Genomic DNA, 61,643 nt, shown 5'->3' with positions numbered 1-61,643 from the left:
GTTATTTCAGTATTGCCCATCCTTACCTCTTGAATGTCTGGGGCCCAAAAGCTTGAAGTCAGCTGTGCTAAAGCAGTCTTTGGCAACCCATTTCAAAGGTACATCCAATTGCCATCTTTTCCTCTCTTGGTCTTTCCAGCTTACTGCTTTTCAGTTACTGCCTCTAAACCACTGCGATCTCCGCAAAATAAAGGAATAATCAATTATGTCAGTGATGTCTATCCTGTCCGGATTATGAGTATTCCACTGAAATCCTGCCTTCCCTACCCTGATTTGTTTTAAGTACTGTGGACAGATGGCTTTTCAAGTGTGCCAGGATTCTTAGCTGCCCACACAGGATACAAGCCCCTGATCTGGGACCAATCTGCTCATCAAAGATCTAACAGTGTCCTCAAAGGCCAGTCAATCGATTTGTATTTCAAAGAGACATCTTTATTTATACATTTATTTATTTATTTATTTTTGCGTGCCTGGTGAGCAACCCGTCAAAGCACTTTACGAAGTCCTAGTCTTTAAGAGTCTGGCACAGAACAAAACTACGAGAGAATAGTATGACATGCATGGAGAAATAGATTGCTTACCAAATTGTACTTGGAGGAGGATAGAGGAAAAAAACATGACTTTATTACAGTATTTTAAATCTAGCATTCAAACAGGGCTTACAAGATTTGCAGGCTCCTACCAAAATTAAGTATACTTTAGATGCCCCCTGTGAATTAAAGGGTTGTGGAGCCCATTAGTATTGGACCTCTTATATTCAGAAGAGCGCATTGAAACATCACAGCATTCCCTACAGGCATCTGGCATCACTCTTATTTCTATAACTGGGGAACTACAACACTATATTGCTAGGCATTCCCTAATGACACATCAACCCTAAGTGCAAGATGTGTACAATAGCCTGGATCAAATTGGTCTGCAATCCTGGCTATGCTATTATTATTAATATTTATTTCTTGGCAGACACCCTTATTCAGGGCAAATTACAAAAAAAAAGGTGTTTTGAAAATCGTTGAAGATGATAGTTCCCAGAGGGATTGTGCACAACTGGCCAAGACACAAGGGTGGGTGGCTGGGCAATCTTCAGCATCTCTCACACCACTGATTCCCTGCTACTTTAGTGCCGGCAGGTTCTAGCCTGGGATTTAGTGTTTTAAACTGAAGGCTGAAATACGTCTAAACATTAAAGTGCAATAAACTTTGGGCTGAAACGTTTATACGATATCTTATAATCTTATACAGTCTTAAAATACAAGTTATACCAGATATTCAAAAGTACAAACCGGGACACATTGAAACAATATATAAAAATGGCATCACTTTATAAATTTCATCTAGTTTATTTTGTTAACCAGCACATCGTAAATAACCATGTTACTGCTCCCTGTATCATGATCCGATTAACATTGACAATATACAGTGAGGGAAAAAAGTATTTGATCCCCTGCTGATTTTGTACGTTTGCCCACTGACAAAGAAATGATCAGTCTATAATTTTAATGGTAGGTGTATTTTAACAGTAAGAGACAGAATAACAACAACAAAATCCAGAAAAACGCATTTCAAAAAAGTTATAAATTGATTTGCATGTTAATGAGGGAAATAAGTATTTGACCCCTTCGACTTAGTACTTGGTGGCAAAACCCTTGTTGGCAATCACAGAGGTCAGATGTTTCTTGTAGTTGGCCATCAGGTTTGCACACATCTCAGGAGGGATTTTGTCCCACTCCTCTTTGCAGATCCTCTCCAAGTCATTAAGGTTTCGAGGCTGACGTTTGGCAACTCGAACCTTCAGCTCTCTCCACAGATTTTCTATGGGATTAAGGTCTGGAGACTGGCTAGGCCACTCCAGGACCTTAATGTGCTTCTTCTTGAGCCACTCCTTTGTTGCCTTGGCTGTGTGTTTTGGGTCATTGTCATGCTGGAATACCCATCCACGACCCATTTTCAATGCCCTGGCTGAGGGAAGGAGGTTCTCACCCAAGATTTGATGGTACATGGCCCCGTCCATTGTCCCATTTATGCGGTGCTGTTGTCCTGTCCCAAAAACACCCCCAAAGCATAATGTTTCCACCTTCATGTTTGACGGTGGGGATGGTGTTCTTGGGGTCATAGGCAGCATTCCTCCTCCTCCAAACACGGCGAGTTCAGTTGATGCCAAAGAGCTCGATTTTGGTCTCATCTGACCACAACACTTTCACCCAGTTCTCCTCTGAATCATTCAGATGTTCATTGGCAAACTTCAGACGGGCCTGTACATGTGCTTTCTTGAGCAGGGGGACCTTGTGGGCGCTGCAGGATTTCAGTCCTTCACGGCGTAGTGTGTTACCAATTTTTTTCTTGGTGACTATGGTCCCAGCTGCCTTGAGATCATTAACAAGATCCTCCCGTGTAGTTCTGGGCTGATTCCTCACCGTTCTTATCATCATTGAAACTCCACGAGGTGAGATCTTGCATGGAGCCCCAGACCGAGGGAGACTGACAGTTATTTTGTGTTTCTTCCATTTGCGAATAATCGCACCAACTGTTGTCACCTTCTCACCAAGCTGCTTGGTGATGGTCTTGTAGCCCATTCCAGCCTTGTGTAGGTCTACAATCTTGTCCCTGACATCCTTGGACAGCTCTTTGGTCTTGGCCATGGTGGAGAGTTTGGAATAAGATTGATTCATTGCTTCTGTGGACAGGTGTCTTTTATACAGGTAACTAGCTGAGATTAGGAGCACTCCCTTTAAGAGAGTGCTACTAATCTCAGCTTGTTACCTGTATAAAAGACACCTGGGAGCCAGAAATCTTGCTGATTGATAGGGGATCAAATACTTATTTCCCTCATTAACATGCAAATCAATTTATAACTTTTTTGAAATGCATTTTTCTGGATTTTTTTGTTGTTATTCTGTCTCTCACTGTTAAAATACACCTACCATTAAAATTATAGACTGATCATTTCTTTGTCAGTGGGCAAACGTACAAAATCAGCAGGGGATCAAATACTTGTTTCCCTCACTGTAGCTTAATTTAAGTATCCTAGATATTCTCCCTTATTATTTATCTATGGGAGAATTAACTGCGTTGCATTGTTAAATACAGTGCGCTGGATTAAAATCTGTCCTGTGTAGCCACTACATATCTATATCATGAAATATACAGTATTACAGTCAAAGCCAGTTTCGTAGGCAAAACGAATACATGTGTATATTAATATGGCTACAACACCCTGCGATCCATAACTTACTCAAACAGTTTTTCCACAAATTCAGTGTTAGCATATTTTCTCTGTATACCTCCAGCTTTATCAATGTTGCAAAATAAAAGACACACACATCAATAACATCGTGGCAACAGCTTTTATAGTGAATGGGATTCCTTTAAAATGAATGGATCAGTTGTATTAATCGCTAAGTTTTGTAAGGTTGTAAGGTTTGTATTTCTGCAGTCGGTAAAGCATCTATAATTAGATTACCATTAACATATAGTTATAGCGATAATGAGGGATTACAAATGTAATTAAAATATACGATTCTTCATGCGATCGATCACTTGAAAATTAGCCTCTTTAAAACTTTTTAATAGTTTTAAGATGAGGGAAGCTAAAAACCGTGCCATTTAAATATTTTTGAGATAATTTACAAGACATTGGGACATTTAATTTAAATCCAGGACGAATATTTCATATTTGCATGGATTTGTAACAAAAAAGCACATTGTATAGCAGTCCAATGCAGTCCTTTCTCCAGCAGGATTTTCGAGATCTTTTCAAACACTCTTAAATGTCTGCTCCAAGCAATTGATCCAACAGAAAACAAGGAATAGTTTTCAGAAACCAGACATCTGTAGAAATAAATCTTGCTTGCAGCTTTTATTTTAACAAGTCACTGCCAGATACCATTGGTACCTTTTGTGGCCAGACTAAGTTATTTTAAGCATTCCATAAAACAGTAAAACTATAACATTCGCAAAAAGACATTTTTTCCCTTCCTCCTGCTTTCCATTCTACACAGCTGGCTCGTGTGTACTTTTTTGCCGGCTTTACAAATGATGCCTGCGATTGATTTTGGAATGAAGTCTTACGGTCCCAGAGAGGTTGAGAATGCTCTGAGGGAGAGAGCTCCCAGCACTGTCCTTCCCAATCAGACGTGTGGGGGGAGGAGCTAAAAAAGTTAATTACGCCTCTTGCACCCTGGCCAGTCCATCAGCATACTGAAACTGCCCACTGTTCTCATACTCGTACATGTCCAGCGCCACCTCGCAGCTCTCGTGGACCACACGCTCACTGTCGCCCAGGTAATCCCGCAGGGCCTGTAGGCAGGGCTCCTTGCCGATGGCTCCGAGGGCTTCTGCACACTCGTGCCGCACCATGGCGTTCTCCTCGTGCCTGCCAAGCGCCGCACTCAGTTGGGGCACACTAGCCTCATGCTGCATCTGCCCCAGGACATACCCGATCTCGTGGCGGAACAGAGCACTGCCACACTGCAGTCCTGCAAGGGGAACAAGCAAAAAAAACTAAAACTTATTAAATACGTAGGGTGGTTTGTGCAGCTGGCTTGGGACAAAATCGAACTCCATCCCCATCTAACAAAGGAAACTTCCATATTTGTCCACCAAGAGTAGTTTTGTTTGTATGTTAGTGGTGTTCTGTACATCAGTGTAAACAAGAACTTTGATTTTTGGTTAGTGGATAGATGCTGGTTACAGTTTATGGTTATGGTCAGCTAAAGTGTTCCCTGATTTTTCACTATGCTTACCTTCTGCCAGTGCCAGAACAGCCTCCTCGGTGCCCAGGTTCCTGAGGGCGAACATGGCCCTGTAGCGCTCGAACAGCGGCAGGGACTCGTCCAGCAGCTTGGCTCTGAGCTTGGGGATGCTCCTCTCCATGGCAGGGGGGGCGGGGTCCACAGACATGTAGGGGTTGTCGTCACTGCCCTTCTCCTCACTGCTGATCAGCCACTCGATCCTCTTCACAGCCAACTGACAGGTCTCAGCCACCTGAGGTGAAACAGATTCTGTTTACATAGCTCTCTCCATCTCCACTAAGTATGCCAGTAAAGGGAATCTGAAACTACATGTACTGCAGGGATGGGATGGCAAGTAAGATAGTCAGATAAGTTAGGGATTACTGGCCTCTTCGGTATTACAATTGGTATCTCTTAGGGGGAACGGTCACCCCTTCCAACATACAAAATATGTAGTGTCATCCTCACCTCTATCACAGGATCTTCAGAGTAGCGCTTCAGCACATTCAGGACTTTGGGGTTTCCGATTGCTCCAAGTGCTTCTCCTGAAATAAAACAAAAAAGCCAGATAAATCAGATAAAGAGTTATGTGTGTATTGTAATATTTTTACTAACTATAACTATGAGCAAAATAACATTACAGATAAAGCTTTTTCTGCCATTTCTACTGTAAAGGCTCACCTCACTTCCTCACAAAAGAAGTCAGACTTCCAGCTGTACAAAGATCTCAGTGAACAAGAAACCCTCAAACATTCATTATACTGTAAAATGGAAGCTGCAGTTCCTACATTTTTTGTTCCAATCAAGATTCAAAATGAGTGAAAATTAGTGCGTTCCAAATGGCTAACACACTTATATTAATTCAACGGTGAAAATTAATGATGGAGTGAATGGGGTGAGTCTGCAACAGTCAAAGCAGTGTGATCTAAAGGGGCTAGGTTAGGGAATCACTACAATGCTCATTTTGGACAAGCTGACATCTTGGGAGTTCACTGTGTTAGCAGTGGGTCTCTAGTGTCTCACCTGCTTCGTGTCTAACCATTGGCTCCTGCTTGGTGTTCTCTAGGACCGATATCAGTGAGGGGATGGCGTATTCGTCCTGCATCTGGCCCAGGCAGTATGCCAGCTCATGTTTGAGAAGAGCAGAATCGTCTGTGAAGGCCTTGCTTATCCAGTCTATAGCCATGCTTCCTCCCAGGTTCCTCAGGGTGAACAGAGCCCTGAAACGAGCTTTGAGGGGCTGCTGGGAGTCCACCAGGATCTTGCCCACTGCTTCAATCTCCTTTTCATTGGCCATTATTAGTCTGAGTTCCGCTTCGGTCCTCTCAAAGTTTAATTTCAGAAATAATTTTTTGACTCTGTGATTTGCAGAAGAATAAAATATATTTGATTTTACACACACACACACACACACACATATGATGATTCAAGCCATAAGTGGATGAATTCTATTAAGTGCACTCTACTAACTCTATAATTAGATCATTCAATTTCGTAATCTTCTGCATATATATTTTTAATATAACATTGGCCTGTGTCTGATGTTGCTAGTATGTCGTTATAAACATAGGATTATCTTTTTTGAAATGCCATAAAGACCAGTTTCTCAGTTGTCAAATTCATTATCAAATCCTACGCCTATTGCCAACTGCTTATGAAGTTCTGAACAGTGTCAGCATTCAGCAATGTACGATTACTATACATTCCGTAATTTAAATTACGTAGACTGAGTAATACATTAAACCAACCAACTAACTTATGCTACTTGCAAATAAAGTTCACATCAGTTTAAATTTGGAGAATATTTCAATAATATTACCTACCTGAGTGGAAGAAACGTGTCCAGTACTTCATTTACAACAGATGTACTGTATCGGTTTTGTTACAAAATAAACCAGCAATACACAACGTAATGAATCATAACTCGGGACGTGGGTCTACAAATACACAGAAGGCACTAAATTAAAAAGTTACTTGTAACCAGACGAGGGCAAACACCAGCTCATTAAAAAAAAGATACAAAATGTGCTTACTTGAATCGTTACAAACCCAGCTCACAGGGCGCCGCCATCTTACGTCATGTGCTCGCCCGTACCACTCCGGAAGACAGAAGGGAACGTACGAAAGTCTTATACTTATAATTCTGCGTTTCCTAAACATTCACAGGCATTATGTTGATGTTTCAAATTCAAGTGAAAGCACAAGAATATTCTACTAAAAATAACTCAGGGTCTAATTACCACCCCGTTCATGGCAAGTTGGTTCCGTCCTTGCTGTGGTTTAAACGTTGTGGTCACTCTACCATCCTATTAAACTGGAGTATCAAAGGCGAATGTAAGAAAAGTGTGAGGGAATATACGTTGTATTTCCATTTTATTGTAACCCAATAATGCTGGGGATTCAACTAGCACGTTCATGTTGACAAGGTCCCCCACACATAATAGGAAGCAATGCAGAGAGATAGTTTTAACACACTTCAAACGTACCAGAACAAAGGTTTTGGGTTATGTCAGGAACTGGACTAATTGATTTAACTAAAAGTTTAATCACTTTAAAAAAAGATTAGATCAATTAAAAAGAAAAGGCTGTCAGTGCATTATCACTGGGTTTGTATTAAGCCTTGTGTTTAAATTTCTCTTCAGCTGTGATACAAGTTTTAAAAAATGTCACGTTTGCAAACTTATGTTCTTATGTTGCATTTGATCAGGTTAGAATCACATAACCTCAGTCTGTAAATTTACAGATTTATGATATTCGAGGATAATAATTATTTTTTATTTTTATAAACTTAGTTTATTTGGGGTTTACAAAAATAAAACCACAACATAAGAGATGTAAAGCTATATTATATCCACTCAGCATGTTACATACACAAACATACAGTACAATTCAGATAACAGGATCCAGTCTTTGAATTATTTTATCAGTGTAAACATACATATGGTACAGTTTTTTTTTTTTTGCCAAAACAAAGTGATAAATAAAACATGAATGCAAGTGTTGCTTACAAAGTTCATATTTGTTAATCTTATTTTGTTAATAAAATGTGTTATTGACACATTCATTCCTATTACTCTGAAAGCAGAAAATTGCATTGGTAAACTGCCATGTTGATACCACTGACACATTATTGTCAAAGTCAACAACAACATTCATTGTACTGAAGGAGGAACAATGGTTATAGAGGACTTTGGCTGTCAAGGCAACTGACATCACCTCGATAATCTGGTGACCTGTATTCATCTAAGGATGAGGCTTAAAAACTGATCTGTCTGTAGTGGTGCTGTAAAGCCCCTGATTAAAGTAACCTCATCTCCAAGGAGGATGGTATACATCTGATTGCAGTATCAAACCATGGCAGTGGTGAGACACTACCTGCTTAGTCTGAGGACTTTATTTACAGAACTCCACAAACAAAACAAAGTTCACCTCCCCTCTTATTTTTAGCTGACATTAAATCAAACAGAGCAAAGAAATACAGCCATATGACATTTCAGGAGAGGACTAAAACAGTTCACTTTTTGAATAATATACAAAGTTCTGAAATTGCTCCTCACTGATGGGAACTAAAATGTAACAGGTTTACATTTCCACATGATCTTTCATTTCTTGTTAAAGAAAAACATACATAAAATAAACAAATATATATAAAAGCCCAATATGAGACCTCTAAATGACAATAGATTAAATTAACCAATGAAAAGGTGCCTTCAGATGTGAACACTGTGACTCTGCTACTAAAACTATTAAACTGCTAGACTGCTGCTTGGCTATAGCTTAACTGTAACCTAAAGATGAGGTAGTTAAAAGAATACAAATGGACATATAAATATAACACCTTTAGCTAAGGACTGCATAATAGCTTATGTAGAACATTTTTATCAATACTGAAGTTGCACCAATGCTCAAGGTTAAACCACTAATCAATCCCTGAACAAATGTGTCCTTTGGGATAAGTTATCAACATACCATATTGGTGTAACAGGACCACAGAAACGGGTCAAAAGGGACGGACATAGTCTTATCGTTGATGTAGAACCTGGCTGCAGCATATACAATTACTTTTATACTATTGAGAAAAGCAGTGGTCACACCCTACTCTATGCCTGCTCAACACCTTAGCAAACAGGATTGGAATTCCACTACATTTTGTATTTATTTTAGATAAGTACAGGACATATGTTGATCTTATTGTATGTGCTATATTCTGTAAAGATTTAAAAATGTTTCTTGTGAGCCCTGTTACTTGTCCCCTTGGTAAGGCAGATGCTAAGAAAGAAATTATACTCTGAAGACCTGGTGTTTTCTGATTGAAATCCTCTCACCCCCTCTGCTGGCCAAACATGGTAAGACCAAGCTCTTCACCCAGGTGTGAAGGCCAAATCTTAGTTTCACCCCTCACAAGGATGCTTGTTGAAATACCTTCTAGAAGAACCTGCATTTTCAAACCACACATTCCTATTCATTATCCTTGCAGTGCTTGTTACCCATCAGTTACACTGGTTAAACAAAACCAAAAAACTTCTCCTAGGTTTTAAAACCTTTAAACAGCTTTAAAATCAAAAACTTAAATGAAAGGAAATCAATGAAACTGGTTTTATAAAAAACCTAACATGCAAGAGCACTCAGATACACACGGGAGTGCATTAAATTCCATCAGAAGAGCACCAGTGATGCAGTTACAGAAGCCTGTACTTTAGAGTCTATTTTCTTTTTTTCTTTTTAACTTGACATGATCCCCAGGAGTGGGTTGGTTTCACTGGAGCCACTGAAGGACAGAGGTTGGGGAGTTCAGATGTTCTCTAGTCCTGCTGCTGCTGGAAGTAGTCACAGAGCAGGGAGCGCACCTCCTCGGCAGCGGGGTCGTCCAGGGCCGGGGGTACGGTGTCAGAGGGCTGGGGGCACTCAGCCTGGCTGATGGCCTCCAGCCACTCTTCGTTGAAGGTGTCACTGTGCACTTCACACACGTTATGCAGGATGCAGCAGGCTAGCACCATGGTAGGCACCAGGTCCAGGCTGCAATCATTACGCTTGTGCAAGCATTGCCAGCGAGCCTTGAGCCGCAGAAAGGCATTCTCGATGACACTGCGGGCACGGCTCAGCCTGTAGTTGAACTTGCGCTGGCGGGAGGAGAGCACTGAGGACTCGGGGTAGCATTTGAGCAGCCAGTTCTGCAGGGGGTAGGCAGCATCACCCAGCAGGAAGTACTTAAGGGGTTGCCCCATGAACTCCTTAGGCGGCTCGGGGAAGAGGCCACCCTCGTTGGCTATGGCCCACAGGGTGGAGTTCTGCAAGATGGTGACGTCCTCTGTGCTGCCCGGGAAGCCCGCGCAGGCGTCCCAGAACTGGCCCAGGCCGTTCACCACCCCCTGCAACACCACTGAGTGCCAGCACTTGCTGTTCCAGTAGTCAGCCGTGTAGTTGGGGGGGGCGATGATGGAGATATGCAGGCTGTCGATGGCTCCCACGCAGTGTGGGAAGCCCCAGCGCGTATTGAACAGGCGCGCCATGTCCTCGAACTCATGCTCGCTGGGCAGCTGCAGGTACAGCGGCTTGAGCAGGGAGACGATGGCATGGCACACATCCCGCACGCACTTGCACACGGTGGAGCGGCCCACGCCGAACAGCACGCTGATGGTGCGGTACTCCACGTTGGTGGCCAACCGCCACAGCGCCACCGCCACCCGCTTCTCCAGAGGCAGCGCCAGGCGGAAGTGGGTGTCCTGCCGGGCCAGCTTGGGCTTCAACTTGTTGCAGATGAAGAAGAAGGTGTCCTTGGACATGCGGAACTTCTCCAGCCAATCACGGGGCTGGAACTCGTTCATCACTACCCGCTCCCACCAATCAGTGCTCTGGATGTTGGTCCAGGCACGGGTGCGGGAGCTGCAGGTACATCGGCTACTGCGGGCAATCAGCATCTGGAGAGTAAAAGAAGTTGCTCAGAATCACAGAGAGAAATGCTTTGGAATTTAAACTGTACTCACCCAGGTACACATACATCCAAAGTATCAGAGCTAAAAAGTTAATATATACCATATATATTCCTGTATTCTTTCAGGATAAAAATGCTGTTGGCAGAAGTCCTTTTCTGGTTAATGACTAATACAATACTATATGGAAGTGATATGCTTAAATGTCAAAATACCAGACACATATTAAAGAAAGAATCTCCCCCTGTGATCGATAAATGAAAAATGTGATCCTCTGATTACACCTTAATTTTGTTTATAAAGTAATTTCATTATTGTACATTTGCTTATTTATATACATGTATATGTGTGTGCAGATGGCATTACATTTTATAAAATACTGCTGTACAGACATGCTCAAATTTGTTGGTACCCTTACAGCTCATTGAAATAATGCTTCATTCCTCCTGAAAAGTGATGAACTTAAAAGCTATTGCATCATGTATACTTGCATGCCTTTGGTATGTCATAGAATAAAGCTATGAAGCTGTGAAAATAAATGAATTATTGCTCATTCTACCAAGATATTCTAAAATGGCCTGGACACATTTGTTGTTATCCCTAAATAATTGGATTATAGTGATATTCCAAACAAATTAGTTTCTTTAATTACTATCACACATCACCAAACTTGTAGTCATTCAGCCTATTTAAATGGAGGAAAGTAGTCCCTTTGCCATTTGGTATCATTGTGTGCACCACACTGAACATGGACCAGAGAAAGCAAAGGAGAGAGTTGTCTGAGGAGATCAGAAAGAAAATAATAGACAAGCATGGTAAAGGTAAAGCTACAAAACCATCTCCAAGCAGCTTGATGTTCCTGTGACAACAGTTGCAAATATTATTAAGAAGTTCAAAGTCCATGGAACTGTAGCCAACCTCCCTGGGCATGGCTGCAAGAGGAAAAAAAAAAAAAAAAAAAAAAAAAAAAAATCGACCCCAGATTGAATAGAAGGATAGTGCGAATGGCAGAAAAAGAACCAAGCATAACTGCCAAAGATACAAGCTGAACTCCAAGGTGAAGGTACATCAGTTTCTGATCGCACCATCCGTCGCTTTTTGAGCAAAAGTGGACTTATTGGAAGAAGACTCAGGAGGACTCGTAAAACATAAAAAAGCCAGACTGGAATTTGCTAAAATGCATATTGACAAGCCACAATGCTTCTGGGTTAATGTCCTAGACAGATGAGTCAAACCTGGAGCTTGTTGGCAAGTCACATCAGCCCTATGTTCAAATGAACAAATGAAGACCATTCCTACAGTGAAACATGGAGGAAGCTCTGTTTTGGGGCTGCTTTGCTTTTAATCTGTGCAGGGCACAATGAAATCTCAAGACTATCAAGGCATTCTGGAGCAAAACATACTGCCCAGTGTCAGAAAGCTCTGTCTCAGTCGCAGGTCATGGGTCCTCCAACAGGATAATGACCCAAAACACACAGCTATAAGCACCCAAGAATGGATAAGAAAACATTGGACTGTTCTGAAGTGGCCTTCTATGAGTCCTGATCTGAATCCTATCGCACATCTATGGAAAGAGCTGAAACTTGCAGTCTGGAGAAGGCAACCATCAAACCTGAGACAGCTGGAGCAGTTTGCTCAGGAAGAGTGGGCCAAACTACCTGTTAACAGGTGCAGAAGTCTCACTGAGAACTACAAAAAATGTTTGATTGCAGTGATTGCCTCTAAAAGGTTGTGCAACAAAATATTAGGTTGAGGGTCCCATCATTTTTGTCCATACCATTTTAATTCGTTTTATTTACAATATAATGTTGAAAAAAATCAAAGGCAAAGTCTGATTTCTATTAAATATGGAATAAACAATGGTGGATGCCTATTACTTTTGTCAGTTTCAAGTTATTTCAGAGGAAATTGTGGGTTCTTTGTTTTCTGTGGAGGGGTACCAACACATTTGATCACGTCTGTATATGACAAATAGAATACATCAGTGGAGTGGAGACCAGACAAGCATTTTAAAATCTACTATGGAACACTGCTGCTAATTCTCAATGGAACTGAGGGGGGTTATAGTGTTTGGAGTGAGTACAACATTTATGCATTGGATAAATCAAGGACTTCACCATACGCTGCACATTGTACAAGGGAGATATGAACTCTAATGGATTTGACTTCAGGAAGATAATGAACATATGCACAATTTCTATGCTAAAGGGCTATGGTTCATCTGTATTTATTTCACATAAACCATTTTAATAGCAGACAATATCTAATCATAATAGGGGATGGTAAAGGTACAGAGGAGTACGTTTCCATTAATCTGCTACCTCTGAAAACAGATTACACAATGGAACAATCCATGGATATCACATTGGATACAAGTCACCTTTGACCTCTTACAGTTCTTAGACAAGAGTTTAACTGGTCCTTCCTTGGGAAATATGTATTTATAAAGATTAAAATGTTGTAAGTTTACAAATTACCAGTAGTACAATAGGATGGTATAGCACAATAACCTCTCCTAAATTTGGGGAAAAATAATACAACTTTGGATGTTGTGAAAGGTAGTATACAACTAAAAAAATTAGCATATAGCAAGGAAGTCGGTATAAACTTGAACACAATTTTAAGGATCGGTTTTGTCAGTCTGGCTGCATTGATAACGTGTCACGTCCTATCGTGCATAAAGCACCAGTTATAAACACGGATGCATGCATCCATCCATCCGTTTGTTATATTGCAAATCGAGGTTTCAATTTCTCCTATCTTAGGCAGTAGTTTGCCTGCTGATAATATTAAACTTAATGATTTAATCTGTACTTGATGTATTCTATGTCTTGATGTATTAAGAGGGGTCTTGATGGATCGTTTTTACAAAAGGGCACTGTTCGGTGTAATGGTTTTTAATCTTTACTTTAGAAGCAAGATAATTGGTTTACATCGGCATGTTTTTATCTTGCTCCCTATTGATCCTGCAGTAATGATTACGTTTCTTTTAGCACACGAAGACTACTTTCTCCACAACTCATTGATCACAAGGCAACTTAAATTAAACCTAAAGCAGACACCGACGCACACAATTGCAAACTTTCCACACGGAGTCACAGGACACTTGGACGACAAAGCAAGATGAAAATGCGACGGTGTTTTGCGACAGAACCAACCATTAAAAAACACAGAATTGATTCTAAAGGAGGTAACAATTTTATTTTACGGTTATTATTAATTTAGACACGTGATAATTGTCTTAAATAACAAAATGTGATTTTAAATCTGCAAGGGGGGATATTTTAAACATAGAAAGCATACCAGGACAATTGATAGGTCGGGAAAAATGCCTTATTGAATGCACGCATGTATTCTTGCAAATGATTGCATTAACTATACTTTGCAAAGCGCTTTGAGATGGCGCTCACCACAGAAAGGTGTTTGCATGCGATTTTGTGTTGTTGTTTTTACGGTCAATGTCCGTACTCCACAATAAACCAATTATCGTGTGTTACAATACCCCACATTAATTCAGTATGAACATATTATACAAGTTGAAATGGGGAAATGCAATACAAGAGCAGCATCGCGTCCTTGCCAAAACAACGTGTATTTTCATTGAGAATGCTCGCGTTCTTGTAGCGCACATTTCCGCAGATCTGCAGAATCCCACCGATCCCATTGGCGGAGCGGCGCAGATCTGCGCTACAAGAACGTATTATGTCTCAACTAAATGTCCGTGTTTTTGGTGCTGCACTTATCCCCAGGACAATATTTACCATAAGCATCCTCCTCTGCCGCTGAAAGAAGTACTGTCTGTGCCTGATTCGCCTCTGTATTTCGTTCCTTCTTTGAACATTGGCATTGTTAATATCGGTTCTCCGTTTCATGAGCATGTACAGTAGCAGAAACATCAGGGGCTTCAAAGCTTCCTCTCCAGCCATTTTCGACTCCTTGGCCACATTAGACCGTGGGAGGACGGTAGAGCGGCTTTTATAGGAAGTAGAAAATGAGTGACACACTTGTTTTTCCTGTGTCAACGAAGGGACATGGGGGGGAAAATATATACGACCAATGGCGCCCCCTTTTGCTTGTATACGAAAACGCACCTTACCTGCCGTACATTTTACAGTAACGTGATGAAAAGCGCATTCTTTGTTGTGTTCCACATTTTGTGTAGCCTAAGGCTATACAGTTATTAATAAAATAAGCCAGAATTAGCACCTGGTTTGACTTTAAATTTACCAACCAAGTTATTTACCAAGGTATTTATTTGGGCGACGTCTTTGTGCAAAGTACTTCCATTCAAGAAGGAATAATGCAAGGTTACACAGTTACACACATTACACAGTGCAAGCTCGTCAGTATGTTTACCTTCTTATTATAATGTTGCATACGTTGCATTGTGTCCACATATTCTTATTCTTACAGAATCGGCAAACTTAACAATTGTCAAGCATGTGTAACAAAATTAGACTAGGCTATATAAAACAATATGTGGACAATACAGACTAAACTGCGACGTTGAATAAATAAATGTTATCTTGTTATTGGGAATGTTGATTTTAGCTTTAGTGTTCCTTGTTTGGCTTACTCATTGTTTTAATAATTTGGAGTTGGAAAACATTGCATAATATTATTTGTCTGCGTTTGAGCATACGTGTTTGGGCTTATCTAGTACTACATAAACAAAGATATGCCTTAACTGCATTTTTAAGTCCATCATGTTTTAGTATATAACCTACTCTAAATGGATTCACTGATTATTTAAATAATGGTAAATATGTGAATAAGTGGATATTTGGCAATACTATGCACTGTATTAGTTAGCCTCCTATTTCTTTCTATTTCTAGATGTGTTGTTGCCTGGTCATATTCCTTGAGGCCTTCAGCCAATACTACTAAAGTTGGTTGTACAGTATTTGAGCTCGATATATCGCTGTATTGTGATATGAGAAGGTGTGTTGCACACAGCGCCCCCTACAGTGCCCAAAAATGCGAATACGTTTCCTTAGTAACGCGGCGAGACCTTTTTGTATTGATTCAAATATTTTGACGTCAACAAGCCGCGTCCCAGAATGCACTGCGAGAGGCAAAAGCTACAATATTATACTCTCGTTGTCAGCCATATTGGGAGAGAGGGAGAAAGGGGTAAAAAAAACTGGGTTTAAACTTAGAACTAAAATAGTAAACCTTGATTCGCCGTCGATGGAACAATGGTTTCCATGTCCTGAGTGCATCCAAGTACGACCACGACCCGGTAGCGTAACGGGAGCACCGTCCATCTGCGTCTAACCGACGTCCCGACCCACACTACCCCGCTGTAAAGGTAAGCTGCCGGGGATGAAAACAATATCAGCGTTTACGTGCTGCGGGGAAATGTTTCGTTTGCCTAATAGTTTATTTTATTAGGTTACAAAGTCGGACTGTGCGTTATTATTTTACAAATAAATCAATTGGAAATAACGTCCTGTGTAGTGTGGTGTAGTGTAGTGTAGCGTAGCGAAGACGTCCTCTCTCGTTGGCTGTACTGTTGGAAGTACTGTGGCTGTCTCAATGGGTTCGTTGATTTTAATTTCGTGTTATACAGATTCAACATTGAACTCGCAGATTTTCAAACCCCATCGGCCGTGTATTTTGAAATGCATCGTGTGCTGTTTTGCAGTCGAGGAAAATGCAGCTATATGGCCGGTGTCATTTCTGTGAGGAGCGGTGCTGTATCATTTGGATTAAAAATGTGATCAGATGTGACTGTAGCTTGAGGCACATATGTGGGGACGTTCAGATTTTGAAAATGCAGGGTTTTGGGAGTTCAAATAATGTTCTGTGATAAACACTGCGATTGATTCCAGTATCTCACAATACATCTACCACACAAGGCTCGTTTTTGTACTCGTTCTCCTTACCATGGTATAGATCAAATAAGGGCTGGTCACCCCAGGCTTAAGGGAGAAGGTTACTTTAACTTTAATTTTACCTCGAAGTGTAAGAATGCAGAAACGTGAAAGTTACGCAGATCAGATCTGTACTGATTGAGGACTGAAAGACACGTTGGCTGTGTAAATAACCAGAAGAATAGACATCGTTGACACACCGGATCTGGATAACAACTGGACGGTTAGGGCGCAGGCTGAACTTTTACATGTAAAGCCTGAGTCTTGCCTAGAAACTGTATTGCATGCTTTAGCTTTCTGGTGGAGAATGTGCCCTAGCAGACTGGTAATGCTGAAACATTAGCAGGGTGAGAATATTTGCAGGTCCCAGCTGTTTAACACCTGGGAGATAATGTGCACTGACAGCTGGTTGCTTCCTCTCTGGGCCACTGTGTTCCTGCTGACTCTTCTGAAAGTCTCTAGCAGGATATTTTAATAAGATCAACCATCTAACTGACATCTGTTAAGACTACACATTTTTATGGTTTGTTTCCTGGAGTATACTCGTATATTGCAGCACTCCACTGGCGTTTAAACAAATCCAAACACAAAACATGATTTTTTACGTACTAACAGAAAAACTAGCATCTGGTGTGTGGGAGTTATCTACCAGTTAGCTAGACACAGAGGAACTGGCATAATTTATTTAAATATTACAATTAATTGAAACACAGCACTTATGTATGATTATATTGATTGATCCATGTTTGTGTGTGAAATGAGAAAAGGGCTAATTTCATAAAATGGCATTTTAACTAAATGGAATCTATCTTTCAACAAAAACACAATTTTCTGTGATCTTTCAGAAACCAGCTAGATGACAGAATCTGCTTGCAACCAGACAAGCAAAACAACCCAGAAAGCTTTGATTTTGATGCTTATTGCTTTCTTCTCAAGCCCACACATGCATTGTACAATGCATCTCCACACAAATACTGCAACCTAGATGCCACATAGGCAAAGCAATAGTAATTAAACTGTCACCTGGTTGCACAGATGGTAGATAATTTTGATCTAATCAACAACAAATGTGGACAATGTTTAATAAGAATGTTAACCTTTGAACTACTGAATAGCAGATTTTAAAGTGCTGTAGGGTGATATTTTAATAGTGGTTTTCCACTTAAAATCAGTTAATTATTATTGTGATTACATGCCCAAATATTGGTTTTAACTAAAGCAGAGGAAGGTATAGCAATGATATTTAGTGACTTAACATTGAAACATTTATGATTGCTTAATGATTAGATACAGAATGACAGTCCATTCTGCTGGAGTAAATTACTAATATAAAGCGGTCTCCTTATGATTCAGGAAAGGATAGAGAGAGCCAACTGGAGTAAAAGCTTGATCATAAGATTTGGCCTTTGTTTTGTATGACTTAATCTAGGGAGCATTTTGAGATTGGGCACTTCCTTCAGATTCTCTCCCATGATGGACCAGGACTATGAGAGACGGTTGCTTCGGCAGATAAACATTCAGAATGAGAACACCAGCCCTATCGTGAGTTTTGGCATTGTGCTCCAATGTTGTGCCCTTGTTCTCTCTTACCCTCTTCCTATCCCCCTTTCTCTCTCTCTGTCTGTCTCCCTGTATACATGAAATTAATTCAAACCAAGAAGCCTTTGCCTCTTATTCTGAGCATTGCCTCCTGACCCGAAAGAGGATGTGCTAGAAAAGCAGTCCACTGCAAAGTCTGAATAATGAGCTGACACGAGTTGCCATGGCCACATTTTTGACCCGATTCCTTTTCGCATCCTCTTTTCAATTCATTCTTTCTGTGGCAGCAGTCCTTTTTAGGTCTTTTTGGTCTTGCTGAAATATGATTTGGAATGGGAATCTTACAGTCAGTTCCGTGTTAGATTTGAATCTGGCTTTTGGGATACTGGTAGTTATTGGACTACAGTGACAACCCTTTCATTGTTAATTACACACAAAATACATTACAAATCAAAAGGGAAAAAGGCTAGTGGTGTTTAATATTGGAACAGAGACATTTTCATAAAAATAGAAGATCAGATAAGATTACCTTGTAAGACTTCTGTTTACAAAGGTTATTGCTACACACTTACAGAAGTCAGTAGCTGATTTATTTTTTCATAGCATATTGCTTACCTTGTGTTGAGTACATTTGCAGAGAATGGTTTGAAAGCTAAATTAGTTCTGAACAAAAAAAGCATGTTTATTTACAAGAGCATGTTATTTTTTCAAAGGAATAGTAGGAAAGTAATTAACTAATATTGAAGTCAAAAGGGATTTTCCTCTCTAAAGGTCATTGTTTGTGCTTGGTCTGTTTCCAGAAAGCCACAGAGGTCATGCGGACCCTGACTCCCACCAACTCCCCCATGTCTTCCCCTAGCAAACACGGGGACCGTTTCATCCCCTCCAGGGCGGGGGCCAACTGGAGCATCAACTTCCACAGGATCAATGTAGGTTTGCGTGACCTCAGGAGAATGACACTTGTGTAGCAGCTTTTGTTGCTGATATGATTGAACAAGCAAAACAAATGTCATTCTGCTGCCGTATTGCCAAATGAATTCAATTAGGGTGGTTTCTGCTATTCATTAACATTACCGTGTTGCTGTTGTATATAAAGGTCCCCAGATTTAAGTCTTTCCTTGCATTTGTTCTTGTAAAATACTGACAGGTTACTAGTTAATACAGAGGGAATGCGTACCTGTTTATATGAAGCTGTTCTACAGGGATGCTGGTTTTGAATTGCTTGTATCTAATGGAAAAGAAACATTTGCTTTGCTTTCAGGAAAACGAGAAGTCACCCAGTCAGAACAGGAAAACAAAGGATGCCACATCTGACACCAGCAAAGGTAACTACAACCCGCAGCTGTCATTCACATAATCGTACAGGCCAATCTTCCATAATGTATACTGGACTTGAGTGGATAATGTTGGCCTGTAACATTCAATTGAATTAATTTGAATCCGAAAACTGCCAATCTTGGGCTACCTGAACATAGGCTCGGCTGAGGTGAGTCCAAGACTATAAAAAAAGCAAGCATCATTGAGGTCAAGGATAAAAAGCTGACCTGTAAATATATTTATTTTTCCCCCTTAGCGGATGGTCTAGCGTATTCTGCCTTGCTGAAGAATGAGTTGCTGGGGGCAGGCATTGAGAAGGTGCAAGATCCCCAGACCGAGGATCGCAGATTGCAGCCTTCCACCCCAGAAAGGAGGAGCCTTTTCAATGTAAGATGCAGAATGGCACAGAATAACCACCGTTTTTTTAGTTTTTTTGTTTTTTTTCTCTGCCCCCTCTTCACATCTCCAAATATAACGTTCTGTCATATGTATGGCAATATCAACTTGGTTTGTGTTGTTGAATGTAACTCATGGGGATGTTTCTCCTTTTTCTGTGCTGTGACCTGATCTGTTATTTTTGGTAAGACTTGCTCTACTTGCCGTGTCCAGCAGGAATCAGTGCTGTTATTAATTCATCATTTTTTTTATTTTTTGTTTAGTACTCTCTCAGTGCCAAACGCTCCACACCGGATGATGGAAACGGTGTCTCCCCCTACTCCTTATCTCCAGTTAGCAGTAAAAGGTAATTTATGCATTTATTTTTACATTTATTTGTATTGATTACTAATTTGATTCTTTTCTGTACCCTCTAACTTCATTAAGTCCCTTTGCTCCATTACAACCAGTCACTCAAAGGATTTTTTTTGTTTTAATCTTGGTTTGTTAATTAATACTATGACTCCTTCCCCCCCACCCCTATATTGCTAATGTTTGTCAGAGTGGGAGTAAACAGTTTTTCTGCTTTTTACATTCTTCTTGCTTATCAAAGGAAGCCATGGAATCAATCCCCATGATTATTTGAAAATTCACTTTGAGGAGTTGTCAACTAGAACAGTCAATGAATCAGTACTCTAATTTAATTGCTGGCTGTCTCAGTTTAACAGTCAGCCGATATAAGTATCTGTTATTTTGTTTCTTTAATCCAAGAGTAAATGCATCTGATTAGAAGAAATTGCATTTATGCTGCAGTGGCTAACCATTAATCCTTATGGTTAGAATGTTCAAGATTATTAGGTACAGATGAATAAAGCAATTTCAATTTCAATCCTGAAACCACAGCCAAAAGCTCTTAAGATCCCCTCGGAAACCCACGCGGAAAATTTCAAAGATCCCATTTAAAGTTCTGGACGCCCCTGAACTTCAAGATGATTTCTATCTGAACCTGGTGGACTGGTCATCTCTCAATGTGCTCAGTGTGGGCCTGGGAACCTGCGTGTATCTGTGGAGCGCCTGCACCAGTCAGGTAAGTGCCACTGGGGAATACAAACTTGTATACTGAATAAGATATAATTATTCTGTTTCTCTGGTTCTACCAGTGTTCATACGTTATGTTTGAATTACTGTTTGGATATTTAAATGTAATAAATCATGAAATTAGAAGTCTTGGTTTTTAGTCTTCCTAAAAAATGTGTTTTTAAAACTTGGTTTTTAGTCTTTGTGAAATTCAGTAATTACTTCTAGGTGCCATGTATTCTTGTCAACCCTAGTTGAAGTGGTACTAGGTTTGGCTCAAAAGGTTTACATGGCTCCTACTGGGGGTTTAGAGGGGTAGAGTACTAAATATCTCAAGTGGTAGTATGAGAATCTCCATACTAAAGTAGCTTTTCTTATGGATAGGGTATGCTGTGTAAAAGAGGTGATCATTAATGATGGGGGGTATTGATGGATTTGTAGTCTTACTCTAATGCAGACAGAGCTTTAAAGAGTGAATCTGGTTTTACAAAAGGGAATGAGAATGACCAAAGTGAATATATTAAGAGGGTGTTTGTTTTCAGGTGACCCGTCTGTGCGATCTCTCTGTGGAGGGCGATTCCGTCACATCTGTCGGCTGGTCAGAAAGAGTATGTTTTCCCTCTGCAACGGGCTTTTTTATGAAAGTACCATTACATGTATTATGATCTCCAATATAAAGTATTAATGAGAAATCAGCTAGTGTATTGGATAAAAGATGACTTGAAGTTGTTCATAATTAACAAAATGTGAAATTAAACCAGTTACACTACAATATGACTATTACATTGAAGAGCAAAGCTTTATTATAGGTTTAAGCTTTTAACGTACAGCCTTTACAGAAGATACAGATGTTAATGGGGAGGGTCTTGGTTTTGCTGCAGGGAAATCTGGTAGCAGTCGGAACACATAAGGGGTTTGTACAGATCTGGGATGCGGCTGCAGGGAAGAAGCTGTCCACATTGGAAGGACACACGGCTCGAGTGGGTGAGTTTCCCTGTGTTTTTGACTAAAAAGAGACAAAAAGTCAGTAGCTGGTGCCCAGGTATGGGTTTCTTGTCAAACCTGCCCCTGCTATGACAGGCTTTGACTTGGTACAGATGGTGCTATGGCATGTTATGGCCCGCCCTTCTCACCATCCTTGCTCTCTCCTTGACCGCAGGTGCGCTGGCCTGGAATGCCGATCAGCTGTCCTCGGGCAGCCGGGATAGGATGATTCTCCAACGGGACATCCGAACGCCCCCTTTGCAGTCAGAGAGGCGGCTTCAAGGCCATCGGCAGGAGGTGTGTGGGCTGAAGTGGAGCACTGACCACCAGCTGCTGGCGTCTGGAGGCAATGATAACAAGGTAAGCACAGACCCTGGCTGCTGATTTTTGGGTAATGACTTCCAATAGGTGTGATAAAAAAGCAGACCTGTGGAGTAGGGGTTAGTGCTCTGGACTCCTGAGTGGAGGGTCTTGGGTTCAGTCCCAGGTAGGGGGTACTGCTGCTGTACCCTTTAGCAAGGTACTGAACCTAGATTGTTTTTACATACAATTACCCATTTATACCACTAGGTTTAAACTGGAACAGTGTGATATATGTCACATTCAGGTGCCTCAATGTACATGTAATTTTGTTCTTTTAATTTGGAGCTTTGAAATTTTCAATATTTGGTTTGTTGAAGTTCTGGGCTCTCTATAGTAACCTGGAAAACCTTGTGCCCTTACCTATTAAAGTCAATCAATTTTGGTGAGATGTTTTTTAGTAGCTTATAAGTTGTATATTTCTGTAAGTGCTAATGACTTCCACAGTAGACCTGAGAAATTAAAGCTCATCAAGCCTACCAAAATATTTTTTTTTTCCCTGTTTGGTCTTACACATTGTGAATTGATGCATTTAGACACTCATTTACTTTTTCTGTTATTAATGTGTGTTGTGCAGCTGCTGGTGTGGAACCACTCAAGTGTGATCCCGGTGCAGCAGTACACCGAGCACCTGGCGGCAGTGAAGGCCATCGCCTGGTCCCCCCACCAGCACGGGCTGCTGGCCTCTGGAGGGGGCACTGCTGACCGATGTATCCGCTTCTGGAACACCCTGACGGGACAGCCCCTACAGTGCATAGACACTGGCTCGCAGGTCTGCAACCTGGCCTGGTCCAAACACGCCAACGAGCTGGTGAGTCCCCTAAACTGAGTCTGGCATGTATTTTAATGTAGTCGGTGAAAAAACTAACATAAGATGGGAACCCACCCCCAAAACTTGGCTTTTCATGAGATTCATTATATGGGTCGATTTTTTGATTTTATGTACTCTCATCCTTTGATTCTTTTGTTGAAATGTAGTTTTCATTACACTGGAATCTGTCCTGGTAAATGTGGCTTCTGTCCCTTGCCTGTGGGTTAATGTTTGTTCTCTCTTGTAGGTGAGCACACATGGCTATTCTCAGAACCAGATCTTAGTGTGGAAATACCCGTCCCTGACTCAAGTAGCCAAGTTAACAGGCCACTCCTACAGAGTCTTGTACCTGGTAAGTTTCTGATTTCAGTTTGCTTTACCTTGAAAAGTATATGAATGTGATGAAAGCATTTAAAGTAAGTGCCTCCTCAGCAAAAGTGTTAGCAGTCTAGATATGGATGGGGGTTATTTGGGGGGTCAAAATGGGTTAAAATACACACAGGTCAAGAAACAAATCTATTGTGAAAAAAATTTAAGGAACCTCTGAAGGTTTTCTTTGCCCCTAAGAAAGCTTTTTGAACCTTCCACAGATTACCATGTATTCAACACTATATTAAAGGGAAATCCTGCAGTTATTGTCCATTCTCTCACTGGTTTATTCATTGCAGGCAATGTCTCCAGATGGTGAAGCGATTGTGACTGGAGCAGGGGATGAAACGCTAAGATTCTGGAATGTATTTAGTAAAACCCGGTCTACCAAGGTACTTTCAGAATTATAATTCTTAGTGCATGGATTGCTCCGAGGGCTTATCTGTCTTATAGGTCTATATACAAATGGTCCTTGATGTATTGATTATATTGAGTCTCAATATAACTGGTTGAGTGTCTGAGTGTTGTTCACCTTTGGGCTGAAAAGGGCCTGTGTTGGAATAAAACCTTTTAAAAGAATGGGGAGTGGGGTGGACCTGCTTATCCAGACCTGCAGTGGAGCTACATTTGGGAGCATGTCTTACTTTACATCATAATGGTAGTAAAAGGTATTCAGAATGCACAGGGGTTAAAACCTTCAAGATCTGAGCCAGTTCTAGAACTTAATACACACCGAATTGGATGCTGATCACCAAAAGTGAAGGGAGTGGAATTGACCTCTCAAGTTAATGCATGATCTCTCTTCCATGATCCCCCACACCGAATTGAAACTTTGGTCTTCAATGTTAATCTTGTTCTGGAATTAATTTCAAGAAATAGCTGCCAGACCTGTACTGAGATTCACTGTTCTTTAGTTTAGTTTAGTGGTCTCCGGTCAGGTCATACAGCTGTAGCAAACCTTCTATAACCTTCTGTCAAATCTGGAGCTTTTTAAAGTGCATATCCCATTTTAATTCCTTTTTTTGTCTTTATTTTGTATCTTTCTAGGAATCTGTGTCTGTTTTAAACCTTTTCACCAGGATACGATAAAACAGGAAAGTGGCAAAAGACTGCAATGGGAGTACACTGACTTCATCCTAAGCAGACATCACAGCTTGCATGAGACTCATTGTGTGAATCTGTCAATTTATTTTACTGGAGAAAAGAAGAGGAGGGACCTGGGGAAAAAATACAAGGAGCATTGTTTTCTGCCCATTATGTTTGTTTACAAAAGACTTTGTTTCAGGACTGCCAAATGAGGATCAGAGGATGTATGTCTTTATGAATGTTGGTTTTTAATTTTTGTTATCAATGTACAGTTTAGTTCGGACTTCTTTTCTATGTACTTTCTTTTCTAAATGTGTAAAAACTAAAAAAAACTTCTGTGGTCACATTTGGTGTAAATCAGCCTTAATGAAGCATAAACCAATGCCATTTAAACATGGGGTATGAAAGGGCCATTTATTTTCTTTTTTTTTTTTTTTACTTCTAACAATCTGAAAACTAATTTATTTGCCAGATTAAGTTTTAAGTTGTAAAATATGTAAAGGATAAAAAAAATGGCAGAGAAATATAGATTTGTTTTTTAAAAGAACAAAACATCTTAAGATTGTATTCCTTGAAATCAAGAAATTAAAACAAAAGGTCTTACAATATATTTCTGGCTATTCTTAAAATCAAAGTGCATGTTTTGCAGACTGATGCCTTTAGACTTGCATTTTAAAACCATTTTAAAAACTATTTCAGCTTTGTTTTCTTCTGTATTTTTTTTTAAGTAAAGCAGCTTTTCTTTAGAGAATTAAGTTATTGTGAAGAGCACTTGATTTTTTTTTTTTAATAATATAATTTAAAACACGGACAGAAGGATAATATGTTTAACTATGCATTGCAGTGAGCAGATCATGAGAGTTACCTTTGCCCAGCTGTATTGTTTCTTTTGGGATTAGAAAACTGGGACGGTGAAAACTTTAAACCCTGCAAATCTTTACAATACGGACTCTAATGCTTATTTTTATTCCTACTATAAATGCTTCAGCTTGGAAGATTGGTTGTGCTGCTTCTCTTCAAGATTTTTTCTTGTTTTGTACTTCTATCATTAGGTGTTTTTTTGTTTTTTAAATTCTGCAGTTTATACTGATCGCAAACCTCGTGATGAAGTGCAATGGGCAGGGCTGCAATGTGCAAGCTGTCAGTTTGCTTGCTTGAACTAAGCAAAACTGATTGTGTAGCTTTGGTTACCCAGAATGCATTTAGGCTGAGCGCATGATGGTGGATGCAATTCTACAGATGAGTGTGCATGTTGACTTTTGTAGTGTGAGGTTTATCCCAAATATATATATATTTTTTTCTTCAGTACTGCCATTCTCAGAGACTTGATTTTTTCAACATGGATGCCACAGAGCATTTCTCTTAGCTTGGTCATTTGTAACACAATGTATGAAACAAGGATACCTTCTGCAGCTGAGGCCTGAGGAACTGCTGCTTGCACTTCCCTGAAATTAAGTATTGGGAGAGGAAAAGCCCTTTTTTAAATGGGAGGGGAGTGGGTGTGGGAGGGGGGAACAAAACACTTTACCCCACAAAATTATATATATATATATAAAAGCAACTAGCAATACCTTTTTAAATTTTATTACAGAACACAAGGTGACTCGTGAGTTTGGCTCCTTTAGGTTGATTTCCATGCTAGTAACAAGTTGATTGTACGTCCCAATAGAGTGAATGCTGTACTTATTGGACAAGTTGACAAATGGGAAATGTCTGAATAAGTACCTGGATGATGGCTTGTTATCTATACCCATCTCTATTTTTTTCTTTTTTCTTTTCCATCACAAAGATTCAGAACTGCCAACTTGTACAGCTTAAAGAATGTCTAAACAGATTTTTCAAAGAATTTATTACGAAGTGTGACCTGTGCTGTTACATACTGTGTATACGTTGTAAATAAGTTCAGTGTATAATGTAACTCTATTCCAGGCATTAAACTCTGAAACCATTTTTCCCACCTTTATGACTCTACTTTGTTTAGTTTTTTTGGCAGTAAAATCCAAACTTTAATTTATGCAGAACAAGTTACTGTTTTAAAACAGTAGATTTCTGCTCGTCACCACAGTATTATGTTCGTGACAGGTTGGCAGCAAGCATTCCAGGGTAGTATTTAGAGGTCTGTAAGTAACTATCATTAACGGTGACAAACAAACTCCCCTTGTACTGGGGCAACGATCTCATAATATGAAAAGGTAAAGTAATAATGAGATAAAGTATTCTTAATTGTCCATAAACTATAGAATAAATCTAAACACTGATTGCTATTAAAACATAGGTTGATATAAAAAGGCCAGGCCCTTAATGAGAAATAATGAGATATGAAACGGACATAAAGAAGGTTTACATTTAACCTAGGAGCTGAATACATTTCCCATCCCCCATTCCAAATACATTGATGAGCCAGTTTCTGGAATTGGCTTGGTTTAATGAATATGATTGGTTTACTTTGTTTATATTCTGATACATTGGGTACTCTATACTGAAGTAGTGCTAAAAATATTTATAAAGCACATAAACTTCTCAGGGGAAAATTATCTGCAATGTAGTAGTTTTATTGCTCCATAAAAAGCAAAAATAAAACAGTTGACCACTAGATGTCACCATTGCTCAGGTGAATGATCTGCTTTCAGCTGATTTGGAAGATTGTCCACCTTTTGTTTTGATTTGTGAATTGGTAGATGATGGTTTCATTTTTGAATGCTTTCTTCCAAGTGTATAACACACTAGGTCCTTTAACTTTATTTACATTCATTGGTTGGATTAGTTTTATAGAAATACTGCACCCTGACAGATTTTAACAAGAAATGTAAATACACTACACCTGCATTTACAGCTACAGCTATTCAGAAAAAATGTATTACTGATAGGATCATTTCTGAGCTGCCAAAAATATTAATCTGTTGAATATAATTAATTAATACCAGCAGTACAAAGTACTAAAGCTTCAAATCACTACCATTAGATAACCCTCATATACCACTTACTATGTGAGATTGGAATATCATGTCTAATTCTGTAATAATGTCCAACACTTATTAAAGGGATTCTTTAGTGTTTCCTAAAATTCTCCCACAGTTCAATAAGATTCTTTCATCCTCCTTTTGGACTGAGTCTTAAATACCCCTCTCTCTCCAGTGTGATTGGCTGCGGTGCTGTGATTTCCTTGCCTTTTCATATTCATGATGCATTTCCTATAAGTGCTGCAGTCAGTGTGTGTGTCTGTCACTCTCTCTCCTCAGTAGCTGCTGTGAAGACAGATTCTGTTAGAAGTGATGAAGATGCTGGGGCTCTTGTGCTGCCTTGCAGTCTGGCTGAGGTGTAAGTCTGCAGTAAATCTTCTACAGTGCAGTATCTACTGGAATAGCTATACTACATATGTTTCATGATATACATGGATATTGCACTTGAGGAAACTTTAGATTCTGTATTTAGAATGCCAAACCAGGCCACCATTGCAAACATCAACACCGATTCAATGAAACTCCTATAAAACAAGCATTGTCTTACTGACATTAAAAGACTTAATCTTTCTCAGAAGGAAAAGTTGCTTCTGATCAAATTTCATCTGTGTTCTCCTCAAATTTGTTGTACAGCACTATTTGCCAGGTACTTATAGGTACTGACCAGCTCAATTACATTTCCTCTAACTACAGTGGGTATGGATCATGTCTTTAGTTTTAGAAACATTCAGTTGAAGGATGCAGTTATCACACCATGACACAAAGTCATCTACCACAGGCCCATGCTCAAACTCTCCATCCTGACGTAGACTCTGGAGTCATTGATTAACTTAATAATATGCCTATTTTCATATTCATAGTCGCTAGTATATGATATGTACAGGAGAGGAGAGAACACACAGCCTTGTGAGGATGTGGTGGAAGAACAAAGCTGCTTTGACATGACACCATTTACTCTCACTTGTTGGGACCAGTTGGTAGTGAAGTCCACAACCCAGTCCTCAATACTCAAACTCAGCTTAAAGTGGAAGAGAAGATTATCTGCTAATATGTGAGGCTAGATACTATTGACGGCTGATGAGAACTCAATGAGCAGAAGCATCGCCTTAGTTTTTGAGCCCTCCAGGTGCTTATAGAAGAGGTTAAGTAGCGTTAGAGTGGCATCCTCCACCCCCCTCTTGGTCCTATAAGCAAACGGCAAAGGGTCCAGGGAGTTCACCACCTGCTGCAATACCTCCTTATTAATTAGAATCTCAAATTACTTCATTATCAGGGATGCCAATGCCACTGGCCTACAGTCATTAAGCACCTTAGGAGAATTGTTTTTGGCTACTGGAACAACAGTAGCATGCTTCCAGAGTTTAGGCACCCTCTGCAGCTTGAGTGGCAACATAAACATATAATGGAAAATAAGAGTTGCTCTGGAGAGTTCAATGTTATAGGTATTTAAAAATAGAGTACATAACGTATGCACACATTATATGCATTATAACAAACAAAGTTTAATTCCAACAAAGTTAATAGATCAAGCAAAATATAATTCAAATTAATGTTTATTTCCTAATCACAATTTTACATAGTATGCTCCCCTCAAAGGCCTTCTTATATCTTTTTGCCATTAACCATTTAAAAAAAATACAAAAAATATAACCATGAAAATAGTCATGTTTTTTTTCTTACCAAAGAGTACTTCAAAACAATACTTATTTCCTATCCATAATCAGTGGAACACTGATGTCACACCTATGGCTGGACAGATTTGTAACCTAAAATTAGAATTGTAAATTGTTAAACAAAAAAAATACTACTTCAGCCAGCACAAGGATGAGGTTCGCAGCTTGTGGGAGACACGGGAGGGTGCCCTGCAACACAGGTTTCACAGGAGACCCTAGACATAAGCCTGAAGGAGCACAGGCACGAAGTGCAGAAGATCAGCAAACTTGTCAACTTTGCAGATGATACTAAAATATGTGGCTCAGCAGATACAATCTCGGCAGCACAGATTATTCAAAGACTTAGATAATATTCAGTTGTGGGCTGACACCTGCCAGATGAAATTCAATGTGGACACGTGCAAGGTATTACGAGGAGGTAACAAAAATGGGAGGAATAGAATTAGAAGAAGTAACACATGAGAAAGACCTAGAAGTTTCTGTGGACTCACTTCCCCCATTCAAACAATCTGGGGATGCAATGAAAAAAGTAAACAAAATGCTAGGGTATATAGTCAAAGGTGTAGAATGACTACAGACTAGTTAGAGCTCATGTGGATACTGTGTACAGTTCTGGGCTCCACACTTCAAGAAAGATATCACTGCTCTAGAGGCAGTTCAGAGGAGAGCAACCAGACTTATTCCAGGTCTGAAGGGAATGTCCCTCTGAGAAACTGAGGGAACTGAACCATTTCAACCTGGAACAGAGGAAACTAGATGGGGACTAATTAAAGTGTTCAAAATCAAGAAAGGCATTGGCCATGTCAAACCAGAGAAGCTTTTCCAGATCAGCAGGGACGCATGCACCCGAGGACACAAATGGAAATTGGGCTTAAAGGCATTCAAGATGGAAAACAGGAGACACTTCTTCACACAGAGTGTTGTCACAATCTGAAAAAACTCCCCAGCGATGTGGTTGAACCTGAAAATGTGGGAACATTTAAAAATATACTGGATAGGATCCTTGGATCACTTAGTTATTGATGAACACCAAAGGAGCACGATGGGTCGAATGGCCTCCTCTCATTTTTAAAATGTCTTATGTTCTTACTTACTCACTTGATCAGCATCATAAGTCTTTGAGTCCCACTGCACAATCCATTCCAAAGCACATTTTTAAATACGTACACATATACATGATATACATTTGCATAATTTGTCGATGTCACATTAACTATTAAGTGTATAGAATTGAATGAAAAGCTTTTTACAGCTAATCTATATAAACAAAATAAAACATCCCCTTGTGGTTTAAAATAAGATATCTTGAACAGTAATCGTGTAATCGTAATCATAATCGTTTTAACATGTGGTTTATATGTAGATAGGCTATTGATTTAACTTGCTATTGATTTAACTTTAGCTTGAGGTCTTTATTTATTTACAGGTGCACGGTTCGATTCCCGAGCAGGGAGCTCTGACCTACAAAATAATTACTTATTATTTCCATGACCCGGAGGCACCCCCCTTAAATACACAACTGTAATGGGCATTATATAAATCAAATGTTTTAATTTAGATAGGCTACAAGTGACATCTGAATCAATGTCTGTATTCAAAATCGTATACGATCCATACTACACGTACTACACACCATCACTTCAGTAAATTTCAGGAGAAAAACAGGAGAAAGAAATCGATGTGATTGTCATGTGACAACCATTCTGAGATTTGTAAAAACCTCTGAAGGTCTGGACACCGAACAAACCTTCGAAGACAGACCTAATTATTTTTATTTTTATTAACAAAAAAAATTGTCCTATTTTAAAAGCATTGTTTTAAAAATATTTTCATGGCCCACTGTAGTACTTCTACGGCCCACAGGTTGGGAATCACTGCTCTAGCACATTATCTCAGCATTATTTGAAGGGGGCAGCTTCTGTAATTTCCTTTGCTGTCTTGAAGACCAATGCGTGTTGATTTGTGAAGTTTATTCTCTATTTGATTTGATGTTTTGGTCCTCACAATGAAAATCAAACTTCTCTGGGAGAAATCCAAATCTAACGTTTTTATTTTTATTTTTACCTAAAGAAGTTGTTTGATTTATTTGTTTGAACCTGTATAGTGTGCTGATAAAAAAGGAGTAAAACTTCCCGCCAAAATTACCACAGAGCCACAGAGCTTGGATATATAATTAATGCTTGTGGATGTCTTAAGAACTGCAGATCTGCCCCCAAAAAATAAGAAATACAATGTAATGTAGTAGAATTTCCTGCAGCCTTTTGCACTCTTATCAGATTCATACTGAGGAACATGAGAGAGGAGGTGGAGTCAGACGGGTTGAAACAATATCGAGCACCACCTGCAGAAGAGCAGCCAGGAAACCCAGCAGGAGAAAGTGCTGTGTGAGAGAGAGACAGGGCAGTGGAGCAGTGCCTAATGGTTTTATTACTTCAGATGCAAGCAATTGTTGGGGTTTCTGTAGTGATCTTTTGGAAGTGAAGGTTAAACTGCAGAAAGGGAATCTTAACGGATATACTTTTTACATTATTCACCATATTAATCACATTAATCATTTTTGTAATGGCTCTAATAATATATCTAGAAATAATTAATTAAGGAGGTGTTAAGTTTACTACAGTTTTGCATTCCTGTGACTGAATTAATTTCAGGTGGAAAGTCTTTGTCCTGTGGAGAGCTGTTAGGTGTTGGAAGGAGCAGGACATGGCAGTGCAGTTCCTGGAGCAGGAAGTTTGTACAGACACCTGTTAGAACACAATGCTTCTCCCCTCCTTCTCTGTACACCCCTGCAGAGATGCCCTCACTTGATCGCTGAAGTCTCATTGCAGGTTTCTGACCACTGTGTTTTGGATTTGTTATAAATGTGCGTCTTTTTTCTTCTTTTATAGTTTCAGATTGTTTTCTGAACAAAAATCTATATATAAGGTATATTTGAGGCACAAACTATCAATTACCAATTAGTCCCTGAAAGCCCTGAGGTCTTGTCATTTATTGTATTTAAATTTGACATATCAGCTCTGCATAAACATTCAAATGTATATGAATATGTATATATATTTATTTGAATGGAATATGTAAAATGTTGTATAGTTCTGTCTGTCTGTCTCTTCCTTGCACACCCAGTGTTCTGGTTCCACGTGGCACAACTCTTCCCTCCCCCTGCACAGCCACTTTTATCTTTGTCTGGTTCCACGTGCAAAACACGTCGAACCACTCTCTCCCCCACAGTCCTTTGCGCATCCCAGAATACTTTGCGGAGGAAACGGTGAAGTCACCCCCGGTGTTTGGTAACCCTACACTCCAAAGGAGGAAGAGGAAGTAGAGAAGCGAGGGCTGAGCCAATCCATGTGCACATCTGGTACACTGCCCTCTGCTGATTGGACATTATTCACCTTTTGTTTACTACTGTATAAAATGTAAAACCTGGATAAGAACTGTAAGAAAGTTGTTTGAACATGAGTTCGCTTTGGTTTTCTTCCGGGCCGGCCTGATTAAAAGACTTCTTTTCCATTTGCAACACAACTCCTGCGCTGCTGTTTTCGTCAATTTAAGAGGGTTTCTTCAGTCACTATAAATGAACATGCCTATTTATATTTAGAAGTATACCCTTCAAGCAATCCCTGTGAAAAATTCAACTGAAACTCAGTTGGCCTCATACTTTTCAACATTTCTCCTCCTTGGGTGGCTGAGAGTAGCACAGGATAGAAGCTGTAAGTGCTTACATCAACTAGATATTCATAAAACATGTTATTAAATACAGAAAAGTCCCTATAAATAAACATGTAATTAAGACTACAATTTCTACAAATGCATTAAATAAAATATGAATCTTTCATGATTAATCATGAGTCCCTGTCCCTTAATTACTAGTTGCTATTTTAATATTTCCTAAACATATTTTAATTAATCTTGGAAATCACAAAGCTGTAATCATCAGTGAAACACAGAAACATAATTGAGATGAAATACTTTGAAATTGTTCACTTTAAAAACAAAAGTAATTGATTCCATAGACAAATTTAGTAACGTGAATGTTCTCGATTATACGCAATGCTAGAACACATTCAATAAATAAAATAAGTAAAAATTAAAATCACAATTTTGTTGTTTAATGTTTAACAAAACACTAAAGAAATATATTTCAGCTTCCTCTTCTCTTATTTAAATTAAATGTAATCCAAGTGTAGTCAATTATTTTGTGTCAGGGTCAAAATTTCTTGGTCAAGGTATAGTCAAGGTCCAGATTCCAGAGAAAAACAAATCAAACTTCCAACACACACACAGTGCTGCAGATAAGTAATATTTGACAAAGTACATAGATAAAATGTCAAATAAATGTTAAATATTAGTATTTAAATGCTTTCAGACAACTTTTAATTGTTTTAATTTGTAAAAGATTAATGTAGGCATATATGAATATACATAAAGATAAAATAGAAACTTTCTAAATATTTTGTGTCTTACTAGATTCGAGTATTTTCCATTTACCATGAACACTGTTCACTGTTGAAAATTAATTAATTAAATTAATCAAACTTCTATTATAAAAAGTACTACAATAGTCATACTCATAACTTGTCTGTACCAAATAGCACTTTCATTAATAAAAACAATTTAGTGTATTAATCAAGTAGTCTAATATTTTAATTAGGAAAACTACATCTCTATCACAATATGAACATCTGTACCTTAATGAACAGTTCAGTAATCTTCTTAGCTCTCCATCAATTGCAACAAAATCAGTCATCCTCTCCCCATGTACAGCAAAACTCTCTGCAGTTTTTTGCACATTACCAGCCACATCCTTTAGAGCTTGTCATCCTTTAACATCAGACCTCAGTTACAGTCCAAACCACAGAACTGGTGCAATGCCTTATCAGTAAAGCACTGAGGAAAGGGTCTCTCTCTTAGGAGGGGGGTGGGGGGGGCTATAGGTAGTTTAAAACATACAATAATTTAACAGATTTTAATAAATATTGTTCGTTTCTATAAATCCATTAATTAAAAAATAAAGAAAAGCAAGCCGGTGGATAAATTTTATAGCAAACAATCACATTACATTGGTATAATAAATGTTTATAGCCAACTAATTATGATCATTATAAAATGATTGTCAAATACATAATTGATAATTACAATAAAATAATTAATAAAATATGAGTCATAATGGTATGAATATTAATAATATTTTGTTCAGTAACATTTGTCACAGACAGTGTTGTGACTTGGTTATAATCACTTACATTTATTTTTTATTTCTCCTAATACAGTGGCTCTCAAAAATATTCACCCTGCTTGGACTTTTCCACATTTCATTGTGTTACAACATTAAATCAGAATGGAATTAATCAGGAGTTTTTATGACTGATCAAATTGTAAATTGTTCTAAATTAATTACAAATACAAAACAGAAAATAATTGAATGCATAAGTAATCACCGGGAGGGGCTGACAGCGGTGGCTATATTTAATAAAAAATGCTTTCCCAACACCTTACAACACCCATCTTCTCTTTTTCCTTTCTGCTGGCTTCCACAGAATGCTCTTCATATACATCTGTGAGACAAACATTGATTAATTGTAACTTTAAACATTTTACTGACCTTTACTTATTGAGTTACTGGACTAACTATTGCCTGATATGCCTGGATAAATTGCAGACTATCGGACTTACCTTTGTCACCAGCAGGAGTTGCTTCATTGCCGGTGCTGTAGTCTTCTGCTTTCCTCCAGGTTGTGAGGCAACAGGATGCAGTACAGTATTTAGATCGCGGCATCAGACGGAGGCACTTATCTGTGGTGCTGAGGAGCGCCGTGCGGTTTGTGAGCACCTGAAAGAGACAAATAGTGGGGTTAAAGGTAATAGGCCTGCGAAGAATAAATCCCACAGAGTCTGTTGCCGTCTGTGGGGACAACCTAAGGGTCTGTGTTGCATGCTTTGCATTTTATGGTGCTGCAAATTAACAGGGGAAAGTCTGAAATCCTTTTTTACAGTTTTTAGGTTGGGTAGGGATTTTTATAGTAAATAATTGCCTGGGCTATTAAAGGCATTTTAATTAGGTTTTATCAATTGTTCTTCCCCCCTGAGAATAGAGTAAAGACCTCTTGCCCTGTATGACACATTTGTGCTGGTGATTGATTCTGAGGGTAAAAGTTATTCTGATCCTGTTGGTGTGCCAAGATCCAGAACATCCTGTGTGGAGAGGGTGTGGTTGAGTTCCCTGACTTGCTATCATATCAGGGTGGTGTAGCGGTTAAATTAAATGGGTTTTAAAATTTAGTCAGGTGATTCCCATGCCAACGCACCTATGACACAGTAATATCTAGTAATATTCCAGAAACAAGTATATAAAACAAATACTACAAAAAGAGATGCAGCAGAATACATATTCAAATACAACAAGACAAATATTTGAGATATACTGTTTTTTATGTATGTTTCAAATAAAGTGACACTTGCTAAGTTGAAAATTAATAGTTAGACTATGACACTTCAAATAAAGGTTGATGACTTACTAACTCTGGGGTTTTCCTCACACACTCAGAAGTGAGTAATTTTCAGGGCATTCAATGAGAGAGAACAGAAAGTGAAAATAATGTGTATTAAAATTTTTCAGCAAAGGAAGTGTTAGTACAAACCGGCCAGAGCACAAAGTCTGAGCAAATTAAAACACAAATTTAAAACCCCTACATCTATGCTAGAACTATCATAAATATAGCTGGTAAGTTATTAGTGGAGTGAATAAAACTTTAAGGGAGAGAGAACCCAAGTTTAATTTCACTCTTATTCACACATGAAGATTCCCGTCACAATTTGAATATCCCTTCCTCATCGTAAGCCTTTACATAGAAAAAAGTAAAATAAATAAAAAGTTATGTCTTGCTTGGACATGAAATAAGTGGAAAAACAGAGATACAGAGAAGAATACATTTGGAAGAAACAGTATGCTGTAGAATGGAAATCTAGCCATTTGCCTGAAGAGAAAAAGTATGTGATTAATGCATACTTCTAGTGCTCACTTATGGTTGTGAAACGATAGGTTGCAAATTGCTTATCTGAAAAAGAGAATTCTACCAATTTGGGGGAGGGGTTAAGCCAGTTGCCATGGTACCTTATATGAAACATTTGACTACCAAAGCTGTTTATAGGCCAGTTTGCATTTCATACAAACAGTCCTTCCTGATTAGTTTACTGTTTGTATATATCACCCTGCGTGGACTGATTCCTCTTTGCCGGGAGTCTGAACTCCAAAGCGACCTTGGAACCTTTGGGTAGTATTCTCTTTTTCAGATACCCGAGGTTGCATTCATTATCTTTCAAGTTGAGAATACTATCTAAAGGGGAAGGGGTTAATGTATAACCAAACCATCACAAGGGAGGAGGGCAGCAGACTGGTAAGGAAGGCTACCCCGAGGCTGATGCTTGCTAAGGGGAGGCCTCAACTCAGCCAGTAACATTTGGACACAGAATACATCAGGGTAAGTCCCCTCTAGGGCCACACCTGGAACTGCCCTAGGAGCAAGGACAGCAGTCACACTCTACTGGGATACAATACAGTGAGGGAAAAAAGTACTTGATCCCCTGCTGATTTTGTACGTTTGCCCACTGACAAAGAAATGATCAGTCTATAATTTTAATGGTAGGTGTATTTTAACAGTGAAAGACAGAAACAAACAAAAAAATCCAGAAAAATGCATTTCAAAAAAGTTATGAATTGATTTGCATGTTAATTAGGGAAATAATTATTTGACCCCTTCAACTTAGTACTTGGTGGCAAAACCCTTGTTGGCAATCACAGAGATCAGACGTTTCTTGTAGTTGGCCACCAGTTTTGCACACATCTCAGGAGGGATTTTGTCCCACTCCTCTTTGCAGATCCTCTCCAAGTCATTAAGGTTTCGAGGCTGACGTTTGGCAACTCAAACCTTCAGCTCCCTCCACAGATTTTCTATGGGATTAAGGTCTGGAGACTGGCTAGGCCACTCCAGGACCTTAATGTGCTTCTTCTTGAGCCACTCCTTTGTTGCCTTGGCTGTGTGTTTTGAGTCATTGTCATGCTGGAATACCCATCCACGACCCATTTTCAATGCCCTGGCTGAGGGAAGGAGGTTCTCACCCAAGATTTGACGGTACATGGTCCCGTCCATCATCCCTTTGATGCGGTGCAGTTATCCTGTCCCCTTAGCAGAAAAACACCCCCAAAGCATAATGTTTCCACCTCCATGTTTGACGGTGGGGATGGTGTTCTTGGGGTCATTCCTCCTCCTCCAAACACGGCGAGTTGAGTTGATGCCAAAGAGCTCGATTTTTGTCCCATCTGACCACAACACTTTCAACCAGTTCTCCTCTGAATCATTCAGATGTTCATTGGCAAACTTCAGACAGGCCTGTACATTTGCTTTCTTGAGCAGGGGGACCGATTTCAGTCCTTCACGGCATAGTGTGTTACCAATTTTTTTCTTGGTGACTATGAATCTGATTGATTGATTGCTTCTGTGGACAGGTGTCTTTTATACAGGTAACGAGCTGAGATTAGGAGCACTCCCTTTAAGAGAGTGCTCCTAATCTCAGCTCGTTACCTGTATAAAAGACACCTGGGAGCCAGAAATCTTGCTGATTGATAGGGGATCAAATACTTATTTCCCTCATTAACATGCAAATCAATTTATAACTTTTTTGAAATGTGTTTTTCTGGATGTTTTTGTTGTTATTCTGTCTCTCACTGTTAAAATACACCTACCATTAAAATTATAGACTGATCATTTCTTTGTCAGTGGGCAAACGTACAAAATCAGCAGGGGATCAAATACCTTTTTCCCTCACTGTAAATAATACTGACCAGGGCAGAGCACAGCTCCTGCACACTACAGTCACACACTACCACAACAGGACACTTTGAACCTTCTGGTAGTAGAATACATAACGCAAATAATAATAAACAACATCCCAATGGCAGGGCAATGACACCTATGCAACATCCGCTTAGCAAAAGGGGCAGCCATAAGCCTGCTCTATTGTTTCTCAACCAGAAGTGGCACCACAACAAGCTTGACTGTGTTGGTTCAATACCACTACAGGAGCAAGTATCATAAAAGCAACATACAAGGCCACACCTACCAGGATGCTCTGACATGGGAGGGCAGACAGGTAGGTTTTACACCAAGGCAGTACTGTGGAGTTGTGATTAGGGCTCTGGACTCATGACTGGAAGGTTGTGGGTTCAAATCCCAGGTGGGGGCAGTGCTGTTGTACACTTGGTACTTCACATAGATTGCTCCAGTGTATAAAATGCCCAGCTGTATAAACAGATACAAATGTAAGTTGCCCTGGATAAGAGTGTCAGCTATTTTTGTACATACCGCAGTACCTACGTGTCATACTATGGGGGCACAGGGAGGTACTAGAGGACAGTTCAGACTTCACACCAGTGGAACTGTAGATCAAGACCTAACAGTGTTGTCCAGCATGTCGGGGAGAGATACACTGTCTCCAAATATACTCACCCTAGAAAAGCATGGGGGCACAGCCATACCTGACTGCCACGCTAAGGGTGCAGTTATGTAGCAGAACATTGCACCACACGTCACTGGAGAGAGCTTAATGGGAAGCTTCACACCAGTGGAAAGCTGGGAAGTAAGGCCTCGTGGTGTGGCACCACACATGGGGCTACACACTGCATGTAGGTAAAACATGGAATTACAAAATGCTGATATGATGTGCAGGCAGTCTATAGACTGGTGTCGAAGGAGGGTCATCCTCCATAGAGGTGGATGGATGTGAAGCTGGCCTGTATCTGGCCTATGACCACCTCTAGGTCCTTGAAATCACTATCACAGTGAGGATCGATGGACCCCACACACTCCATTAATCACCCTACCTGGAGTGGGTAGGGTGGATGAGTTAGTGTCTGGTGCCATGGGGGCAGGAGGCACCTATGGCTGGACAGGTGGATGGGGGGTTGCCTGGGCTGTGGCCTGGAGACACAGGATTTCATACACCTGGTCCATTCTGGCACTTAAAGATTCCAGCCCACTTCAGACACTTGAAAAGTGCTCCAACCACGAAGATGCTTCCACATCATGTTTGGTGTGGCTAGCGGGATATCTCACACAAAAATCATTAAACACATTGTAAATGTCTTTGCTACTTATGTATTACTGTACTGTATTTGTGATGAAATATTAATTGAATATAATTCTTATAACCTGGGGGAAAAAATAGGAGTTGTGCCTTTGAAGCAGCCATGCCATGGACACTAGAGGTTACGGTTCAAGTACATTATTTAAAAGTGATCAGCTTTGGATTTGAAGAAGTTCCTCTTAAAGAAGAATGGATTCTGTGAACATCCTGAAGAAGAGCAGATTCATGATAAGACTTTGATCGTGTTTAGTGCCCTAAATACTTTTTTAATTGATATCATAAAATGTACTGAGAATATACACCATGATACCAAATGTTTCTTACATTTAATTTTAACCTCCAGTTACTGATATCATCAAATGTACTCTTGATTTTTGGATACCTTAGCTTTTTGTATAATTCTGCACTCTGCAACATGTATCTCTGCAGCTGACTTTCTATAATTCTTCAGTGAAAAAAGATTTTCTTGCCTTTTTTGGTTATCACATATTTCATCACTGCTGAGTGGTATCTCAGGAGTCCTGATATGAAATGGAAATGTATTTGATTTGACATTATACCTGTTTGATAGTTTCCTGCTGTAAGTCAGAAAAGGCAATGTTGTGTGTGATTGGTGGGACAGGGTTTGTATATGTATATTTACTTGGGGTTCAGCATGTGGATCAACAGCTCAGTTGCAGTAGCCACAGGGGAAGAACAGAAAGCTTCATTTGTCCTGGCAAGAATGGAGAGCTGTCTGTCCATCTATTCTCTCATTATTCTGGTTCTCCACACAACAGCCAGTAAGTGCTACAATATTTCTCCTCACCAGCTTTCTCTAAATGAAGAGAGTAATTTATTAAAAGAGTGGAAGTCTATAAACAGGATAAGGAGTCTTGATTTTAGAGCAAGAAAAATGCTGTAAAAAATATGGAGTAAATATGTTTGTTGTACTTTATAATAATGAAATAGTAGGTCTGAAGTCATTGGTAGATGCAAATGAAAATATGTATTCAAGAAAATCTAAACAGCAAAAATATATCAAAACCCTCGCTCCATAACGTACAACATATTTTTGCTAAAACTTTAAAATAAGTGGGCAATTTGAGTAATTACAGAGATTTAAAGTGTATTTGGATAATTAGAAAGCAGGTAATGTGTAACTAAAAATTATTATATAATTAATTATCTGTATGTATAATTACACAACGGTATGCCTAATTGCACATTACTTGCATTGTAACTATGCTGCAAATAAAATAACGGTATTACATTTTTAAACTAATTATCTTCAAAAGAGCTCAAAATAGCCAATAATAATAATTCACCTACCAAACCACATAACATTTTTTTTTCAAGGAAATATTGTATTGCAAATATTACTAATGATGGATAGTTTCTGCCAGTGTATTATAAGGAATGTAGTTGTGTTCTATCCAGACCCAGTTTCTGATTACTCAAATTATCAAAATGCCTTTTTAACTTGATGGAGGCTTGGTCGGATTGTATGAAACATTTATTTATGTCGTACTATTAATTGGTTAAATTAAATGTAGACTTTGATAATTAAATAAAATCAGTTATATATGTATCAGGGGCCATTTACAAAGGCAAAAGAGACACATGCATGAGTAGATTATTCCTACATCTGCACAATCATGGCATTGTTGTTATTATTTGTTGATGTTTTAGGAGTTAACACATCTGTAGGCCACATGAACAGTTTAAAATAATATGTTTCTGTCAAGTGTCTTATCAAAGGTACAACAATAATATTAATAAATAATAATAATACATTATTATTATTATTATTATTATAAATGCTATATTGTGATGACATTAGGTAATCTACATCAAAAATCTAGAACCGAGGCAAACAAAGTCAAAATTGTAAAAGCAATGCTTTGCAGTGAAATTAAAACAGTAGGCTAACCTACATTATTAATGTACCTTGTACGTAGCATACAATTTGTATCAGTTATGTCCATGACTCTTTTGTCATTTGTAATAACAAAGGTCATTTAAAATAAGTGCTGTTCCAACAGTCCATCCTGAGCTAACTTTGCCACATTTTCAGTATCACCACAATGATCATAATTATTGCTTGCAGAAGAAAAAGCACACAACAAAAAATGATCTATATACTAATTAATATGTTTATGTTAAAAAAAGATGTATATGTTACACTCAATTTCTGCATTATAACAACAAAGGAAAACGTGGAATGTAAATGATAATCCTGAAAACAAACGAAGCAGAAACAATACAAATGGTAATTATGTAAACTTTTAAACATTCTCAAAAACATTGTCCCCCCGCCCCAAACTAATCATACGCCTATACTGTAAATACATTTTTGAGACCCTATTCCGCACCCTACAATGCTGTTGTGACACACAGATTGTTTTTTATGAGAACAACTTTGGAGGATAACTTGAGCCAAAATTTTTAAAAAGTATATAAATAAGCCTAAATATAATTTGAAATAAATACATACATCATATATAAATAACTATATAGATTTTTTCATTCATGTATTTTATTTTGGCACAATCTTCTCACCCTGGTATTTCTTATCATCAATCATTGTCAATGAGCGGGACAAAGAGTGTATACATAAAATAAAATAAAATAATAATTTAGATGTATTTGTTAACTTATTGATTTTTATGTTTATTTATTAATTTTATTTCATTATGTATTAGTCTATTCATTTATGTTTTCATTTTGTCAAAACATATCCTTCATTAACAAATGCCTGGAACACTGAGGTGGCATTCACCAAACCAAAAGGCATAACTAAATATTCATAATGGCCACTACTGGTGATAAAAGATGTCTTCCACTTGTCCCCCTCTCTAATGTGGATGAGATTATAAATACCATGCTAATTGAATTTAGTGAAGAATGTTCAACTGTGTGTTCTTGTTCTGCTAGTGTTTTGGTGTTTTGGATACAAGTTTTACACTTAGCTGGACTTATCCACACTCTGGACACCACTTTGTTTTATTACGTGTACCGTTTTCCTATGTGCTTTACCTCTGTGCCATTTGTAAATTATTGGCTTTAGAACACCACATTTGCAGTAGACATTTTATACACCACGGTTAACCTTACTGAACCAGTAATCTGTATTACATTGATTTAACCCTTACATTTGACCTTTACATTTACTCTACAATATTGCAGTTGTCAGAGAAGTTTTTCAGCTAAAAGGTAAGGATCAGTTATAATAACATTTAAGGAACTTCGAAATTTGTAAATTCTAAAACTGATTTATAAGGGAGCATGTAAATTAATGCTACAACATTGTAGAGCCATATACCATACACATACAAATATACACACATTTTTTTTTTTTTATTATTTACTTATTTTAATAATATATTTGAGACTAACTCCAATAATTCAGTCATATAAAACTTTGGACAGTTGGCTGCAGCGACTATAGGCTACTTAAAACAGGTTTCACGTTTAAAGTTTGTGTCTCTGAAGGCATAGTGGTAAAGAAACGCTGCTGCAAGAGAGGCGTTGTGAGTTTGGTTCTAAAAGTGGGAAGTTATTTCTTAATATATATATATATATATATATATATATATATATATATATATATATATATATATATATATATACACATCCAGCACCAGCACACACATACACACAGCAATACACACACACACACACACACATACACTCACCTAAAGGATTATTAGGAACACCATACTAATACTGTGTTTGACCCCCTTTCGCCTTCAGAACTGCCTTAATTCTACGTGGCATTGATTCAACAAGGTGCTGAAAGCATTCTTTAGAAATGTTGGCCCATATTGATAGGATAGCATCTTGCAGTTGATGGAGATTTGTGGGATGCACATCCAGGGCACGAAGCTCCCGTTCCACCACATCCCAAAGATGCTCTATTGGGTTGAGATCTGGTGACTGTGGGGGCCAGTTTAGTACAGTGAACTCATTGTCATGTTCAAGAAACCAATTTGAAATGATTCGACCTTTGTGACATGGTGCATTATCCTGCTGGAAGTAGCCATCAGAGGATGGGTACATGGTGGTCATAAAGGGATGGACATGGTCAGAAACAATGCTCAGGTAGGCCGTGGCATTTAAACGATGCCCAATTGGCACTAAGGGGCCTAAAGTGTGCCAAGAAAACATCCCCCACACCATTACACCACCACCACCAGCCTGCACAGTGGTAACAAGGCATGATGGATCCATGTTCTCATTCTGTTTACGCCAAATTCTGACTCTACCATCTGAATGTCTCAACAGAAATCGAGACTCATCAGACCAGGCAACATTTTTCCAGTCTTCAACTGTCCAATTTTGGTGAGCTTGTGCAAATTGTAGCCTCTTTTTCCTATTTGTAGTGGAGATGAGTGGTACCCGGTGGGGTCTTCTGCTGTTGTAGCCCATCCGCCTCAAGGTTGTACGTGTTGTGGCTTCACAAATGCTTTGCTGCATACCTCGGTTGTAACGAGTGGTTATTTCAGTCAAAGTTGCTCTTCTATCAGCTTGAATCAGTCGGCCCATTCTCCTCTGACCTCTAGCATCAACAAGGCATTTTCGCCCACAGGACTGCCGCATACTGGATGTTTTTCCCTTTTCACACCATTCTTTGTAAACCCTAGAAATGGTTGTGCGTGAAAATCCCAGTAACTGAGCAGATTGTGAAATACTCAGACCGGCCCGTCTGGCACCAACAACCATGCCACGCTCACAATTGCTTAAATCACCTTTCTTTCCCATTCAGACATTCAGTTTGGAGTTCAGGAGATTGTCTTGACCAGGACCACACCCCTAAATGCATTGAAGCAACTGCCATGTGATTGGTTGGTTAGATAATTGCATTAATGAGAAATTGAACAGGTGTTCCTAATAATCCTTTAGGTGAGTGTATATATATATTTATATATATATATATACAACTTCCTGGCGTTAAATGCTATCAGAGTAGAATGAACCAATAATAAGGCTTATACATATCCTTCTCTCATGTAGCAGGTGAGGTAAATTTGGTTTTATATTCAGACATTCAACAGACATTCAACAGACATCCTTAAAGCATTACAAAAATCAATAACTAATTCAGTGACTGTCACAATCAATCAAACTATATTTGATGTATTCTAAAATGGCATACTTTAACAATCTTTGTTTTGAATCAAAACTCTTCTTTGATTTAGAAAAACAAAATGTCAATAATATTGCATTTACGTCCGTTATAAAATCATTAACTAATTCAAGGATTGTCACAGAAACCTCAAACTAGGTGTAATTAATTTTAAAATGGTCTGGCATACTTTTACAAGCTTTGTTGTGACTCAAAACTCTTCTTTTATTTAATAGTAATAAATAAAATCAATAATATTGCATTTAGGGTGGTACAAAATCAATAACTAATTCAAGGATTGTCACAGAAACCTCAAACTAGATTTGCTATATTCTAAAATTGTCTGGCAGCACACCTCGTGTCTGGGAATGAGCAAGAGAGGCTTCACCACAGCAAGAGAAGATGATCAGTAAAAGGGGCCTCTTTGCCATAAGAATCACAATCAGTAAACAATGTTATTTTGCAGTGCATGTAAATGTTTGACATATGACAATAATTCACCTTCTGACCAACAAGACGAATTTTATTTTATCTTTTGTAGTATGTGATAATGTTTACAATTACCAGTATAGTTATGCTTTACGGAAAACCGAGAAAGGAGGAAGAATAGCGTTGTAACGTTCAGAAAGTTTGCTTAGTTTTTTTCCCCACAAGATTTTTTTTTTATTGTATTCTCTGTGAGGATCAGGTGAGATGACATGATATGCTGAATAAACTATGTAACTATGTACAATAAAGTATTTTTTCTGTGACAATCCATTAATTAGTTATTGATATTTCACTATGTTAAATGAAATATTATTAACATTATTTATTTTTATAAACTCAAAGAAGAGTTTTGATTCAAAACAAAGGTTTTAGAATAAATCAAATCTAGTTTGAGGTTTCTGTGACAATCCTTGAATTAGTTATTGATTTTGTACCACCTTAAATGCAATATTATTGACTTTATGTATTACTATTAAATAAAATAAGAGTTTTGATTCAAAAGAAAGGTTGTAAAAGTATGCCAGACAATTGTAGAATAAATTGTACCTAGTCTGAGGTTCTGTGATTGTCTTTGACAATCACTGTATTAGTTATTGATGATTTTTTTACGGCTTTAAATTGCTTTTGGCGAATGTCTGTTGAATGTCTGAATATAAAACCAACTTTATCTCCATTTTGAGATATTACTATTAGAAATAATAATAATAATTTAACTTCACTGCTCTATCCCTGTTTATTTATGCCACTAACACACAACGTTGCCACAATGTTGTACCAACGTAGATTACGTTGTGTGTTAGCAGGGACGTAAGTAAACTATTCCATTAAAATAATACAGGCTACATGAACAACATTATACAGAAATAATCGTATATGATACAGTACAGTTCACAACGAGCAGTGAAGGAGAGAAGGTAAAGACATGCCATCCATGAACAATAAGCAACATTAATTTAAAACAGTGCCTAACTCAGAAAGTGATTTCATTTTTATCTTTTGAAAATACAATGCTTACAGTCCTTCTGTATTATTTATTTTTAATTTAATTGTACGTATTACTCCCTATAATATGCCTATATATCATCAATACATGACAAATAAGATCCCCACTTTTGAATTGAATGCCTTGCTCGCAGTGGTGTTCATTAACCACTATTCCAACAGAGATCCAAACTTTAAACGTGAAACCTGTCTTAAGTAGCCTACAGCCACAACAGCCGATTAGTTGTATTCAATGGTGTAGCCAGGAATTCGTGGTAGGGATGGAGGGGGCAAAATGAGGTCGAAGAGAAATTATTAATTCATGAAGGGGGTTTGGGGGCTTCCACCTGAGATTTTTGAAAATGAAATACCTGAAATGTGCAAGTCTGAGTCATTTCGGAGTCGAGAAACTTAGCTCACAATCTCCATGAAATACATTAAATCAGGCAGATTTTGACAACCACACATCACTACGGGACTCATCTAGTGACAAATCACAAATCAACCGACATTATGCAGGAAAACTAGACGTGATTGTCAATGAAAGATCTGTTTCGGTGGAGCTGTGTAATTGAAACGGGTGAGGATGTACAACTTTCAATTCATGCAGCTTCTAGAAATATGCGTCTTCATTGGAATAAGCTGTTTTAAAGCCCTACACGGGCCTCAAATCTAGGCCCCAGCCCGGCCCTTGTCCGACAGCTGATCACAATCTCGGCCCGAGTCCGACTGGAGCCCGTGTTTTTTCTTTCCTTCTTTTTTTCCTCCATTACACAGCCTATACTACTGTTGCAGCGATTAAAGTACTTCAGTTTTGTTTTTAATGACAACGTAGTTATATTTATTTTCGTTTCTTTATTAAGTTAATTCAGAAAAATTGAGCATTTAACAGTTTTTGTTTTTTAAAGTGAAGACCAAGCGGCCAGCGCGCCCGACAGTGAGTTGATCACGTTTGATCAATTTAGCCTCTCAAATCAGCACTTGACTTGCCTATAATAAAACCCATAAACACTTAAAGCATATCACACAATGTTAGTTTAAATGTTTATTATCACCACCACAGTAAAAAGGCATTTTTGACAAGCTGACCAGGCTGTCTGCTGCTTGCAAAAAACGAACGAACGGGCTGTACGATCTAAACACATAAAAAAAAAAACACACAGGTTATCTTACCTCAAAAATCAAAGCATCACCACAGAACATGGCGTGGAGAACAAGCCCAGCATCCACAGTGGAGGTTTCAGTCCAGTCCTGTTTCTTCTGTCCTCTTCCAGCTGCGCTGCAGACACGCTGCTGCCGCTGGCGGGGACACTAAACACCCCGTTTCCACTGGCTAAGCGTCCGGACGCGTCCGTGTTTTATGGCCGGTTAACTTGCTGGTGCTGGACGTGTCCGTAAGCGTCCGTCCCACTGAGGACATGATTCACTTTCAGAAGAGAGGTGTGTGGACACATGGAGGAGATCAGAGACATTGTGTGGAAAATATAATCTCAAGTGCCGTGTGCGATCACGAAGAAATTACAAGTTTATTAGCAGCATGGAGTGAAATCCACGTACAGAGACAATGACTGATACAATTAATATCGAAGTGTATTAAAAATTTGGATTTCACAGGACCGGTGCAGTGCCGTGACTAGTTAAAATAAACTGAAGGATCGTAGCAGCCGATATTATTAATATTTTATGATCAGCTGGCCGGTGTTTCAGGCTGTGTTATGTGAATGGTGTGCAGGACTATCCGCAGACAAACAGTATGAAGGTGACCACGATTCAGTTAACGTGTGTCCATTTACAAGTTCAATTAATGTATAAATAAATACAGCAGATCTGGGTTTCCTCTAAAACATTAAGGACTGGTTTAATAAATGTGTCCATAAACGCCATGACTGAGCCGCGCACACTTTAGTTCAATTATAACCTGCTATATTGTATCTGGATGATTAATCTTGAAACGTGTGTATTTTGTTCCAACTGTAACTTGCCCTGGTTAAGGACGTCTGATAAGTAAATTACAAATAATACAGCAAAAAGTATTGTTTGCAGTTACAAATCTGTAGTAAGAGTAATAAATTAAGGGAGTGCCGTTTAAAATACATACTAGCACAAATGATGACGATAATAATAATACATATTTAGTATTATTGTTGCGCATGGAAACGTATTCTTATGTGAACATGCTTGTCTGAATATAATGTTGTCTCTACACGTTTAGCTCTTCCTAATATCTCTGAACAGAAACGTGTATTTATTACGCTGTTTACAATCATGTAAAGCACGAAGAATAAAACAAAAAAGTCCTCTCCTCGTCAGGCTGTGTCGCTCGTAGTGTTTCCTGTCTCTGTTTTTAACACGAAACACAAACCAAACCCACAGTCGCTGCTCCTCCATCAGAGGGACAGACTTCACAGCGGCCTGGTTTTGCAGAAAAAGCTCTGGGACGCGTCTGAGGACGGCATGGCGCGACTGTGGAGCCGAGACTGTGTCATGCGTGTCAGTGTGATAGGTTATAAAACGTCTTTCTGTGTTTGATTTACCATCAACTTCTCATAGTTTCTTTTAATGAATTAATGTATAAAATATAAAGGAGGAGGAGCCTAAAACAGGCCCGATGCCCGGCCCGGGTGTGAATTATGACGTGAAAATTGGCCCGAAGCCCGGCTCGAGGGGTGTAAATAAGTCGGGGCCCGTCGGGCTCGGGCTGAAATGCAGGCCTCTAAGCTGTTTCCACCGCTAATGTAGGAGTTTCTACGCTTGCACCGTGTCTTGGCCTTCAAATGTTAATTCCCAAAAAGTATCAATTGCTCTTATCCTGTGTCCAGTGTTGCTGGTTGCTTCGGTGTCCTCGCCATGTAACCCTAAGTCTTTTCAGAGCCCATTCTTGATCTTGTAAAATTATATAGAGTAGTTCACTGTATCGGTTCGATAAGTGATAATCGGACAAAGTAATTTAACTACCATGAAATTAAAGTAATAGTGATTTTTTTTTATCGAACTGAATCATTATATTAAACAATCAATGTTATTACAGTTCGCCGTTTATTTAGAATACAATTAAAATATGATTTTAATTAAAGATTGCTTAAAACCAGCTGTGAAAACGAAAATCCCTATCACGTTATATTGTTACTGTTGCTTTCATTTTTATTCTGTAAATAAGTGTTGACTCATTTTGTTTTTATTTTAGCTTGTCTGCAGCTTGCCTTGAATTTGGATGATTATGACGTGTAGCTAGTTTTGCATCCAGGGTGAGTTACAAATTAGTTTAACAAATACTAATTGAGATTGGAACATGACAGAAAAACATAATGAATAGTTTAAACATATTGATGGATTGCTTTATAAATAGTGATGAAAGACTTTTTTTATCAAAGAAACTTTAATTTCTAGATATGAGCAGTTGATTGCAATATTTGACATGGTAAATTGCCACAAGCTTTTTCACAGAAATAAATATGAGTTTGAACACTTTTACTTCCATATTTACACATAGAAATGTCTAGGACATACATTGATTACATTGTTGAGTTAGTTGAAAGGCACAATGGAATCACACATATTCGTAAGTGAACAGCATACTAAGACCATTGACCTGTGAATCACTTTGCTTGTCCTCTAACATGGTGACATCACAGATGTTTGCTCTATTGCAGATGTGTGCAACTACAATCACACTTTTTCAATGTGGGAAGCTTGAGAGAGTATTTTTAAAATTAGTATTATCAAATACACTCAGTTATTTAAAAAGGTAATGTCTTATACATGCTCAACAGAACCAAGCCTATTTAAGTAATGCATTTAAAATTAAACAAGTAACTCTGCGGTAGCCACTTGGAGAATTATGTATCCCCAAATCAAAAAACAACAGTAAATATTATGTTTGCCACACAAGTAAGACATGTAAGATTATATATTTAAATCACTCAACTGAGGCATTATTAAGGAATAACAAGCACCAATTTTATTCATAAATAGTAGATGAAACATTTAAAAGAATAAATGACAAACTGATCTGAATGGCACGGAATCCTCTGGACTTGGTTCAATCCTAAACAGAAAAACAAAAAGTAACTGTAAATTACAAGGTATTCAATACGTACAAGCCGTGTTCATTCTTATAACTGTATCTTAATTGTCAGTATTTACCACTTTTTAAATAGTTATTAGAATGTTCCCTTCTGTCCTGGTGCCATCAAGTTACCTTCGTGGCTAATTCAGTGTCCTCTTACAAATACAAACAAAAAGCTTGTTTCTGTAGCATCTTCACACACTACGCCTATACTTAAGAATGAACCCGGCTCATTGAAGAAAAATGCAATGCGAAGAAAATGTGAACATTTTTCACTTCTGACAAATTAGTTACAAATTGAAATACATTCGCTACATAATTAATTAACCAACTGGCTATATATTGTCATTTAAATTCACTTAAAACCATTCTGCGATACATAAAATAAAATGCCTATCATAGATATTTAAAAAATGTTATTTTGAAAACAACCACAGTTAATGTGTCATACATATGGAAGTTGTAAAATGTATTATATTTTGAATTGCTATGTGTAGAACCGTCTCGGAAATAAGTGGAGAAGTTGTTGAGAACTTTAATCAAGCCGGGTCAGAAGCCCCACGTCAGGAAATTCCATCAGTGAGGACTTAATGTTTACAAACATGAGTGAAGCTTTATAGGAAAAATGACATAGAATCTTGTGGCCGTTCATCCAATCAGAAGCTCCAAAAGATGCAAGCCCTGGAAAGTTTGTAGGCTGCCCTTCCCAAGGGAGGAGGTCATCATAGAAGCAGATGTCTGGTCCTGTTACAGCATACAAACGGTACGATCTTGTGGTTTTCTTAACAACGAGGTAACATCTTTGGCTTTGAGAGGAGAAACAGGAAATCCACACACAGACAAACCCATGGGCGATACATTCGGACCATTTCCCTTATGGATTTAACAGAAGTGGAAGCAGAGAGAATAATTTCAATAGGATGTATCTTTAACCACCACCTCGTTGGTTTTGCTAGGCTAGATAAAGCTAATTTGCTGAGTCTGTATACAAACAATTTCTAATGCTAACATCAATATAAAACATATACAGTGTCTTCACTATGTTTTATGTAAATTGAATTTGTAATGTTTGATGCCTTTACTTCACTGTATTTTTGCACTTTGTTTTGCACTTATGTTGTAAGTCGCCCTGGATAAGGGCGTCTGCCAAGAAGTTTAAATAATAAAATAATAATACGACATTGCACTTCAGACAAGTAAATATTCTACTTGTCGATACATTTAAACAGTAAATAAATAATTTAAAAAAATATATAGTTTTGTGAAGGCAAACTTACATTCCAACAGGTATCCTCCACCTCCCCGACCTACCGCGACCTAGCCAACCATTTTCCGACTTCGGCCATGCGTCACCCCCCCCCCGACTGTTGTCCAAACATGCCCACCAACCACGCCCAATTTCTGACTAAGTCTGTAACATACCACGGGGCATTAGGTCTATGGCACAGTCCCTGGGCCGGTGCAGTGGCAAGCCTGGGTCTTACTGAACACAACTGCCAGGTCTGTGTATTCAGGGGGGATCTGTGTTGGTGTGGAGAGAAGAGGACTATCTATGTGTGTCGCCCTGCAGGGGTGAGACAGGCACTGGGAGAAACAGTCCTGCCCCCAGGAGATTATGTCCCCATCAGTCCATAAAATGACTGGGTTGTGGTGAGCAAGCCACGGCAGTCCGAGGATGATGTCTGCTCCGTGGAAGTCAATGACGAGAAAAGGCAGGGTTTCCGAATGAAGTAGACCGATGGACATGGTGAGGGGGCTCATCTTCTGGGACACCGGGCCGGAACCAATGGGCTGTTTCTTGACAGCCCGGAATTGGAGAGGAGGCACACACAGCGAGAGAGGGAGGTGGTGTTTAGTGACTGTCACTCGGTTGATGAAATTCCAAGTTGACCTCGAGCTGGAGCTGAGCCCAAACATGGCACTGAGCCTGAGTGACGACGGGGTCGTCAGGGGAAGTGACGGAGGAGCCAAGACGAGTCGGACAAGCAACCCGGAAGTGCCCCGACTGACTGCAGTAGAGGCAGAGGTGCTGCTGGACTCTCCTCTGTCTCTCATCGGGGACAGGCATGTTCTGCGCAACAGCATGGACTGCGTTTCACACACAGGGCTGGGTGCAGGGCTGAGGCTAGCAGGCTGACGAGACACAGCAGGAGTGGACCGGGTTTCCCTCATCTTCATCAGACTGTCCAGTCTGACCGCCAGCTGGATGAGTTGCTCCAACGTCCTCGTCTCAGCAGGTGAGCTCAGCTGCAGGTCCTGGTCCAGTCCCCAGTGGAACACGGTGCGCAGAGACCCGTCACACCATCCGCTGCCTGCTGCCAGGGTCTGGAGCCTCAGGGCGTAATCCACAGCGGATGAGGAGCCCTGGTACAGCGCTACGAGCAGTTCCCCGGTGTCTCTCCCTTCAGCTGGGTGATGGAAGATGTCCAGGAAGTGTGTGAGGAAGGCAGTCAGGGACCGTGCCACTTCACCCTGTTGCTCCCAGACGGCAGCAGCCCATCCGAGCGCTTTCCCAGTCAGAAGGGTGACAATCTTAGCCTCTTTGGTGGGGAAGGACGTGGGCAGGTGGCTAAGTACAGCTTGCACTGCAGTACAAAGCCCTTGCAGTGGTCGGGGGAGCCATCATATTTCCCCGGAACAGCCAGCTGGACCGGCAGGACAGGAGCTGCAGGGGCGTCAGCAGGAGCCGGATCAGCCATCACCGAGGGAGCAGGCTGCTGTTTGGGTAGTTGCTCAAGCAGCTGGTCCAGGGTGGTCACAATCCCCTGGAGCGTCCGCTCATGTTCCCTGAGCATGGCCCTCTGGGTGGCGAGGGTGGTCAGCATCACTGAGTCCATTTGGAGGCAAAGTTTTCTGTAACATACAGCGGGGCATGGGAACAGGGGACCCAGTTGCAGTGCGGGGTAGAGGTGGTCAGACAGGCGTGGGTCAGATACCAGCAGGACAGGGCAATCAAGGGCAAGGGTCGGGCGATCAGGCAAACAAAGTAAAGAGGAAGGTCCAAAGTTGTGGTCGGGAGGTCAGGCAAGGAATCGAGGGGCAATGGTCGAGGTACGGGGAGTAATGCTTGGAGATGTAGTTGTAAACTGACAAAACTTTGCAATAGCTGGGAGTTAGTGAGGGGTTTACAAGTGGAACAGAAAACCATGTTGGGAGGTGCAGGGCGAATGGGAGCAGAAGGTGATTGCAGAAGTGCACATGGTTTTCAGGAATGTGATTGAATGATTGAATGAAGGGAGCTGGGAGAGGTGACTGGGAAAGAAGGGTGATGGCGACATCTAGTGGAGAACTGGGGATGTGTTTAGAACTGTGACAAAGTCAATGCCGACAGATGCATTATCTGTGCAACTGTGTTTAAATAAATTGACCCATACAACAAATATCATACGTGTGCATAATACATAAAAATAAATACATCTGACATTGTCAAAAAGTGTCCCAGCTTCATTATTTGAAAACACACGAGTGCTCTTCCTCAAGTACATATTGAGAAAAGGCATCTCCTTAGATCACCTCAGACCCACTGGAAAGTAAGTTAATTTTCACAATTTATTAAAATATTTAAATGTACTTTAGTTGAATTTTTATGAAAGGTATTTAATTGTATGAAGTATCAGGTTATATGTATGATACATTAACTGGTTGTTTTCAAAATAACATTTTTAAAATATCAATGATATTGATAAAAAGCCTATAGATTAATTTAAATGACCACAAATAGCACATGTGTTAATTATGTAGCAAATGTATTTAAAATTGTAATTAATTTGTCAGAAGTGAAAAATGATAGGTTGTGAATGCAACCCCTGTCATCTGAAAAAGGAAGCACTGCCCAAGGGGAAGAGGTGTCTGCGCCCTTCCATAGGAACCCGATCGAAAAATGTCACTCTTATCAAAGCTGCCATTGGTCCCTGTGCACGTCACTCAGAACAGGTCCCTTCCCACTTCCTGTTCTATAAAACATGACATCTGCGCAAGTTTGTCCTCTTTTACCAGGAGCTAGGACTCCCATGCGACTTTGCAACCCTTGGGCAGTCCTTCCTTTTTCAGATAACCGGGGTTGCATTCGCAGCACATTGTTATCTTTCAAGTCGGAAGCACTGCCTTAATCATGACAGGCCCAGGTGCCAAAAAAAATGACGGGCCCCTATCACCACCCATATTTCCCTTAAATTAAAATAATTTTATAGGTAAGGCTGTGTGTTAATATTACTAACCATTGTAACAGCAGAGCAGAACCTAATGTAAGGGCACATTTGAAGCTGTTACCAGAGAAGCCACAATATAGCCAATACATTTACCACCATGGACGGTGGTCAGAAATTAACCCGTATAGTCAATTAGCGCCACGGAAAGCACAAAGCAGTCAAAACACACCATATTTTATCTGCAAATAATAGGCAATAGCCTATATTAAAAAACTTACATGTATAGATCAATCTCTTGACAGAAACACTGAAACACAGCTAATGACCCAGTACATATTTGCTGAAGTTATGCACGGCAGCAAAACTGATGGTATTTCAAATGATCTGCCTCCCACAGAGGCCTATAGCAAAAACACCAGCAAATCAATCAAGTGGAGCATTCAAACAGATTGCTTAAATGGCAGCATGTTAAACATATAGGCCAGGGATGCCGAACCTTTTTTGTCTGGAGTGCCTGGTCTGGTTTGTATACTTTGCTAAGTGCCAAAGGGTGCCAATGATACATTTGGGATATAAAAGTTTATACAAAGTTTTTTTAACCAATATTTATATGTATTATTTTGTTATTAAGTTATTAAGCAAACATGTCAACAAAACAAACCACAATACAGAAACATCTGAAAACTATGGACAGATAGAACCATCCCAACCACCCGCCACCTGCATCCACTGCCAACCCATCCCCCCCACCACCACCACCTTGAACCTCCCCCCATATCCCTCTGTAGTCTGGAGAGCAAGTGCAGCTTCAGTCTGCTAATGGGACTTATACTGCAGAATATGAAGCTGAATGAAGTGAGGCACATATTCTTCCCAAAAAAGATTATAAATATGCAGGTTCCATTTTTGCTCACAGATTATTGTCAATTACAAATATAAAAAAGCAATAGTATTAGCACTTCACTAGCTCGATCATTTTTGGAATATGTGCCTTTTTATTTTTGACAATGAGAATCTTTAATCCTCCTTTAAAACTTTGACCCACCCGCTAATAGAAAACTACAGAACTGTACTCAGTTGCGGCTTCATTTTCAATAAGACACTTTCTTCTAATCAGAAATGTAACCGCTATGGTGTACAGGTTTGTAGTTTGCTATTAGCGGGTGGGTCAAAGTTTTGATTTAATCCGGCCCCATGTCACAACATTAAAGAATAAAGAATAAGTGCATCATACAATGAATACATCATTTAAGTGTACCTAGAAGAATTGATGCTGTTTTGAAATGGGTGGTCAAACCAAATATTGATTTGATGTAGATTTTTCATCTGTTCACTCACTTTGCATTTAGTTAATTGATAAATATTATCTATTAACATGTCTACTTTACGGCATTTGTTCACACCTGCCTAAAACTTTTGCACAGTACTGTATATATTAGGGCTGCCTCAATTAATTGGGTCTATTAACTAATTAATTGATCGACGATCAATATTTTCCCTATTTAATCAAGCAGATTTGTATTTATTTTTTCATTATAATGACTAGGAATGATACAGTTCACACTAGATGCACTGACATTTCAAACTACCTACAAAAGCTAAAACCGCTAATTTTAATCGATAGCTCTTTATACACTGTGGTATAATTGTAAAGGGCAAACAATCAAATAAAACTAGAACAAATGGAGTATAGTATTTAAATGGAAATATGAACATACAACATTAAAATGGTTGGTATAAATATAATCAAAGTGCTTTTTTTTCAAAACGTGTACACTGCACAGTCAAAACAAATAAATGAAATGTTTATTTGTGGTGTAATCACTGTGTAAACACCTAGCTCTTCTTTGAGCCTAACTAAACACATAGAACAGATCCCTATACACAGAAATAATATACAGACACACAAGACAAAACAGCAATCACAGTCAAATCACAATCAAAGTTCAATGCAAAATGTGTTACTTGTGTATTAATTTGTTGCTCCAAGTCGCTCCAAGTCTCTCCCAGGCTCTCCTCCTTACTCACCAACCTCCTACTTTTATGCAAGCGCTGGCCAATCAGGGAGGCAGGTCCTTTCCCTCAAGTGAGTCACCCCCTAAGGCTTCTGGGAGATGTAATGCCATTCAGGATGACTTTTTCTGCCCTACCTGGCAACAATATATCTATATACACCGATCAGCCATAACATTATGACCACCTGCCTAATATTGTGTAGGTCCCATTTTGCCACCAAAACAGCCCTGACCCATCAAGGAATGGACTCCACCTCTGAAGGTGTGCTGTGGTATCTGGCACCAAGACATTAGCAGCAGATCCTTTAAGTCCTGTAAGTTGCGAGGTGGGGCCTCCATAGATCGGACTTGTTTGTCCAGAACATCCCACAGTTGCTCGATTGGATTGAGATCTGGGGAATTTGGTCAACACCTTGAACTCGTGATTCATCAGACCAGGCCACCTTCTTCCATTGCTCCATGGTCCAGTTCTGATGCCTGCGTGCCCATTGTATGCACTTTCGGCAGTGGACAGGGGTCAGCATGGGCACCCTGACTGGTCTGCGGCTACGCAGCCCCATACGCAACAAACTGTGATGCACTGTGTGTTCTGACACCTTTCTATCAGAACCAGCATTAACATTTTCAGCAATTTGAGCTACAGTAGCTCATCTGTTGGATCGGACCACACGGGTCAGCCTTCACTCCCCACGTGCATCAATGAGCCTTGGCCGCCCATGACCCTGTCACCGGTTCACCGCTTTTCCTTCCTTGGACCACTTTTGATAGGTACTGACCAATGCAGACCTGGAACACCCCACAAGAGCTGCAGTTTTGGAGATGCTCTGATCCAGTCGTCTAGCCATCACAATTTGGACCTTGTCAAACTTGCTCAGATCCTTACGCTTGCCCATTTTTCCTGCTTCTAACAGATCAACTTTGAGGACAAAATGTTCACTTGCAGCCTAATATATCCCACCCACTGACAGGTGGCATGATAACGAGATTATCAGTGTTATTCACTTCACCTGTCAGTGGTCATGTTATGGCTGATCGGTGTATTTCTGCCATTTTATTTTATTTTTAACTGATCTTGTTACAGAAGTTTGAAAAGTTTGAGAATTCCTACTTTTCAAGTTAATAAAGCCCATGGCAGTTAATTAAGCCTTGCTGATTGGTTAATTGAATTGCTCAAAATACAAAAAAACTTCTCCTTGTGATGAACATATGCAACAAAGCACAAACCCAATGTTGCTTTAAGTTATACAAACATTGCATTCATATTTAAAATAAATGCATAAAAAACATTGACAGTGGATTTTATAATTTCTAAATCACTGTTTTTTACATGGAATATGATGATTGGTATACACTACCGGCCAAAAGTTTTAGAACACCCATAATTTTCAATTTTTTATTGACATGTAAACAGTTCAAGTCCAGTGAATAACCTGAAATGGTACAAAGGTAAGCAGTAAACTGCCAGAGGTTAAAAATAAGTTTAGGTTACCAAAAACTGAAAAATAATGTACATAATAATGTTATATACTGTTACTACACCCTCTTAAGCATTTTTTGGCTATGCGCAGCTCCTGTGCATAGAAGTTGCACTGTATTTCTATAGTGCACACATCGTTTGCAAGCGTATTCTCTTGGCTACTAGCACATTTCATTCTCAAACACATCCGATTTACAGTTTCTGTGTCGCCCGCTGTCATTCAGAGTCCGGGGGGGAAAACGTGCAGTCTGCTTGGGGGGGTCTCATTCAGACGGTTACAGATCACTCATTTTCGATTATATTTATTTGCAAATAGGCTAGTTTTGTTCAGAACAACCTAATGATTAATCCAGTTTATATGATTTGATGTTCTGTAAAACACAGAGAAGTTCAGATCTGGGTGGGTGGGTATATAAACAAAAATGTTCAAATCAGAGAATGCTTCACATCATTAGAAAGCTGAAAGCAGCTTTCTTTGGATACCAGACACTTGGCAAACTTTTTTTTTTTATCTCCAATTGTTTATTTATTATATGCTTTAATTTCAGAGTGCATTGAGACATTAAACTGCATAAATATCAATAAAAACTGGAAAAATCTTTGACCGTTAGTGCTATAGACCTAGTTTCATCCTATTATATTTATTCGACAAGGATTTATAAGAAACAGACAATTTCTGAAGAACTCAACTCAGGGATAGTTTCTATTAAATTCATGTTTTTGTTTCCTTGGAATCTGTTTTTAGGTATATATTGATTATATAATGACCAATTAGAATTAGCATGGCTGTTTGTTTCATGAGAGTCTGTGGTAACTGTAGTCTGTTACTCTTTCTTCTCTCTCCAGACAGTGATCTGAGGCTAGTGAATGGTGGCGGTCCTTGTGCTGGGAGAGTGGAGATTCTTGATGGAGGACAATGGCATACAGTTGAAGATGAAGGTTGGGATGTATCTAATGCTGTAGTGGTATGTAGACAGCTGGGCTGTGGGCATGCTCTGTCAGCACCAGGAGGAGCTCACTTTGGACAAGGGTCTGGACCGGTATGGCCAAAACGAATTTCTTGCAGGGGGTCAGAATCTTTCCTGAGGGACTGTGGATCAAAAGAAGCCAAGTATTTCATCTACTCCCATAGTGCAGATGCTGGAGTAATCTGTAGAGGTAGGATATACAATCAATCCTTAAGGAAGTCTCACATTACAAGTAGTTAGGGATTGTATGAATAAATACAAATAAAACACTAATAATATCACATAATATGTTGTTTCTTCTGCCTATAAAACAAAACTACAGTGCATGCACAAAATACTGCTGTGGCCCCCTAAATTGCTGCATTGTTAATGTACATACCAGTATATAGAAAATATGTATTTTGTATAACATTTGTTGAGATGTTCATGGAATATACAGTACTGTGCAAAAGTTTTAAGCAGGTGTGAAAAAATGCTGTGAAGTAAGAATGCTTTCAAAAATGGACATTAGATTATATTTATCAATTAACTAATTGCAAAGTGAGTGAACAGAAGACAAAGCTAAATCAAATCCATATTTGGTGTCACCACTCTTTGCCTTCAAAACAGCATCAATTATTCTAGGTCAGGGAATTTTGCCCTGGACTGATGAGTCACAATTTGAAATATTTGGCTGTAGCAGCAGGCAGTTTGTTTGCCAAAGGGCTGGAGAGTGGTACACGAATGACAATGAAGAATGGTGGAGGTTCCTTGCAAGTTCGGGGCTGCATTTCTGCAAATGGAGTTGGGGATTTGGTCAGAATTAATGGTCTCCTCAAGGCTGAGAAATACAGGCAGATACTTATCCATCATGCAATACCATCATCTGATTGGCCCCAAATTTATTCTGCAGCATGACAACGACCCCAAACATACAGTGAAAGTCATTAAAAACTATCTTCAGGGTAATGAAGAACAAGGAGTCCTGGAAGTGATGGTATGGCCCCCACAGAGCCCTGATCGCAACATCGAGTCTGTCTGGGATTACATGAAGAGAGAGAAGCAACTGAGGCTGCCTATATCCACAGAAGAACTGTGGTTAGTTCTCCACAATGTTTGGGCCAACCTACCTGCCGAGTTCTGTCACAGAGTGGAAGTTACTCTACTTGGACTTAAAACTATTATACAAGCACGACTGCGCCACCTAGCGATTATCTACTGGTGCTAGTACCCGCTGAGAGGTTGTCAATTCCCCAAATATGTCCAGTTTACATAGACTACCTCTTATAGCGCTTTTCCACCAACAAGGAGCCGGTGCTAGTTCGGTTAATTTGGAACCATTTTTTGCTTTTCCACCGCAAAAGAACTGGCTCCGTTCCGGCACGGAGCCACTTTTTCTGGCACCAAAAACTTGCTGGTCTGGAACCTAAGAACCAGTGACGTCAGGAGCCAGGGGGCGGGGTAAAGACATCTCCACAGAAAGTTATTTGCTGGAGCGCAGCCGCCATGTTAAAAATGCCAGCAGAGACCCGAGCAGTGATGAGAGTTTTGATTAAAAATTAGCGAAATCAGCAGCGAACTGCGGTCTGTCAGAGAGACACTACAGTAACTATATGGGCTCACCAGGTCAATAACTAGTTAGGAGTTGGCAAATGGCAGCAATGAGAGACGACTGAGCGCAGCTTCCATGTCAGGAAAGACGTGTTACAGCGATATTATGATGATGAGAGTTAATGCGACAGTATAGATTGAACAGAAATGTTGTTTGTTAATTAACTGGTCATTAACTGTTCCGGTGTTACGCCGAATCCAGCGCCCCTACGAGTCATGTGTCCCGGGTTGGTTTGCGCATGATTAATAATTTATGAATAAATTCATTTTCTTAGCACAGGGCGAATTACACAAAACATACGTATTGTACAGTAAGAGAAGATCAAATACACAGTAACATCTGTTACAGTGATGCGCTTTGTGCTCACACACCAGCAGTACTAACAATTGATTTATTATTATTATTATTATTATTATTATTATTATTATTATTATTATTATGTATTTGTTAGCAGACGCTCTTATCCAGGGTGACTTTCAACACATAAAAGTATTGCTGCGTGTCTGACAACAGGGACAATGTAACACTGATTTGGGACCATCATCCCAGACTTCCTTAATAAGCAGGATTTCCCATCAAAGCATTAACATCACCTGAGATCGTCCGACAGGTTATTGATCTGCCCGCGACTGCGCCGCAAATACCCCCAGAACAGCCGCATCCATAATCAATAGGCTAGCCTATAGTCATTGTTTTTTTAAACAAGAATAAAAATAAAAATACGCCACAAAATGAATGAAAATGGATCCACTCATACAAAGTATATTCATAATGAACTGTGTGCGCGGTGACGAATGCATGTATTTTATTAAATACAGTAAAAGTGTTTGAAATAGCAAATCGATGTAAATACAAAGTAAAAAGAGGCGTGGGGACAAACAAATCCAGCGTCTGCTCTTGTCCGGGGTTGGTAATCCAAGGAAACCACAATGTCCATGTACAGTCCAGAAAAAACAAAAATGGCCAAGTTAAAATGGAATTAAAAGCTTTTGTTAAAAAGTTGAATAAAAACCCAATGCCTTTACTTTATTAACAGTCAGTTTGTGGCTAAAAATACTTATACAAATCTTCAATAAATCCTCCTTTCTAGTCCACAAAATGCAAAAGCAAAATTATTAAAAAGTACAAAAAATAAATAAATCTCTAAAATGATTATTAAAATACAAGAATATTAAAAATGAGGGATGCACGTGGAAGCATAAAAGTATAAAAGTAGCAATATCCACAGGGTCTGTTAGTTCTTATCCGGTAAAACACTACTGTGGTTCTAAAAACTGGTATGCTGTCCTTTCTCTGGATACTCTCGTTAGCGTTACAGCGGTTGTCGCGGCTGTCCTCGGGGTCTCTCTTAGGACTTTATTTTACTTGTCTATCAAGTCCTGTTTCGCCTTTGGCTCTGCGTGTCCTTCCCTGATCTCGCTCTGTAGTGCGATCAGCGATCCCTACAGCTCAGAACCTGGGAGCTTTTTACCTCCAGCTTTTCAGGTGTTCCTCATTGTCAATTATTGACTCTGGTATAACCTGGCGAATAAGCAGGTACTCTTGTGAATGCGTGATTAGCCATGTGTATATTT

The 61,643-nt window shown here is 39.3% G+C and overlaps 3 protein-coding genes and 1 long non-coding RNA gene across 7 annotated transcripts; 1 reads left to right on the top strand and 3 right to left on the bottom strand.

The window, feature by feature from the left end:
• Nucleotides 1–3,329: 3,329 nt before the first annotated feature.
• Nucleotides 3,330–6,920, bottom strand: dohh (deoxyhypusine hydroxylase/monooxygenase). 2 transcript variants are annotated; one of them, XM_066695806.1, is made up of 5 exons: nucleotides 6,764–6,920; nucleotides 5,754–6,088; nucleotides 5,199–5,275; nucleotides 4,743–4,983; nucleotides 3,330–4,475 (listed from the first exon to the last, which is right to left on the bottom strand). In XM_066695806.1, the coding sequence occupies exons 2-5, from the start codon at nucleotides 6,025–6,027 to the stop codon at nucleotides 4,162–4,164; spliced, it is 906 nt and encodes a 301-aa protein (XP_066551903.1). In that variant the 5' UTR covers nucleotides 6,028–6,088; nucleotides 6,764–6,920; the 3' UTR covers nucleotides 3,330–4,161. The 2 variants fall into 2 exon arrangements, with proteins under 2 accessions (XP_066551903.1, XP_066551902.1); XM_066695805.1 differs by lacking the exon at nucleotides 6,764–6,920 and adding an exon at nucleotides 6,554–6,757.
• Nucleotides 6,921–7,556: 636 nt separating this feature from the next.
• Nucleotides 7,557–14,668, bottom strand: LOC136718596 (uncharacterized). Its single transcript, XM_066696375.1, has 2 exons — nucleotides 14,422–14,668; nucleotides 7,557–10,648 (listed from the first exon to the last, which is right to left on the bottom strand). The coding sequence occupies exons 1-2, from the start codon at nucleotides 14,584–14,586 to the stop codon at nucleotides 9,533–9,535; spliced, it is 1,281 nt and encodes a 426-aa protein (XP_066552472.1). The 5' UTR covers nucleotides 14,587–14,668; the 3' UTR covers nucleotides 7,557–9,532.
• On the top strand, nucleotides 13,735–26,413 carry fzr1a (fizzy/cell division cycle 20 related 1a). 2 transcript variants are annotated; one of them, XM_066696373.1, is made up of 14 exons: nucleotides 13,735–13,850; nucleotides 17,966–18,078; nucleotides 18,876–19,004; nucleotides 19,337–19,400; nucleotides 19,649–19,779; nucleotides 20,052–20,134; nucleotides 20,671–20,854; nucleotides 21,387–21,452; nucleotides 21,726–21,828; nucleotides 22,004–22,188; nucleotides 22,766–22,999; nucleotides 23,247–23,351; nucleotides 23,668–23,760; nucleotides 24,416–26,413. In XM_066696373.1, the coding sequence occupies exons 1-14, from the start codon at nucleotides 13,784–13,786 to the stop codon at nucleotides 24,455–24,457; spliced, it is 1,599 nt and encodes a 532-aa protein (XP_066552470.1). In that variant the 5' UTR covers nucleotides 13,735–13,783; the 3' UTR covers nucleotides 24,458–26,413. The 2 variants fall into 2 exon arrangements, with proteins under 2 accessions (XP_066552470.1, XP_066552471.1); XM_066696374.1 differs by lacking the exon at nucleotides 13,735–13,850 and adding an exon at nucleotides 15,736–15,971.
• LOC136718597 (uncharacterized) lies at nucleotides 21,625–35,297 on the bottom strand. Of its 2 annotated transcripts, XR_010805293.1 has the most exons (5): nucleotides 35,189–35,297; nucleotides 34,761–34,917; nucleotides 33,776–34,642; nucleotides 21,978–22,168; nucleotides 21,625–21,850 (listed from the first exon to the last, which is right to left on the bottom strand). It is a non-coding gene; the product is annotated as an uncharacterized LOC136718597 (long non-coding RNA). The 2 variants fall into 2 exon arrangements; XR_010805292.1 differs by lacking the exon at nucleotides 35,189–35,297 and having other exon boundaries at nucleotides 34,761–35,178.
• Between the last annotated feature and the right edge of the window lie 26,346 nt (nucleotides 35,298–61,643).

This window comes from Amia ocellicauda, chromosome 22, assembly GCF_036373705.1.
Source record: "Amia ocellicauda isolate fAmiCal2 chromosome 22, fAmiCal2.hap1, whole genome shotgun sequence".
Taxonomy (NCBI): domain Eukaryota; kingdom Metazoa; phylum Chordata; class Actinopteri; order Amiiformes; family Amiidae; genus Amia; species Amia ocellicauda.
This window is presented reverse-complemented; position numbering and strand designations above follow the sequence as displayed.

What these genes read in the sequence shown, in the direction of transcription:
- LOC136718596 (XM_066696375.1), bottom strand. Translation starts at nt 14,586, where the DNA reads ATGGCTGGAGAGGAAGCTTTGAAGCCCCTGATGTTTCTGCTACTGTAC. An exon ending in GGCAGAGGAGGATGCTTATG is followed by an intron (nt 10,649 to 14,421) that starts GTAAATATTGTC and finishes TTTACTCTCCAG; the next exon opens with ATGCTGATTGCCCGCAGTAG.
- dohh (XM_066695806.1), bottom strand. Translation starts at nt 6,027, where the DNA reads ATGGCCAATGAAAAGGAGATTGAAGCAGTGGGCAAGATCCTGGTGGAC. An exon ending in AATGGTTAGACACGAAGCAG is followed by an intron (nt 5,276 to 5,753) that starts GTGAGACACTAG and finishes GTTTTATTTCAG; the next exon opens with GAGAAGCACTTGGAGCAATC. An exon ending in CTGAAGATCCTGTGATAGAG is followed by an intron (nt 4,984 to 5,198) that starts GTGAGGATGACA and finishes GTTTCACCTCAG; the next exon opens with GTGGCTGAGACCTGTCAGTT.
- fzr1a (XM_066696373.1), top strand. Translation starts at nt 13,784, where the DNA reads ATGAAAATGCGACGGTGTTTTGCGACAGAACCAACCATTAAAAAACAC. An exon ending in AGGACACACGGCTCGAGTGG is followed by an intron (nt 21,829 to 22,003) that starts GTGAGTTTCCCT and finishes CCTTGACCGCAG; the next exon opens with GTGCGCTGGCCTGGAATGCC. An exon ending in CCTACAGAGTCTTGTACCTG is followed by an intron (nt 23,352 to 23,667) that starts GTAAGTTTCTGA and finishes TATTCATTGCAG; the next exon opens with GCAATGTCTCCAGATGGTGA.